This window comes from Mus caroli, unplaced genomic scaffold (assembly GCF_978045245.1).
Source record: "Mus caroli unplaced genomic scaffold, Mus_caroli_1 scaffold_14, whole genome shotgun sequence".
NCBI lineage: Eukaryota > Metazoa > Chordata > Mammalia > Rodentia > Muridae > Mus > Mus caroli.
This window is the reverse complement of record NW_028227269.1, coordinates 71,208,854-71,280,942: the sequence shown is the minus strand read 5'-3', so window position 1 is coordinate 71,280,942 and position 72,089 is coordinate 71,208,854. Positions and strand designations below refer to the sequence as shown.

Below are 72,089 nucleotides of genomic sequence, written 5' to 3'. Positions count from 1 at the left end.
TCAGGGCCACAAAGAGAAACAACTGTTTCCAAACAGAACAAAACAAGACCAAAAAAAGAAATATATCCTTGTGTTGAAAGCCTTTGGAGATTCTAAGGGTAGAAACATTTCTGAACAAGCTGTCTGTCACTCACCCCTGCTCCCAAGTCACAGCTTTTAAAGACAGTTTTAGGAGGAAGAGAGTTGTCGTCATGTGTACCTGGGGCAGATGGTCCAGGGCTGGAACAGCTAGGGATGCCGCCGCTGCTGAATCAACGGTCGTAACACTTGGTCCAAAGCTGAGCTATCTCAGAACCTAGAGGTTCTGTTAGCCACTGAGAGGCAGTGCCTGAAGGAGAAATCACACCAAGTCACCTCCAGAGTTGTCTTTTCCTATGTGGACTAAGAAACTCATTGGAGAAACTTTCAGATAACTGCCAAAGGTCACCATGCCACTGACACATCCTTTAGGCATCTTAACCTTTGACCCTGTGCTCTAGGACCCCACTCTGAGCATGCTCAGAAATCTGTCTGCCATCTTTCCTTTTTGAACTGTGCTCGGGTATGCGCCTGTTCTAAAAGCGGGCTCCTATGGGAGTACTGTGTTGCTTAGTGTTCTTGTGGCTGTCACCAAATATCAGTCACAAGCAACCTAAAGAAGGCAAGACTTATTCTGGACCCCCAGCTCCAGGAGATGCCAGTCCATCACTGCAGGAAACCGTGGTTGGCTGGGCTAACTATGTCCATGGTAGTTGGAGTGTGCAGTGCAGCCTGTTCACATCTTTGTAGATCAGGAAGCCAAGAGCTCTAGCTAGATTAAGACGCTGATTTACTCTTCAAGACCCACCCAAGCCTAGTAAGGTCCCACATCCCAAAGTTCCATGATGTCCCAAAACAGCACCATCAGGCTTCCAAACACATGATCCTGGGTGGAACATGTCACACGTTTATTTTAGAACGAGTATATATAAACTTCAGAAATAAAAGGATAGTGTTTCCTGGTCCAAGAAGGAATGTCTTAACTACAGGTCTATCTTGATCTGCTACAAGTAATGAATCCTTCGTTATTGTATCTTCTGACCGTGCTCCAGGGAGCACTCACCAAACACATTACCTTGCATTGTTGTTTCTCTGAATTGTAGACACAGCGAGAGCAAACTTCATGCTCAGGAGAATCCATCCTATTATCAACAAGACAGAGTACGTGGATAAGACAAAACAGACAACAAATAAAATTAAACTTAAAAGTGTCCACAGTTGCATGACATAAATTTGAGGTGCCATGATCTTAAAGCACCATGGTTATGTGCACAAGATTGGGTCTGTCACAATTTCATCATCAGTGGAGGAGGGCCCATGAGGCTAATAAGATGCTCTCCATACAGTGAATAACATCCTGCCCACCTCCTGGCAGGAAACTAAACTCAAAGGGGCACACACAAGGACACAAGCATAGGAGAAAGACTGGTGAAGAAGGGTTCTAGCAAGAGAGGAAGTGAGAGGGAAATGGAGCACTAAACAACTAAACCTCATTCTGTGAGTGTCGGGAGATACGCCGCAGTTGGCGATGCTCTAGCCTCACTTGCGTGCAGTGAGGTTTGATCCCCAGCATTGTGTAAACCAGGTGTGGTGTTATGTGTTGGTAATCTCAGTACTAGGGCGGTGGAGGCAGGAGGATCACAAGTTCAAAGTCACCTTCTGCTATATAGTGAGTTTGAAGCTAACCTGGGATATATAAAACCATCAGAAAGAAAGAGAGAGAGAGAGAGAGAGAGAGAGAGAGAGAGAGAAAGAAAGAAAGAAAGAAAGAAAGAGAGAGAGAGAGAGAGAGAGAGAGAGAGAGAGAGAGAGAAAGGAGGAAGGAAGGAAGGAAGGAAGGAAGGAAGGAAGGAAGGAAGGAAGGAAGGAAGGAAGAAAAACTTCACAGTAGGAACCAGCTATACTTGTTGGTATAAATGCTTGTCTAGTATATATGAAGCCCCGTGTTTTATCCCCAGAACGAAAGGAAACACCACACACACACACACACACACACACACACACACACACACACACATACCACATCCCTAGAGTGACAGGGTTTAACAGATAGTATCTCCTGTGCTCTTCTCAACAATTTTACAAATGGTTACTCTGCTCCCTATTTTACAAGGAAGATAGCAGAGTCCAGAGTCCCAGGCCTGCCCAGTAGAAAGTGGCAGAATCAGGAATCGACTCTGCTTCCTTTAGTCCCAGAATCTCCAGTCTTTAACGTGCAGACATACGATAACAGATCTGGCTCATGGTTTGGAATTCCTGTGGCTATTTCTGCTGCCATACCAGCGTGTTCGTGCTTTCAAACTTGGGCTTCGGTCTAAATATTTTTTAAAAGCAACCGTTTAATTTTAAAATTAGCTTGGTTCCCTAGAGATAAACTCTTTAAAGGTCAGATGTTAACTTAATCCTCTTTGGGTTATCATCGAAAAAGATCACCGGAATTGAACTTGACCGTGCTGCCTTGCGGGCATGGGGACCCACAGTCTTTTCCGAACCACTTAGCACAGACACTGCTGTTACGGGGAGGGGTACTTTCATGCCTTTGATAGCGGGCACATTTGTTTTTCTTGACAAGAATCCAAATAAAAAAACTTAATATCCATCTTTAATGTGAATGGAATCATACCCTGCTGACATTAGATCCTTAGCCCCAGGGAACACCAGGTTGGCCGCAGTCGGCCAACATGACGGGAGCAGCATCAGGGTCAGAAAGGGTGGGCTCTGGGCACCCTTTGAGGCTTGTCTATACTGCAAGGAGCTTCCCTAGGGAAAACCTCGCAGAGGTCCGGGTCCATCCCACACTCTGGATTTCCAGGATATTAACCTAGCAGACAGTTTGCCAGAGAAGAGCAAAACTGTCAGCCCTGAGTCAACACAGAAGAAACATGTGATACAAGACAGGCACAGCAAGTTGCTGCTGTCTCCACGGAGAAAGATGGGGTGGGCTGGGTCCCTGAGAAAACACTGCAGGAAGAATGCTCAGGGTGAAGTCTGAGCCTGCTGCTTCCCTCAGCCACCTGGCTGCTGTTCCCACAGCGCCTGGGACCCACCTCCAGACCTCCTCCAATTGGCTGGGAGGATAATGCACCCAGTAGGGCCAACCAGGGTCCTTTCCTGGAAATTTTAAAACTGGAAGAGAAGAAAAAAGAATGTGTGTACCCGAGGCCCTGTGAAGGGGACAGAAGCTAGGATTGTCGCCAGCTTCTTTTAGTTCCATGCTGAGGGATGTAGGGAAATAATTTGGCTAACAGAAAGACCAGACCCAGGAAAGACATGGGGGCGCCCTCCAGGGCCTGGCTCACTTGCCTCTGAAGTCTGGCTCTGTTTCTTCCCAATCAGCCCAAACTCTCGCCAAACTTTGAGCAGTTAAGCATCTGTCCCTTGTAACTAAGAAAGCTCTCCTCGCGTAGAGGCAATGAATGAATGTGAGGTAGCTCATCTCTCGTCTTATTTTTATGTCTTCTCCTCTAAGTGGATAGGCATGCCTTTTGACTAGGTTTCTCCCGTTCTAAAGTCTGTAGAGTGACACCAGGCAGTGGTGGCACACACCTTTAATCCCAGCACTTGGGAGGCAGAGGCAGGTGGATTTCTGAGTTCGAGGCCAGCCAGAGTGAGGTCCAGGACTGCCAGGACTAGAGGGGAGGGATGGAAAAGGATGGGTTTGTATTTAACATTAAGCACAAGATTGATAATCAGTGAAGTGCATCTTATTAATGGTCTCCATCATTAATTCTGACAGTTGCTGCTGGGGAAGAACGGCTGGTCCATCTTGTAAATGCAGTTCAAATATGTGGCCTTAATGATTTCCTCATCCTTTCTTCCCATCCTTTCTCCCTCTCACTCCAACATCTGGAGAAATTTCTGTGTGCCCTCTCAATGGGTATCACTAGTTTGCGTAGAAGAAAGGAAAAAATTCTTGGTGTTTGAATTCAGATTCAGCTCACTTTCATGGGCAAAACATCCGAACCGGTTTTTTTAAATGTAAACATTGTTCTAAAATTAACAATGGGTCTGGAGAGGTGGCTCGGTGGTTAAGAGCACTGGCTGCTATTGCAGAGGTTCCTCTCTTTAGTTCCCTGTACCTACATGGTGACTTACAGCATTCTGTAACTCCATTCCCAGGGGATTTAATGCTCTCTTCTACCTTCCACAAACACTAAACCTGAGAGTGGTGTGTATACAGACATGCAGGCAAACACTCATACACATAAAACAAAATAAATAAATCTTTTTAAAAAATTAAAGAGCAAGAGGAAAGGAGAACTTTAGAGGCCAGGCTCTATCACAGGTCAGGAGCCATAAACTACAACCAGCAGGGTTAAAGTTTTGTATAATAAAGTTTTATGGAAACACAGTCATGCCCAAGCGGCTCTGTGTGTCTGTGACTGCTTTGTACTTAGAACAAACAGAGTTGAGTTGGAAGAAACTGAGCTGCAAAGCCTAAGACATTTGCTGTTGGCCTCTTCAGTAGGTTTCTTAATTCTTGCCTAATGAAATTCTATAGAGGAGGAAGAAAATAAGGAAGGGAAAGGGGAGAGATAGATAGATAGGTAGATACATGCATGCATACATACATACATATATACACATAGATACATACATACATACATACATACATACACACAGAGATACATACATACATACATACATACACACAGAGATACATACATACACACATACACAGATACATAGATAAATACATACATACATAGAGAGAGAGAGATGATAGAGAGAGAGAGATGTTTTCACTCTGAAAAAGGAGGTTGGCTTGGTCTGCAAAGAAAAAGGGAATGGTGTTGGAATTTAAGGACTAGAGCTCAGAGCTCCTTGGACCCTGGAGAATAGGCAGAGCCCATCCTGAGCTAAGCCCAAGGAGGGAGTTGAGACAGAATCAGAGATCTCAAGGAATCCTCTGGCAGATCACGATCTTATTTCTGGTTCCTCAAGGTAATGTGAAGAAGTCATGTCTCTGTCTCTTTTCTGTCTCTGTCTCTCTCTTTGTGTGTGTGTGTGTGTGTGTGTACTGTTGCTGATTCTGGAGAAGAGGGATGGGAAGAGAGGAAGGGATGAGTGTAACTAGGACAGTCATCATGTGTGTATGAGTGTGGGGGTGGTGTCCGTGTGAGTTGATATCTAGTGTTTCCCTTGGTCTGGATGGCTCTCAACCTTGACTTTGTAAAGCTAGTGCTCACCAACGACTGGCCAGCAGGCCCTCCTTCTGCATGTTCTCTCATTTCCCTGACTCCTGCATCCTCGGGTTGCAGATGCATGCATGACCACCACTCTCCAGCTTTTTGGTTTTGTTTGTTTGTTTGTCTGTCTGTTTATTTTGTTTTACTTTGGAGGCAAGTTTTCTTTGTATAACAGCTCTGGCTATGCTAGAACTCACTTTGTAGACCTGGCTGGCCTTGAACTCAAAGATCTGCCTGCCTCTGCTTCCCAAGTGCTAGGATTAAAGGCATGTGCTATCACATCCAACTATTCTCAGCTCTTTTACGTATGTGCTGGACATCTGAACTCAGGTCCCCAAGCTTGTACAGCAGGCACTTTACCAGTTGAGTTATCTCCCCAGCCCAGAGTCCTTGGGCATAGAGGGGAATATCTGTTTCCCATCAGCTAATTGTTCCTGGAGCTTGAGAATGGCGTTCGGCTGTTTCTAAGATCTAAGGTAGCATCAGTTTAGGGCAATGGCTGGAGGTCTTCTGCTGCCTTTTTGGAGTCTGGTCCAGAACACTGTAGAAAGATGCTGAGCCAGTACTCTTTGTGCCTTCAATCGTGAAGGAGATTGAGGCAGTTTAGATATTGCCAGTTGCTCCTCAAGTAACTGGTTATGTCTACGTGGAGTTAAGCAAGAGTGTGGCCTCAAGTAAAAGAGGCAGACATCAAATAAAGGCAGAGATGGCCTTTTCCCCATTTTAGTTACCTGCAGGAATAAGGGAGGAGACCTTGCTTTTCAGCAAAGGCCTTTGCTACGTGCCTGTTATGCAACTGGTGGGAATAGAAACAGTATCTAAATGCCAGCGAAGACAAAAGATGTCATATGGCCCAGATATCCCACTCTTAATGCCAGGATAATTTTTGGAGCCCCTATTTCAGAACATAGAGAAGCAGATACAGAAGACAGATCTTTGGCTAAGTGGTTCCCCCCAAAGTGTTAAGTGGGCTGCTTGGAGGGCGTCAGCTATCTGACAGCAAACCCAGCCTTTCGGCTTATTCTTTGGGAATTTTGCCTAGCAAAGAGTCGTCAGCCTTAGGACAAGAATCCCCCGTGCCTGAGGTTTTGCTGCTGCGCTATAAACACAGCCTCTGTACTATCCAGCCACCAGCTACACGTAGATCATAACTATTTAGCCCTTAAATCGTTTATGCAGTCTGAATTTTCATTTTCTTCTTTAATATGCACAGAGCTGTTTCAGAGATCTTGCAGGGCTGTGTGCCTTTGACTTGCTAGAACACTGTGCTTGAAATTGAATAGTCAAAATCACCTTAGACTATGTAACCCCTTTCCTAGCCATTTACTTCTGTATTTGACCTAACATCCTTGTGCTAGATAGATTTATGGAAATGAGGCACCTTAGGAGACCACCTCTGGGTGCCAGCAACACTAGAGCTACAAATGTTACATCTGAAGCCTAAGGCAGACTCAGGCTTTTCCGTAATCCTCAAGCTTCCACTAATATCTAATATCTTGATTGGAGTTTTTGATGCTGTTGTTCTATGGCTATAAAAAGTCAGGTAATCATTTTCATTGTGGACCGTGTCTTTGCAAGGCAACCTGGATCTCTGTTCCTCGAACCACCATCACTTGTACTAAGCCGGGAATAAACTTCTCCTTCTTCTTTTCTTTTTGCCTTTAAAGTAGAAGTGTCATCTCACGAGGATACATTTGATGTCTTTTAATTTATAAGTTAAATAGCCCAGGGATGGGATGCAGTGTGCATGAGGCCCTAGGTTCTAACCAAGCGCAGAGGAGGGAAAGCAGGGGAAGAGAGGAAGGGAATGCAGGGGAGACGAGAAAGCCAGCCAGCTACAGTTCCCGTGCAAGACACAAGATTATTTTCCAGGTACAAAATGTTCTCATACCAGTTGAAAAATTACCAGGGGTAACAGAAAGGCCAGGCTTAGGAAACAGTGAACAGCGTGGCCTGTTTTATTTTGTTTGAGTCCCATCGGCATTGTCTCTGAAGTGAATTCTTGAGTGTTCTGGCAAGTTCTCAGACATAACATCAGAGAGGGCGCCTCTGGAGCAAAACACAGGTTGCTTGACACAAAGATGTGGGTGCCTCAAGAGCTTTGATTTCTTCCTTACAGCACGCTGCTGCGTGAAGTCGGACAAAGAGTTCCCAGATGAGGAAAAACAGAAAGAAAAGGAAACAGACAAGCCCCAAGTAAGGAGATGAGGGTACAGAGTGGGGCGGGGCGGCGGGGCCCGGCGCGGAGCGGAACAGCATCCTTGGTTTCTGGCTTTTCCTGTCCAGCCCTGGGCAACCCCTCCCTGTCTCTGCGCTCAGCTGTATTTGGCCGCTTCATCCCTTCTTTCCTCCGGTGAAAGCCTGTAATTACAGACACCAGGTGCGGCGGCGGCTCTCTCGCCTCTCCGGTGACTCCATCAGCCAGAGCTGTGAATGGTAATTTACCAACCACCATCGAAGTTTCCTTTCAAAAGCAGGATACGCTGGGTGTCGTGTTACATCACTCAGAAGCCTGAGACAATAGAAGAGGAAATAGAATTTACCCGGCTAACAAAGGAGACTGCAGCTCATTTTTCTTTAGCCCTGGATGGACAGGGAAGGTCTGAATGCTGCCTCTAAGCCGACAGCCACAAATCCAGAACCAGGAAAGGAAGGGAGGGTCTCAGGGCAGAAGCGTGGGCACTGACTGGGTGCTGTTATGCCCTGAGCCACCATGTGTACTATTTGTTCCAATGCCAAATTGGAGTGAATTTGGCACAACCTCACAACAGGTTGGATTCTCCAGAGTGATTAAGAGGCTGGTCTTGAGGGCAGTCTTCTTCTTCTTCTTCTTTTTTTTTCCCCAAAGTTTAAATCTTTTTTTCCAATTTTTTATTAGGTATTTTCTTTTCTTTTTTTTTTAATATCTTTTTTATTACGTATTTTCCTCAATTACATTTCCAATGCTATTCCAAAAGTCCCCCATACACACACCCCCACTTCCCTACCCTCCCATTCCCATTCTTTTGGCCCTGGCATTCCCCTATATTGGGGCATATAAAGTTTGCATGTCCAATGGGCCTCTCTTTCCAGTGATGGCCGACTAGGCCATCTTTTGATACATATGCAGCTAGAGGCACAAACTCCGGGGGGTACTGGTTAGTTCATAATGTTGTTGCACCTATAGGGTTGCAGATCTCTTTAGCTCCTTGGATACTTTCTCTAGCTCCTCCATTGGGGGCCCTGTGATCCACCCAATAGCTGACTGTCAGCATCTACTTCTGTGTTTGCTAGGCCCCGGCATAGTCTCACAAGAGACAGCTATAGAGGGCAGTCGTCTTAGGTTCAAATCCTCGCTTCAGCGATTGGTAGTGGTGCGCCTGCTGGTTGGTCATACACCTTCACAAACCCCTTTTTTCATTTACATAATGCTGCTGGTTCTCTCTCTCTCTCTCCCTTCTCCCCCTCCTCCCCTTTCTCTATTTTCTTTCCATCTTCCAACTCTCCTGGCTTTTCTTGCAGTTTCTTTGCAGTGGTGGAGATAGTCCCTAGGGCCTCAGACATGCTAGATAAGCACTGTCACCTAGCCATGTGCCAGCCTGGTTGTGACAATTCTCACCTCTGTGTCCTGGTGTTATTTTGAAGATTTAAGTGTCAGGACTCTAAGTGCCTGGCTGTGTGGTACAGAGGATTATAAATACTAGCCTTGAGCTGGTGTCTAGTTGGCTGCTTAACCTTGGCCTGTGTGACCAGGCTAAGGCCAGGGAGCAAGCCCCCTGTGGATGGTACCTGGGAGTAAGCAGTCTTTATATAGTACCTGATACCTTGACAATAATACCCTGGAGCCTTTTCTGTGACCCCTACATCTGGGAGTTTTAACCTGTGTCTTTCCTCCTCCTCTCAGTCATTATCTGGAGGCCTGAGGCTATTTGGATGGTCAGGATAGAAAGTCTATGCCTACAACTGAAATAGATAAGGAAGTAATTAGTAAATAGTTTTCATTCCAGGCGACCAAGGGATGGACAAATGACATTATGACTCTAAACTGTAGGCACTCTGTGTCTCCTCTGGAGTTTCTCAGGAGTGGGCTAATGGATGCCAAACCCAACCCCACTGGGGATGCAACAGATCCGGGGAAGTATGACAAGGGTGGGTCTTGGGTCCACTCAGACCAATGCCATTTCCTAGGGAGCCACTTCTGTTGGATTTAGTGAACTTTTCTAAAAGTCGAAGTTTCCCATGGCTCTGTCTCATCAGCCCTTCTGTGAGTTCAGGGTTTCTAGCTGGGCATCCTCGCCAGCCCCAGATAATTGAGTTTTGTTCCATAAGTAGTGTTGATCCCATAAATTGCCTGCTGTTGGGGGTGGGGGACATTGGTTACTATAAGCACAACCCTAAGCACCAAGACCACACCCCTTCGCTGCCTGCCTCAGTTTACCCTGTGATGACAAAGGTGGGTTTTGACATAGAGAGATTGGAGAGGGGTAAGTTTTGAGTCCATTTGGTCCAGCCAGGTGTCCAGGTGCCACCTCTCAGTTTTAAGAATGTAGTTGCAGGGCTGGAGAGATGGCTCAGCAGTTAAGAGCACTGACTGCTCTTCCAGAGGTCCTGAGTTCAATTCCCGGCAGCCACATGGTGGCTCACAACCAACTGTAATAGGATCTGATGCCCTCTTCTGTTTTGTTTGAGGCCAGCTACAGTGTACTCATATGCATAAAAATAAATAAATAATTCTTGAAAGAAAGAAGGGAGGGAAGAAAGAAAGAAAGAAAGAAAGAAAGAAAGAAAGAAAGAAAGAAAGGAAGAAAGGAAGAAAGGAAGAAAGGAAGGAAGGAAGGAAGAAAGGAAGAAAGGAAGGAAGAAGGAAAGAAGGAAAGAAGGAAAGAAAGGGAGAAAGAAGGAAGAAAGAAAGGAAGGTAGTTACATACAACTCCGGCAGAGGGCTGCTTTAAGGAACAAGAAAGACATGGGAATCACAGCTCTCTTCTGCCATCTCTGGCCTCTGGCAAGGACATACTCAGAACTGCTGCTTCAGGGTCCCTGCGGTACTTGGCCAATTTCTATGTCCTGTTCTCATCAAGAAGACCAGACACCTTAGCTGGGATGAACAGTGTGCCACTGAGTCACAAGACCTCCTCGTGGTCTCTGTGACAGCTGCACACCTTGTCTGTTGACTGTTTAAAATGACTAATCACAATCGAGTGGTTTGAATTTAGGCCAAATTCACTCTAAATGATACAATTCATATCTATGTTCTAGGTGGTCAGCTGTCCTGGCCTTTAGGGAGAGTGGCTCTCGGGTGAGGGTGACTTGGGCATCACAGTGCTGGATTCTGCATCTCCAAAGGTGGAGAGGCCCCATCCAATGAAAGTTAGCTCACAGGTAACTTCTCCCGCTGTGCTTCCATGCTGTGCTCCTTTTGAGACTAAAAGATTAAATGATGGATTTGAGCTGAAGAATCAAATGGACCTGGGGAAAAGTGTCTGCTATTGCCTAAAGTATCTCTGAGTTATCCACTCTGACTCCCCATGATCCATAAACAGTTATGCCCAAGAATAGGATATCCCATCTGCACTGGTGTGGGTTCCCTTCCAGGGCATAGAATGATTACTGTGCAGGCTCTGTACAGGCTAGCGATGAAGAACCTGGCTAGACTTCCATAGATTTCAGGGTGTCAGGATGGACTAGAACTCCAAGAGGACAAAAATCTTCCTAATGTGCTGGCTCCCATGGAATTCTCTAGTGTTCACCTCACGTTAGCTTAAGCAAAGTATTCCTCTGGCTCAGGCAGCTTTAGGAAAAGCACTATAGACTCCTTTAGATGACTGGGGAAGCCCTGTGGGCTTTACTTCTGCCCAGTTCTCTTGTGTTTTACAAAGACAATTGGATATCATAGCCTACCTTAATTGGTCCAGCATAACTGAGCGGGTCCCTTGGATGGGACCATGTCTGCTGTCTCCATCGCAATGCCCAACACTCAAGGAAATCTCCTTATCCAGCAGGTCCTAAGTAAAAAAACCAACCCATGTTTACCCTGGGGTGGAACTAACATTTCAACCAGGTGCCTATCCTTTAGCCATTCCGTGTTCACTGGCCCATCTTCCGTGTACAACATCCCTCACTCTTCCTCAACATCAGCAAGAAATCTTTTCTAAAACTTTATTCTGTACAATTAGCTCAGGGGTCTGCAGGAACTGTTTGTTGAAGAACTCTCCTAATTAAATGCTGGGTATGAGATACTGGCTATGAGCCATACTCACCGTCTCTGTTGAGGGCCTGGATTTATATTACATCTTCCTTTGTTCTAAGTCAGTTGGCACCTACTTGAGTAACAGGCAGATGTCTCATAGTCTGTTGCAGATGAGGTGACCCAAAAAAGGGAGCCTAGACCAGGAAAGATTCTAGATAATGGCTATGGAGAAGCCAATCAATCATATCTTCTCTCCCTATTGAGGAATTGGGACCAACGTAGGTTTGTACCAACATTTGTGGCAGATACTCATTTTGTTTTGACAAAACAAAATATTTGTTTTCCCTCTCATTAGCTCTCATTAGCATAAGCTTACTTTTCAAGCACACACACATACACATACACACATACATTAGATAGATAGATAGATAGATAGATAGATAGATAGATAGATAGATAGATAGATAAAAACAAACCAACAGCTGTATCTGTGTCCATGTGTGGTTCACATATATTTTCCTAGGTTCTGGGACCTAGGAAAATGGAGTATCTCGTCCATGGAGTTGTGCCAAATCTGTTGCCAGGGAGCAGATAGCAGAGTCACTTGGTTAAGGCATCTTCTTGGAAGACTCAAATTCATATTCCAGAGCAAGCCTCCTGTCCTGACAGCAGTAGGACAACTGTGTATAACAACACAGTTGTTAACATTCCAAGGGAATGTCCCAGAGGATTTTTCAGAGACAGACATTAGGAGAGTGTTCATATCTGAATTTTCAAATATTACCTTTTCCATCTATTTACCCATAATTTACACTTAGTTGTTGACTAAGTTTGCCATTTAATATATAAATTACTGAACAACAGATGGGACTGTGATGACAGACATCACAGAAGCTGAGTGGGGTAACCTAGCTCTGACCTCAGCACATAGCACATTGAGAGTAGGCTGTTGGATTTGAGTCAGACTTTGGTCACATAGTGAAACCCACTTCAAAAACAAAACAAAACATCTCACAAAATTATTACCGCCACCAAACAATAAGAAATAATTAATAGTCATAGCAGACAGCCTGGACTTCAAAATATAGTTGACAGTAATTAATGTACAATCTCTGCTAGCGAGGTGCTCACCCATTTTGGGGAAATACACCACGTGAGGCAGGATACCCTGGGACACACACAACATCTGGAAGTGGATTCTGGGAAATCAGTAAGTTGCCACAGATTGTTGCTTGGCCTATGTATTAGCTAGTTTTCTGATGCTTCGATAAAACACGTAAGCAAGGCAACTTGCTAGAGAAGTTTTTTGGCTTATAATTCCCTAAGGGTAAGAGGACATCACAGCAGGAAAGCATAGCAGGAAGCTGAGAGAGCTCACATCTTCAACTGTAAATGTGGGAAGCCACATACGCCATTACAAGGTGGCGCTGGCTACCACCCATAAGTTTGGGTAAACAACCAATGTGCGCATGTGCAGTAGAGTTTTTTGCCGAGTCACTGCCTGGCCCGAGGCATGCAAATGAGGTACTGAAAGCATAACCAATCGGGTGTAGACACGCCTCTCCTAGGCCTATATAAGCAGCGCCAGTTCTGGGGCTCAGGGTCTTTTCGCCTCTGCAATCAAGCGCTCCCAATAAACATGTGCAAAAGGATCCTGTTGTGGCGTCTTTCTTGCTGGCAAGTTGGGCGCTCACATGTAAACAGAAGTAGAGAGAGCAAACTGGGAGTAGGGCAAGGTGACAGAATCTCAAATCTTACCCTCAGTGGTGGACCTCCTCCAGGAAGACTGTACCACTGAAATCTCCCCAAACAGCACCGCCAACTGTTACAGGAAGCCCTGTAACCTGAGATGACTGCTCAGACACAGATTACAGCCAAGTGAAAGTATTCCAGGCTGGGACTACACTCAGGTATTTGGGAACCCAAATGTTGCCTCGAACACTTAAACCAAAGGGCTTTTAAAGACAAAAAATTACGCTTTGGTGTCTTGCTTGGCAGCTGCAGGGGAAGTTTGTACGAACAAGCAGTTTAACAGAAGCTAAATTAAGCTGATAGCTAGGGAAGGGTTCTGTGCAAGGAAGCAGTTTACCAGAAGCTATGAGAAGTTAGCTGGAGCATCTTGACCTTAGGTCCTAGAATAGAACTGGGTAATTTTTCATGGGATTCTCCATCAAGGAAATCAAATCATAGCTGCAGGGGTTTAAATATGCTTGACCCATGGGAAATGGCACTATTAGGAGTTGCCTTGTTGGAGTAGGTGTGGCCTTGTTGGAGGAAGTTTGTTACACTGTAGGGATGGGCTCTGAAGTCCGAAGCTCAGGTTGTTCTTAGTGTAGAAGAGAGCCTCCTCCTAGATGCCTACAGAAGAGAATCTCCTCCTGGCTGCCTTTGGGTCAAGATGTAGAACTTTCAGCTTCTCCATCACCATGTCTGATTGTATGCTGCCATGCTTTCCATCACAATAATAGACTAAACCTGTGAAACCGTAAGCCAGTCTCAGTTAAATGTTTTCATTTAGAAGACTTGTCAGCCGGGCGTGGTGGTGCACGCCTTTAATCCCAGCACTTGGGAGGCAGAGGCAGGCGGATTTCTGAGTTCCAGGCCAGCCTGGTCTACAAAGTGAGTGCCAGGACAGCCAGGGCTACACAGAGAAACCCTGTCTCGAAAAACCAAAAAAAAAAAAAAAAAAAAAAAAAGAAGACTTGTCTTGGTCATGGTGTCTCTTCACAGAAATGGCAACTCTAACTAAGACAATAGCTAAACCTGAAGTGGCCTTCATAAGAATATAAAATGGAGGAACCTCTGTACTGTCATATTCCTCATTGGTTCCTAGGTCATTTCTAAATGACCTAGGTCTAAGTCTGTTTAGACTGAGTTCCCTAAAATTTTGGGTCCCAACAATAAAGACCGAGGTGTCTATGGCAGTGATACTGGGTATTTCTATCTCTACTAGGATTAAGACCAGAATTTGGACCCATTTGACCTTCACTATCATTGAGTCGAGACCAATATGAACTCTCTTCTCTTCTTGATTATAGGCACATACCTAGCAGATAACAGACCAGGACACACAGAGTAAAGGTGTGACTTTCCAGTGAGTTGGGAGAGGCACATTTAGTCAAATCTTGCATACAAGCAAACTGGGTAATTTAGGACATGATACAGGTAATTTGTCCTTGGCAGAGAATGCATAAAATTTTAATTAAGAATGCATAAAATCTTAATTCCTGAAGACCTTTTTCTATTGCCTTCTCTACTGCTTAATTTACTGACCCCTGTCCCTCCCCATATTTTTCCACACCTGAAAAGGACATAAGAGAGCAGAAGTCCACCTGAAGGAGAGGATGTTCCATCCCTGATTTTGCTGAATTCCCATGTCCAGGTTTAGAACTGATAGGGATTGTGTTTCCAGTATTAGTAGTCTGGTTAGTCTTAGCTTTAAGAGGTCTGATGTCCAAGTGACAGTCCATCTGTTATTGTCCTCAGAGGCCCCTTTTCAAGGGATGAGACAAGCTACTTTGCCAGCAGTTGGAATGATGAGTAGTTTGATTGCTCCTAGGTGGGTGGCTTGGTGGAGATCTGTAAGCAGTAACTGTCCCAGCCTCCAGCATCAGCCATCCTTGTTTATCCAGATTGACCACTTCTTGTTTTGCCCAGTCAGTCTTGCTCCAGAGTATATCCTGATGTATTAGAGAGGCCTCACTGGTTCTAGGGCTAAATCCCTGGTGGCCAAGCCAGCTTTTCTGTTGTCTTTGGCTTCTGGGGAATCCCTTTTTCCATGTTCTTTGCAACGGACTTTGGCCACCATCTTGATTAGCCACATAGCTTCCAATAGGGTTAAGATTTCTTCTCCATTTTGATATCTTTTTCTTGCTGTGGTTAGCAATCCTCTTTCCCTGTTAGAGCCCCAAGAACATGGGTCATGGCAAAAGCATATCGGCTATCTGTGTATATACTGACAGCCTTGTCTTCCTGCCAGCAGACATCACTTGAGTCAACGATACAAGGTTCCACTCGTTAAGCTGAGGTTCCCCTGCTTAAACATTGTGCCCAGAGTCTACTTTGGGTCATCAATAATGTCCCAGTGTACCTAACCCTATCTTGGATGAAACTGCTCCTGTCTGCGAATAATACTTCATCTGATATGGCCAATGGGACATTAGTCAGATCAGTCCTATAGGCTGGAATAGATCAGGTCAGTCAGTTCAATAGAATCATGGGTTCCTCATCTGGCAGGAGACTGGCAGGGTTGAGGGCTGACATCTTTTTTTTTGTTTTGTTTTGTTTTTCGAGACAGGGTTTCTCTGTGTAGCCCTGACTGTCCTGGCACTCACTTTGTAGACCAGGCTGGCCTCGAACTCAGAAATCCGCCTGCCTCTGCCTCCCGAGTGCTGGGATTAAAGGCGTGCGCCACCACGCCCAGCTAAGGGCTGACATCTTGTGAAACTAAATGTGGGGTTATCCAGAAGCAGGGCTTAGTATTGGGTCATCTGAGCATTAGACATCCGCCTCTCCCCTCAAGAGGGCCCCAGTAGTGTGGGGCTCTCAGGAACAGTCTGTGTCCTAAAGTTAATTTGTCAGCTTCTTATATCAGCAGGGCAGTGGCAGCTACAGTCCTTATACACACAGGCTATCCAGCTCTGGCCAGGTCAAGTCTCTTAGAGAGATATGCCACTGGTCTTCTACACGGTCCAGGGCTTGTATGAGGATCCCATAGGCCATGCCTCTGGCTTCATCCATATACAAGTGGAATGGCATAGTAATGTCTGGAAGGACCAGGGCTGGGGCCTTTCTCAAGGCTTAGAAGGCTGTGCTCACTCTCAGTCTATTCCAAAGGCTGTACTACCAGTGCTGGTAGAGAGAGGCTTGGCTATCTCAGAAAATTCCATCATCAATTGTCAGTAGTATCTAGTCACTCCCAAGTATTCCTGCAGTTGTGTCTTCTGATGTGGCGGCGGGGATTTACAGGATGGCTGAAATACAGCATTGAAATTTAGCTTTTCTTTATCTAGGTTGTAGCCTAGGCACATGACCTGAGGGTCACACAGCTGAGCCTTCTTGGCTGAGACTCTATGTGCCACGGCTTGGAGGGACTCTAGAAAGGTCTTCCTTCTCTTGTCCACATTCCTCCTCAGTGGTCAGAGCTACGAGGCCATCCACAGAGTGCAGCAGGGTGTTTTGTGGATATCTTTGTCTAAATTCCAACAGCTCTACACACAGGGCCCCATCAAATATTGCTGGTGAGCCCCTGAACCCCTTCTCCTGGTCTGTCTCCCTTATTTCCTCTCTTCCTGTCTCCCTAAAGGCAGTAATCACAGCTTGGCAGGGTTTCTTCCCCAGCTTGTCTTTAGTGGAATCTTGGTTGTTGTAAACTCTTAAGAAATTTTGAAATGTAGAGACCTATTCATACCTTCAAATCCCTCGAACTTCTGAAGCTTTCTCCTTATGTCTAGGGGCAACTTCACGGCAAATGCAATATAAATGATTTTCTGATTTTGTTACAAAGGCATACCAGAAACCCAAAGGCTCTGAGTCCCTGACCTACTTTGGATAAGTTTATGTGTTTCTGACTCTCTCTCTCTCTCTCTCTTTATTTATTTATTTATTTATTTATTTATTTATTTATATGAGTACACTGTAGCTGTCTTTAGACACATACTTGAAGAGTACATCAGACCCCCATTACAGATGGTTGTGAGCCACTATGTGGTTTCTGGGAATTGAACTCAGGACCTCTGGAAGAACAGTCGGTGCTCTAAACCACTGAGCCATCCCTTCAGCCCTCTGACTGCCTCTTTTAATCCCTCCCCTCCCCAATAATGTTTGACAGAAAAAAAAAAGTCCAGTGTCCTTTTACATTAAAACAGTATCCAAATAGGCTGATAAGGGTCTACAGCTTTTTCAAAAAAAAGAGGGGTTTGGGTTTTCCAATGTAAAAAGTCACTGTTTGAGGAGACACAGCCATGAACATGTAAGCTGAACTTCCAGTTGTCCCCTGGTGTGACTTAGGGAATTACTTCCTCCTTCCCAGAGCAACCAGCTGTGTAGAGCACGGGCAAGGGGTAGAGAGCATATAGCTCCAGGTTCTATTATGTGGAATTCAAACAACTAACTAAGCTGGATGTGCGGGCTCGGGAGTTGGAAAGGGAGGCAGATGGGCTGAGAGGATGGATGAAGGTTTGGGATTTCTCTGGGTGACCTGGTGGGGCTAAAATGACTTTGGTGCCCAATAACAGGGAACAGGTCTTAAGCCAAGGGGTTGAATGTATCTGGCACCAGAGAAAGCCTTTGTTGATTACAGTAAAACTGGTGGCTACAGCTGGTTCTGGAGCAGCAGGCATTGCCATAGCAACAGCAATAGCTGGCCATAGTCACCACCAGAAGGGAGACAGCACAGCCTGGGAGCCTGGAGTGGCTTTGTAAACCTGTGGAAAACCATGCACCACTTTGGGGCAGCTGTGGCTGTGGTCTTGGGATGGCTCGCCCTTCCCCTTTAACTTTAGAAATGTTTCTCTGATGCACAGAAGTGATAGAAACATGGAGAAATACACAGGATGTGCTGGATGTCAACTTGACACAAGCAAGAGTCTTTGGAGAGGGATCTCAACGTAAAAAAAAAATGTTTCCAGGGCTGGAGAGATGGCTCAGTGGTTAAGAGGACTGACTGCGCTTCCAGAGGTCCTGGGTTCAATTCCTAGCAACTACATGGTGGCTCACAACCATCTATAATGGGATATGGTACCCTCTTCTGGTGTGTCTGAAGACAGTGACAGTATACTTATACACATAAAATAAATAAATAAATATTTTTAAAAGTTTCCATAAGATAGGGCTGTAGACAAACCTGTAGAACATTTCCTTAATTAATGATTGATGGGGAGGGCCCAGCCATTTTGGGTGGTGCCATCCCTGGGCTGGTGGTCCTGGGTTCTATAGCACTCCTCCACGGCCTCTGTATCAGCTCCTGCCTCCGGGTTCTGTTTGAGTTCCTGCTCTCTCTCATTGTTTTTGATGTTGCTTTTGCCATGGTATTTCATCAAAGCAATAGTAGCCCTAAACCAAGCACACAGTCATGCAGAGAGATGCAGTAAAGACACCCAGGAGCAGCCACCATACATTCATATACCTGGACAGACAAGGAGAGTCCAGTGACATCCCACACAGATCCCATAAACAGAGTCCAGAGTTATGTTTGACTTTTCCTTTAGTGTCCTAACTAGATGGTGCCTCCTATAGATCAAACTTACCCCTGGAGATACTCAGATGAGATAACTTTCCAGAGGTGACCATGTCAGTGCATCTCTGGAGTGTTTGGCAAAGATCCATCATGGGACTCTGTACATCTCAGGGTGCACACTCCCTTAAGAGTCCTCTCCAGCAGGCACATTCTTCCCACTCCAACAGTTCCTGAGGCACCTAAGCATCAGGGTCTTATGTCTGGAGATCTTGCTGGGGCCTCCAAAATGTTGCAAGAAGCCAGACAGTTTATAGCCAATTGAAAGTCTTTATTCCAGCCAGCAGAAACTACACTCAGTTATTTGGCAGACCCAAGCATTTATACCAAGGGACTTTTAAAAGCAAAATCCACACTTTGATATCTCACTCAGCAGCTGCAGGCATGGGAGGGGGTTGCACAAGCAAGCAACTTAACAGAAGCTAAGTTAAGCTGGTAGTTAGGGAAGGGTTCTGTGCAAGCAAGCAGTTTAATAAAAGAAGCTATGATAAGTTAGCTAGGGCATATTGACCTTTGGTCCTAGAATAGAACTGGGTAACTTTCCATGGGATTCTCCATTAGGGAGATCAAATTGTAGTTAATCCTGAAATGGCCTAAGCAAGAATACAAGATGAAGAAACCTCTGCACTGCCTTGCCCTGTCACACAACTGAAAACCAAGAGTTCAAATCCTGAACCCGGGGGAGTACTTTTCACTCAAACCACCGCAGCCCACCACAGATCCTTGCTGTAGTTACCTGCCTCTACCCATTTTCTATTCGTTTTGTAGCCTTGTGTGGTGGTTTAAATAGGAATGGTCCCATAGACTCCTGTGTTTCAATTCTCAGCAATAGGGAGTGGCACTATTAGGAGGTGTGGTCTTGTTGGAGTGGGTGTGGCTTTGTTGGAGGAGGTGCGTCTCTAAGAGTTGGACTTTGATGTCTCAGAAGCTCAAGCCATGCCCAGTGTGGCATTTACTTCCAGCTGCCTGTGAATAAGATGTAGAACTCAGGCTGGAGAGATGGCTCAGCGATTAAGAGCAGTGACTGCTCTTCTAGAGGTCCTGAGTTCATATTCCAGCAACCACATGGTGGCTCACAACCATCTGTGATGAGATCTGACACCCTCTTCTGGTGTGTCTGAGGACAGCTACAATGTACTTACATAAAATAATATATAAATCTTAAAAAAAAAAAAAAAAAGTAAAACTCACAGCTCCTTCTCCAGCGCTGTGTCTGCCTGCATGTTGTAAATGTAAATGTTTCGAGACAGGGTTTCTCTGTGTGGCCCTGGCTGCCCTGGAACTCTCTGTGGACCAGGCTGGCCTTGAACTCAGAAATCTGCCTGCCTCTGCTTCCCAAGTGCTGGGATTAAAGGCATCTGCCACCACTGCCCAGTGTAAGTATTGCTTCTATTTCCCCAGATGAAGTGATGAGCTGTACCCAGGCTTTACAAATACACGGCATGGGCTGAGCCCAGAGTGTTTCTATCTAACTATCCTAGGCCCAGGCCTGGAAGCTTCTAGCCTCCATCGAATCTAATCTTCTCCAAGCTTAAATCTTGAAGGCCTCAGTGTCTAGCCTCTGTATGCTAACCTGGGCCTAGAATGTTTCAGCCTCCAAGACTTTCTGCTGAATAAACTCACCCTTTCTAGCCCTTTCTGAATTCTGGCTGGCTAGTTCAATCTAGCAGTTCTGGCTAAAACTGCTAATTCAAATTAGTTTCTCTCTGCTTCTGATTGAATTGCTGCGCTTGGAAGGACTGCATCTGAATTCCATGAACTGAACGGCTCCAAATTCAACTACTCTGCTCTGAACTAAACTGCACTCAATTAAACTACACCAAGCTGAACGCTCTGAACTGCTCTGAACTGAACTGAACTGAATTCTACTCTCTATCCTTCACTGTTCTTAAACAGCCTCTCTTTCCCGCGATTTGGGCATATCCTATCTGACTTATTCTGTCAAATATTCTGTAATTTATTATTTTGTCTGCCCCTCAGTTATACATCATTGTTTGGGATTAAAGGTGTATACTAAAAGTATGTCTGTATTCCAGTCAGAGCGATTAAAGGTGTGTTGTGTCTGCATTCCAATCAGATCATATCTTTGGCTATGATCCCTTGCCAACAGCCATATTGATGAATTAAAATTCTCCATGCTTGTCGGGTGTGGTGACACACGCCTTTAATCCCAGCAGAGGCAGGTGGATTTCTGAGTTTGAGGCCAGCAAGTTCTACAAAGTGAGCTCCAGGACAGCCAGGGCTATACAGAGAAACACTGTCTCAAGGGAAAAAAAAATTCTCCATGCTTTCCATTATAATGTGATAATGGACTAAACCTCTGAACTGTAAACCAGCCCCAACTAAATATTTTGTTTCATGAGTTGTCATGGTCAATGTGTCTCTTTACCTGAGCCTTGTGGATGAGCAAGTGTTTTATCCACTTAGCTATATCCTCAGTCCTCTAACAGGCTTTCCTTACCTTAAATTAACTAGTCAATAAGAAGGCCCACATTGTCCAGTGCTAGGTATCTTATAGATTTATTTTCATAGCATCTATCACTTTCTTGGAGAAGACAAGCATAGAAAAGCAAATTGCCAGTAAACAAGACCCACAAACCTCATTTCATTGGCTAATTAGAAAATTAAAATGGGAAATCAGGAGCCATTATCATCACAGGAATTGGCCATTGATCTTCATCATCTAACAGCAACAGAAAATAACCTTTCAGCTTCCCTGTCTCCATCTTTGGCCAGGGCTGGTGATGCAGGAAGAGAAAGGAAGCCATCCAATCCATACTAAATAAAGCTGGTAATCCTTGGTGTTGGGGAGATGGCTCAGTGGATAAGAACACTATGCATGGGAGGAAGTTGAGTTCAAATCCCCAGCACCCATGCTAGTACCAGAGGGTATGAGGCTTGGCTCTCACAGAAAGATGAACTGTGGCTCCAGCCCAGAACCTGCTAGGGTAGCCGCCAGAGACCTGCTGGCCTGAGGAGCCTGCAAGACACACAGAAAGTGAACATTTTCTCAGAGCTGTGGGGGGACTGAAAAGCCCCAAACTTCTGAACTGATAAGGTATTATGTTTGAAAACAATAAAAGGGAAAGGAAACTGGGAATTAAAAACAAAAAAACCATGCCGGGCGTGGTGGCGCACGCCTTTAATCCCAGCACTCGGGAGGCAGAGGCAGGCGGATTTCTGAGTTCGAGGCCAGCCTGGTCTACAAAGTGAGTTCCAGGACAGCCAGGGCTACACAGAGAAACCCTGCCTCGAAAAACCAAAAAAAAAAAAAAATCATGAGAGGAAATCTCACTTGATTCTGTTTCACTTATCAGCATACAAATAATTTTTTTCTCAGTAATCGTTATAATTTTATAGATCCTCTTTATGAGAGATCAAAATAAAGCAGACTTAGAGAGAGAAATGACTAAAAAAATTCTAGATTGGAAGCCAAAGAAGAGAAGTTAGATGATTCTTTAAATCAGAATAAAGAACCTTTAAATGATAGTAAGATAGGTAGTTCCAGATGAGTAAAATCCATTAAGGGATTGATGGATTAGAATGGCAACACATATATGCAGTATATAGAACTAAAAGTACAAATTATGTTTGATGCTTAGAACAATGCCATACAATAGATTATATGTTCCACTTTGTAGAGTTTGGAGAATTAAAATATGTTCACATGCTGATGCGCCATACTACTGGTATACATTCAGAATATAAATATGAGAAGTCTAATCCTGAGCTTGCACATAGCAGGAAGTGAAGTGCAGTGGTGGCTATCTCGGAAATGCCATCGCAGAGTGAAACTGATGTTTATATATATATACATATATACATATATATATCCATTAGAATACAAGAGTTTTTTAGACATTATGGCAGAAAACATGTTACAGACATATTTTACAATCCTACAGGACAGGCAGTTGGAGAGAGCGCTAGTCTTACTTAACAAACAAAAAGTGGTAACAAAGGTCCCAGAGGTAGATTACATTGTGCTTTATTGACTTTAATTTTGCATGTTTTCTTTCTTTCTTTCTTTCTTTCTTTCTTTCTTTCTTTCTTTCTTTCTTTCTTTCTTTCTTTCTTTCTTTCTTTCTTTCTTTCTTTCTTTCTTTCTTTCCTTCCTTCCTTCCTTCCTTCCTTCCTTCCTTCCTTCCTTCCTTCCTTCTTTCTTTCTTTCTTTCTTTCTTTCTTTCTTTCTTTCTCTCTCTTTCCTTGCTTCCTTCCTTATTTAAAACAAAGCACATTTAAGACTGAAAAGAATATCATACTGACACAGCAGCAAAAACTGGACTGATCTTTGATAATCATTGTACTTAAAGCCAAGTCAATAGAACTCAGGACTACCAGGCCAGGGATGGCACCACCCACAAAGGGCCCTTCCACCCTCAATCACTAACTGCGAAAATGCCTTACAGCTAGATCTCATGGAGACATTTCCTTACAGGAGGACCCTTTCTCTGTGATAACTCCAGCTTGTGCCAAGTTGACACATAAAACCGGCCAAATTGATAAAAATCAGATTTGACAGGGGAAGACGCTGCAAACAGAAAGAAAGAAATCATGAAGATCGACAGAACAGGCAACTTGTATTTCTGGTCCTGCTTGGGAACAGCTCTGAGGCTGAAAATGTCTCCAGCCAAAACTTCAGCCAAAAATCTTGTTGGCTACAAAATCCTCCGAATTTATCATGCCATCCTTTCAAGTGGCATAGATCGAAATTTATATTACAGTTTGTTTATACAGTCCAAACTAATTTATAAAGACAGATGGCTTACCTGCTTGAACAGAGAGCTAAGAATCATCTTTAACTGAATTGTGTACACCCCACATTCCATACATATATTACGGCAGAAATGCATATTACTTGTGAAAGTTTATATGCTTACAGATACCAATGGACCCTCAAGGATGCTGAGACACTGCAACATATTTATTCCACCATCCTGCTTGATCCTACCCAAGACTGCCTCAATGATGTTTCCTCAAAATCTGCATCCAGGACAATTTCTAAATGGCTAGCTAGATCACTCAGGAATTCAGTTAAGCCTTGAACTTTCTCAGCATGCAGAGACTGGATAGCAAATGTTAAAGCCAGCTTTGTTTGTTTGTTTGTTTCTTCCTTCCTTCCTTCCTCTCTCTGTCTCTCTCTCTCTCTTTCTTTCGCCCTGGCTGTCCTGGAACTCAACTTTGTAGACCAGGCTGGCCTCGAACTCAGAAATCCGCCTGCCTCTGCCTCCCAAGAGCTGGGATTAAAGGCATGCACCACCACTGCTCAGCTAAAGCCAGCTTTGTTAAGACTAACCAATAACCCAATTTTCTTAGACCATCCCTGCCCAAAAAGGAAAAGGGTGCCCCCAGACAGCATGAGCAATTTTAAGAGAGTGACACCCCCATTCCCAAAAGATGGGGGTGGGCGGACTTTTGTCATCCAATGGATAATGGATGTTTATCATCATTTAAGGGGCATAGTTACAAGTTATGGTCTTGGGCAGGGAGAAAACAAAATAAGGGATCCAGGGGTTAGATTTAGGGGTTTATTTTTCCTCTTTTTGTTTCCTCTATCCTTCTTTGTCTCTTTTCTAGTGTTGGGGAAAAGTGAGGAGAAAGGATGAAAAGAAAAAACGGGGAATATAGTAACAGGATAAAGAATAACGGTTATGGTGGTACACACCATTAATTCCAGCCCTTGGGGAGGCAGAGGGAGGCAGATGTCTGTGAGTGTAAGGCCAGGCTTATATAGTCCTAGGCCACACAGAATTATATAGTGAAAAACCCCTTAAATTAAATAGCACAGTAGGGGACAAACAGTATCCTTGGCACACAGAAGACAAATCTCCTGGTCTGCATACATAAAAACAGAACCCTGTTCAATCAAGTGCAAACTGGATCCATCAGAAAAAGATCAGGACTTCTTCTTTCAGCATTTCTTGTGACTTGCTTTGACCAATGAAACGATCCAGAAAAAGGTAACATTAAGAGCAAATGTCTGTAAGATCAAGGGTTTGAGTAAGACAGGTCCATTCTGGGGTTAGCAAGATGTGTGTGTAGATGTGTGTGTGTGGCCAAAACAGAAGAGAGAGGAAGGTGAGTCTCGACAGTCATAGGATCCAGACATTAGAGGCGTCACAGAGGAACAGGGATGGGGTCCCCATGAATCCAGGTGTATGTATCAGAGGACCTCCATCTTCTAATCCTCTTGCTTCCCTGCCCTCAGGGCTAAGATTATGAGTGTGCCTTCAACCCAGCCAAGAAGTGACAAGGGAGGGTGCAGGATTCCCTGGGCAGGAGTTTTAAATTTCAATGGGAACTTTCCAACCTAATATTCATTTCAAAGGGTTCTCTAAACCTTCAGGTCACTGTTGGTCAGGTGCAGATTACTGCTTCAGGGAGTGTAGTAACAGTGGGACATCTATAATCTTAAAAGTTTCAATTGGGGCTGGCAAGATGGCTCAGGAGGTAAGAGCACTAACTGCTCTTTCAAAGGTCCTGAGTTCAAATCCCAACAACCACGTGGTGACTCACGAGATCTGACCCCTTTTCTGGTACATCTGCAGCCAGCTACAGTGTAAAACCATTTTCCAGCCTCCCTTAATCTACTGCCCTTTCTCTCTTTGAGATCCAACAGGAAAATGTCAACTTCATTCAATAACTTCATGTCCAGGGCACAATCATTTCCCCCACAAACAAACAATTTTTATGCTTGAACAAATGTTCTTTAAGCAAACTTGACATTCAGCCCAGGAAATCAGAATATAAGCAGTTCCCAAAGAGCCAACCCTGCAATCTTTAAAACCCAACACTCCATTCTTAGCTCGCTCTGGAGACTTGCTCTGCAGAAGTCCCTTTGTGAAACCCTGATTGTCCCAGGCTGAAGCTTTTTACCAATACCATTGTCCAGTTAGGTGCCAGGTCCATCTGCTCTCCAAGCAAGCCTCTCTGAAGGTCAGGGTGATGGGGAAACTGACTTTGAACAAGAATATCAGCACATGTAACACACTTCAAACTGTTCAGCTGTAGTGTCTACGGTGTTGCAAAAATCAGAACACAGGCAAAATAAAATAAAATAAAATAAATTAAAAAAAAAGAGCCCAGGGGTGTGTAAGGATGCAGATTTGATTTTAGAATTCTCTGAGCTTCTCATGGAAGTCCTAAAGTGGAGTGGAGTCTGAAAATGTGTGTATATAAACTAAAAACAAGGGATGGTGGAGGGAAGGCAAGGATTTTGCCTCTAGATTGCAAGTAAACATTTAAAAAGACTGCCAAGTCAACCTCCTTTCTGCGAAGCACACAAAAGCAGTTCCAGCATATTCAGGAAATGCTAGGGCTGCTTTTATTCTGAGGATCTCTGCAGCCAGGTGCCTGAAGAAAGGCAGCGATGCACCGGTGGGATTTGCATCAATTACATGGATAGTCTCTTACTTTGCCTTATGATGAGTTAAAAAAAAAAAAAAATCACTTCCTATAAGCCCGGACTATACTGTATCTACAATAACCCCAAATGCAAAAGTGTGTACTTATTTTTTTTAGAAATGTTCTTGAAACTGTTAGTTTAAAAGGGTTTCCACAGCCTGAGTGGTGGCACTCAGGAGGCAGAGGCAGGTAGATCTCCGTGAGTTCAAGGCCAGCCTGGTCTACAGTGCAAGTTCCAGGGCTACACAAAGAAACCATGTTTCAAAAAACCAAAATAAATAGTTTCTACAGTTCTTGGAAGTTAAAGAGTTAAATAATTAGAAAGAACTATGTCCTTAGCATAATAAACAATGAACATTTCAAAAACTCTTTTGTTACACAAAGTCAAATGTACATTCAAGACTGCTTGATACATGAGCAGATACCATGGAATGGTATATACAGAGAAGGCACATGAAAACTCCCTCTGAACCACAAAAGCCACAAACGGGCAAATCCTTTGATTTTTTTTAAAAAAAAATTCTACACAATGTTGCCAGTCATTTCAAACATAATAGTAAACTACAAGTTTAAAAGATTTTTAGAAGGCAATAGGATAGCCACAGTCTAAATTAGTTTCACTTCCAGAATAAAAGCTGAATTTATTTAAAGAACAATTAATTTCAAGAATTTTTCTAAGACTGTACTGGACTCCCAACACTGATCCAATACTAAAAAGAATGGTCTCTTCATTTCAGTCGTGCATTTCAATATTTTCTTTTCTTTTTTTACTTTTTTTATTTAAATATTTTTAAAATATATTTTATGTATATGAGTTTACTGTAGCTGTCTTCAGACAGATCAGAAGAGGGCATCAGATCCCATTACAGATGGTTTTGAGCCACCATGTGGTTGCTGGGAATTGAACTCAGGACCTCTGGAAGAGCAGGCAGTGCTCTTAACCGCTAAGCCATCTCTCCAGCTCCTGTCATGCATTTCAAAACAAATCCTTTAAAGATATATACTGTTGTGTAAATGAAAAAAATAAATAGATAAAAAGGGAAAAGACATGACTTCTAGGGATGGTGGAGGAGAAAGTTTACTGTAAATAAGAGAGCGCATAGGTAGTGGCAAGGACAGGGCCATCTGAGAGAGTCCATAGTGGACATGACCAGGCTGAGCTGGGCCATGGGTGGGGGAGGGAGGAAGAGACAGGAACAGTGCAGCAGCTAAGATGCCAACTGTATTCAAGGGTCAGGTAACCAGAATGTCTGGATTATTGAGGAAGGAGCTCCTGGGGAAGGACAGCCCAGCCTCTGGGCTGGGTAGAGCAAGGTATGCCAGATGTAACAGGTGGGGACTGAAGGATGCTGGGAAAACTTAGAGGACAGGTCCACTTAGATGTTAACTAGGCACCTCAGGCATTTGCCCCAGGTATGAAAGTTCCTACTTTGTTTCTGTGCATGATGGGTGTTAAGGGCTGCACATGTTGCAAGGTGTGTGGAGGTCAGAGGACAACCCTGGTGTCAGCTCTCTTCCTATAGGTCCCCAGGATTGAACCCAGGCTTGCATAGTGCCTTTACCTCAGGAGTGATCTGATCCCAAAATATCTTCCTATTTTCAGTTTACTGTCCATGTAGAGCACTGCTCTGACCATTTCAGCATGGCACCATCTCCTTTCCATCAACACTGTTGAAAAAAAATCTCCTCACAGATCGACAGCTAAGCAGTTTATGTTGACTGGATACTACCACACCATGTAAACTTAGCCTATTATGAACGCCATCCTTGCAAATATATGTACCTGTATATGGATATGTATGGAGAAATACCAACTACTGATACTCTGGTCGTTTTAAAACGATTTCAAAGGGTATCAAATTGAAGACTTTAAAATGATCACTGTAGATCAATAATGGTCAAATATTGGAAATCCTGGTGGAAACGAACTTCTGAAAGATACTTTGTATGTGACTGCAGGGATAACTGTGGATGGAGTGCTTTGGTCTGGAAGATTCAAGCCTGTGCCTAAAAACTACAACCACGGCACTCTGGGCATAACTATTGCATATAGGCAACACCACAACTATTACCATGAACCTTAGAACAGAAACACACATGAATCTCATGCTGATTCCAGGGAACCAGCAAAGCAAAATCTTATATCTGGCCACATGGTGGGTTGTGACAAACCTCATGTTCTGTAATGCAGCACATTTGACAGCAAGCTCTGTCTGAGCTACTGAGCAATAGAACTCAGTATTTTGTAATACTAGACTTTTTTATGGTGAGCATTGAGGAAAAGCAACTGGGAGCTGACAGAGTTTCCATTTAATCATCTGACCAGTTTTCAAATCTCTACTTGTAGCAAGTGAAGACCAGACTTGAAAATCTGTAGGTCATTTTGAGACATGGGTAAACACATGACAGAATGATAGATCAGCTATGGCCAATTGTCAGGAGAACCATGCAAGCACCTCCCTTCAGAATCCTTCTCTCCCCCCCCCCCCCCCACACACACACACATACCACACACCATCCAACCACACACACACACACACACACACACACACACACACACACACACACCACATTCACCACAACATCCAACCGGGCACACACACACAAACACCCCTCCACACACCCCTATCCAGGGTACTATTGGCTGACAGTCCTTCCTCAGACCAGTTCCAATTCTCAGTTACCATTCTTCTTGCCCAAGAAGAGTAACTACTGGTTTCTGTATTTATGGAGTCTTTTCATAAAAATAACTATTAACCCACACTTTGTGGCTACCAATTACCTCCCTAAAATTAGAAACAATTCTAGTTCAAATTATGACTTGATTTATCTCATCAGCCAATTTACCGAGTTCTACTAGGGGAAAATTCCCTTAAGATTACTCAATAACTAATCCCCAGAGTTCTAAGACTCCCCAGTACAGCAAGCACGCTCCTCGCAGAGTCAGACAATCATAAGCACACACATGATGCACTTGCCTGCTTTATTTCATGGCACCGATTTTGCAAACCAGAGAGCTCGACTTTTCATCTCACATACAATCTGTAACCATTCACAGGCTGAATTGCAATTTTTCAAAGAACTGGAAAACAAAAAGTACATCCTTAAAATTAGAACCGAGTTCACAGATGTTCTTTGGACCAGGAAACAGTACATAATACAAAATATACATTTGTGGAATTGCTTTAAAACTGCGGGTCACATAAACTGCAGAGTGTAGGACTCTGTTACATATTAGGTTTAAGAAAAATATTTCTGCAGTTCTGACATTGGTAAGAGTTTAAAAAACTGAATTTATACCTAATGCAACATGCTTTCAACATGTACATTGCTCCCCACTCAAAACACTTAGAAATGAAGTGAACTGATCACAGCTGAGCATTGGTGCGCCACGGTATCTTCCTGTGCATGTGCTATGGAGTTAGCGATGGGCTGGCCAGGTAAAACAATGAATTCTGTTTTTACTCCCACAAACATAAATCAAGCCAGAACCTAGCATGAAATTTTGGCAACAAATTTAACAACTAGTTTTCAATGGAATTATGGAAACTTCTGTAGCAATAGTTAATCTTCTACACTGATAGGCAACACCTTGTTTTAAACTATCTGAAATTAAGTTAGTAGTTAAGGAGTCTTAGAACCTGAGTGAGCCCTGACAGCTAATGTATAATACACTGTACAGACACTACAGCGGATCAGCAGCACTCCACAAACAGCTCATTTCTATCTCACTCTCTGTTGTTGTCAACCTCTGATACTAGCTTCCCCGCCTTTACAAACAGGTATTCACAACCCAGGACCTCAGAAAAAAACAAACCAAACCAACTTTAATACCAGATTCAAGCCAGGTGCCCACCTGCCTCCCTACTGTTTCCAAAGTGAAACAAACAATTCCTTCTGATAGATTTTTAATGCTCTTGGAATATCTGGAGCTTTGTTGGAGAAGGAAGTTTTGTCTGTGTAGCCCTACATTGTAACAGAGGGTCTTGAGCAGGCCAGAAAGACATTCTTGGTGAGTTTTATACATCCGTATGCATTTTCCTATGTGCAGTCCCTCAAATTCACATCTCAAAGGTGTGAACCCCGCAAGTTTAAACAGCCCCTCAAGAGCTGTGCTATTTGAAGTATAAAATCAAGATCCAACTTTGCTTTACAGCCACACGATCTTGTATACAACTAGGACCACACAGACACCGACATTACTGAGTCTTTCATCCGTCAGGACTATATAAAATGAACAATCTTCCTAAACATTCAGTTTAATGAGAAAGCTGCCAGTGGAAACTGGGCTTGGACCAAGGAAGCGGCAAATGGCAAACAAGCCTGAATTTGCTTCTCAGTCCTGTGTTGACTATCGCCAACGTAGAAAACAAACCAGAGATGTCTCCGATTGACTCCTGCGATGCTCGGACAGCCAGGTTCAAAAAGACCATTCTACAGATTTAAAAGCCAACAGTGGTCTTTGCCGTCCCCCTTACTCCAAATCCCAAGTTTTCTTGCTTTAAGCTCAATGTGACATAGTATGGCTTGGTCTCGATGAGTTAATACATGGCCTTTCTTGTTCAGCAGAATGAAATTGGGCTCTCTCTATTTAAGAAGTAAGGGGCACCAAGAGAGAAGAGGAAGTGGAGGTTAGGGTAATATATTTTATGAAGGATAAGGAAAATGGTCATTTATTATTCCAACTTAAACTACCATCTCCTCATCTCATAAAAGCAAATGTAATTTGAATACTATCTGAGTTTTTCTCTTTTGGTGGGTGTGGGATATTGAGACAGGATTTTTCTGTTGCCCTGGCTGCCCTTGAGCTCAGAGATCAGATTGCTTCTGCCTCCCAAGTGCTAGGTTTAAAAGTGTTCACCACCAATGCCCAGCTTATTGTATTTTTTTTCTTTTCTTTTTCTTTTTTTTTTTTTTTTTTTTTTTACAGTCACCTGTTAAGGGACATAAGATTTTTTAATGGTAAGTTAGCAAAAGTCTGCTGTGCGGTACCGAAAATCTGAGTTTTTCTGATACTCCACCCTGCTGGTTAACTGGATAGGAAGAAAGCAGAAGTCAGTAACAGAATAGAGAGACAAGAAAAGGGAGGAGACGTGTGGAATTGACCCTAAATGGAAGATGCTCATTTGACAATATGGCAGAGCCAATGTTCATCGACTGCAGAGCATTCTAATAATACCATTTAGCTGAGCAACTGACCAACACAACAATAAAGTATTATACATTTAGAAAACAGGTTCTTAAATATTTTAAGGGTATTCTGAAATACTATATAATTTAAAAGAACTGCAAACCAAAACACACAGCACATTATTGTAGGATATAATGTAAAAACCAGGCTTCTAAAATTAAAGACGTTCAAATGCCTAAAACTAGTTAGAAGACTAGTAAATGTAAAATGGTCATTTCATTATTAGAATATATCAGTGAGAATATATAATATCCTTGAAGGTCCCTCCAAAGAAAAATCTCCATGAGAAACATGTATATGCTAAAATATTTACAACTCTTCAAATACCAAATTCTATATTGTAAAATCAGTAAAATCTGAACTAGAGGTCTGAAATTAAAAGTTAAAGCAAAACATGAGCATCTTTGGAATCTACTTGTTAAATTCTCCAGTAATTTGTTCAGAAAGGAGGGCAGCATGGCCCACTGTAAATACTAGCACACTGAAGAGTCGATGGTTTCCTATGAACACTGATGCTGTGCTGTGAAGACCACCCAAGTAAGGCGAACCTACAGGAGGCCCTGCGCTAGGTCCCTCCTGGATGCCAAGGAACCTAGGACATCCATTACTTGTGACTTGCTGCTGTTGGAAGAGTCATTTATTACAGATAACTGAGTCCTCTGAATAGACACTAAGAGACCTCAGCAGTCCACTTTATTCTTCTGCTGGGTGTGATTTTCTATTGAATGGTATTCAACTTTTGGGGAGAAGCAACTAAATAATTCTGCGAAATAAAGAGAATACCAACTAAGTCTTCTGGGTGGTGACCTACTTCGCTGAAGAAAGTGCTGGGCGAGGTGGAGGTGGGCACCATAGTTTTCTTCATTTATACGAATGCTCCACTTATAATACAGTAGATTCTAAATTCTGCTCAAAGGTGGACTCCCTGAGAACAAGGACCGACATTCTCTCTTTATAGTCCGGGGGGGTGTGGGTGGGGGCAGGGAGGGCAGGGGTGGCGCTTAACCTAGAACAGTGTTTTGGGAACACTTTACATTGTGGAAAGCTGAGCTTGGCTGGTTTACCTGCTCAAGCTTATCGTCATTTTAAGTAGCACTGCTAATTCAAACAATTTGTATCAACATAACTCATTGTCAATTTCTTTAAAAAAAAAAAATTCCTTCCAAACAGGGTGTCACTTTGTGGCCCAGTTTATTCTTAAACCCATGATCCTCCTGCTTCAGCCTCTCAGGTGCTAGGACCACAGGCACAGCCCCCACACCTGGCTGCCCCACCTCAGCTCCTACTACTACATGGCCTAAGAAGTTCAGCAGGGACAGGCACATAACTGCCTAGGGTCAAGTGAATGCACAGTAACTAATGATGTCTGAGAAGTGCTCTGAAGTGAAGATGAGATGAGACAGGATCTCTGGGGCCCTGGCTGGCATCCAACTCAACAGATCCACCTGCCTCTGCCCAGATTATTTTTACTACTGCTTCAAACGGTAAGAGACACAAAACTTTCAAGAGGTAAGTTAGCAAAAGCCTGCTATGCAGAGCTGAATTTCTCACTGACATTAAAGCACACTCTGAATGTCACCTGACCACACGAGAACGTCTTTTTCCCTCCAAAAAAAAAAAAAGCGAAACCCCAAACAAAGCCACACTTCCAAAATATTTGAGGCATGTGTGTCCTGAGATGATAATTATTAGGAAAGAGGATGGCATCTCTCCAGCATACCTGCTTTTATGATGCGCACCTCCTTCCTGTAGTTCTATGATGCAAACTGTATGGTGCCAACTCCCGTGGAAAGATCTAGTCACATCAGGGCACATGGTCCTTACTCCAATCTTTGGTGTCAATGACACCAGAGGAATATTCTAACTTCCTTTTTGCTGTTGTTGACTATCTGATATCAAGGCTCTAACCAAGCTGCTATAGTGTGATATACAGCTTTCATCATGAAAGCTTCAATCTCAAAAACTGAAGGTTTCCCAGTAGAATGAAGGCCTGTTAGGATCTCAGCTTTGGCTGTCAGCCAAGCAGCCAGTCTGTACCAGAAGCACAGGCTTTTATACAACGCACGTTTACGGCTCTGCAAAGCCACAGCTTAGAATATTACCATACTCCCAACTCTACCACAGGTTTAGACATCAAGCATTTATTGTAAGTTTGGGATTGGTTCTGTATTCTGGCTGCTATGAATTTCCAAATATAAAGAGTACTTCAGATTTTCTTCATTCATGCTGGACTAGTGTATCAATTAAATACAATTAAGTTACATTTATTCACCTCACAAGTAAGAGGGATACTGAGGAGCCAGCTGGTACTGTAGCTACTGGAGTCTGCGACACTTCAGTGTTTTCCTATACGTCCTCAACTTTACACTGTCTTTAAGGCTGTATATTATAAACATGTTTATTTCCAAGTTTTGGGGAAAAGAAACAAATAGAACAAAATGTCTTATGCTAACTTTTACACATAAAGTTGTGACTTTGTATTTGATGTACTTTGATCGTTTCCTATTGGGATCGATCACATGGTGATAATACAGCACACCACCTAAGGGGACGGAGACACGGAAGGTACAGAACAGTGGTAGTCTCTATAATGTGACAGACGGGAACACATGCTTAGTCAGAGGGCGTTAAGCCTAAATTAAATCAGGTTTTATATCTACAATTCCTTAAGCTGTGAAATGTATTTTTAAAGGCCAACAGCTAAATATTATCAACATGCTTTATTTCAAATCACAAATGTATCTTAACCTCTTAGATTCTAAAGACGTGGGTCAATTAAAAGTTACAGGCAAACACACATTCAACACACACACATCTATCATAGTGTTAGGGTTGTCAAACTTTGACAATTACTTTAATTAACAGTAAATTCAAGCTGACACACATCTTAATGAGAAGTAAGCAGCCTGGAAGAAACACAATTAAAACAGATTAGGAGACGGCAGACGTCAATCTTCCGATCCACCTGCACCTGGATGCTAACACCATCATCCAGTTTAAGGAAACATGACATCTTTCTCTCCCCGAGTGGGGTCTGAAAGCCGGGGTGACCGAGGAATCACGCATACATGATTACATGTCTTGTTTGTTAAACCAAGCTTTATTGATAAAATGGAATTCGGAATATCTTACTAGGAACAGCAGCAGGCCCAGCCAGTCATGATAGGAAAAAAATGTGGCAGTCTCCTACTGTGTAGGAAGCTACTGCTTACCAATTAGTAATTAAATGTAAGAACTCATAAAGAGGTGCAAGAGAATCAAGGCATGTTAGCCCAAAATTGATAGATACTCTCATGAATATACAGGATCAGCTGCAATACTCTTGGCTACGAGGAGAGGACATCCTAGAGAGGTGAGCGGGGTGGCTGTATCAGTGAGCCAGTCCTCGCCAGAACAGAGAGTTTCCATGAGCCTGGGTGACAGCTGTGTGAGCTTTTGGAATTCTTCCTAGTCACGTGCACGTGAGCATGCGGCTATGTGGCTGCCGCTTTCCCTATCCCAACCGAGTCCACACACAGCATGACTATGTCTGTTGTGTCACACAAGCCAAATTTCCGTTATCATTCACTGATAGTGATTTTAAAGCAGTTCATAATTAAATATGAGCACTTTGTACAAGGACAATTACACTTTACAAAAACCAAAATCATACAACAAAAATTGCTGGAGTCTGATTTACAACATGAATTACGGTTTGAAATCACGCTTACATAAGTCTCAAATTTACAATAAAAAAAGAAAATCCATTCTGGGCTAGCTGTTCCGTCGCTGAGGCCGCAGTCCTCACCCATGTCAGACCCTCCTGTGAAGTCGATGATGGATGGTAAAGGCTCGGCAAGGATGAGCTGGCTTCCCCTTTGCAGGCGAAGGTGAGTCCACGGCTGGGTGAGCAGCTTTACCACATATCATCGGTTGATGCAGAATCCTTCACATAGGGAAACAAACAAAACAAGGCATTACAGGAAATCTTCCAGATGCTAAAATGTACACTTCAGAAAGACAAGCTCTATAACACTCAGCTCCAGAACTTACTTGGCTTTAAAGTTTACGTTTGTACATATATGAAATAGTAATATTTAATCTGTTTGACTAAAAAAATTAAAACTTGTTTTGGCCTGGCCCCACCCACCAACATTTTCCATAAGCAAACAAATAAACCCTTTGATTTAGAAAAACACTAAGGGTAGATAAATATATCATTAAACCAAGAGAATTACTATAAAGTGTCACCTATGTTATTTTAAAAGTTCATTTTTTCATTAAATTTATTGCATTGTGGGAGGAAAACGGCGTCAGTGAGCTTTGCAACGCTGCAGAAATGTGTGAGAGCTGCTCTCAGTGACTCCAAGTTAACAGCTAAGAGACTACAACACTCTGCCGTGCTAAGACTTATTGGCAGGGGCTTCTGTAGCACTTCAGAGAGGGCTCTGCCTCAGGACCTGTGGCAAAGATCTTTGTAAGCATAAAAACACTTCATGGAGATGAACACTCACAATTCCACTGCTACTCCGCATAAAGCTCAGAATAATCCAAGATTCTGAGTGAAGAGATTCCTAACTTAAATAAGAATGGTGAAGGTGGGTCTTCTGGGGTTGATCGATGATAGAGATTTTCTTTTTTGGCTTGAGAGGTGCCACTCACCATGCTAATATCCCCAGCCACTGGGACTCTGCTATATGCAAAGACTGGAGCAAGCAGAGTTCACAGCATTCACAGGGAAGGGTGTGCGCACTGAGCAAAGGGAGAGAAAAGCAGGGCGGCCGAGAACGCTACTCACAGTGTCGTCATTTTTGTAAGGGTTCAGTCTATTGTAAACGGCTTCAATTACATTCCGCCTAAATGTTAAAAAACACACAAAGTCAATCCTTCAGAAAGTAACCCCTAGCTTGGTGCTCATTAGAACTCCAAAAAACAATCTTGCACTTTGAGCATTTAGTTTAGCCTCTGCTGACAACACCAAGCCTGTCTAAGACACCTGTGTCCTAGTGCAGAGGCACCTTTACTCTAAAGTAGAATAAATGTTCCTTCCCAACTGCTCTAGAGAACACTAGAGCAGAAAGCAGCTTAACATACAAATACTTATTTTAACAAACCACCAGCTGGTCTTTCTCTAACACTCATTTACTTACTGTGTGCACATGGGAATGGGAGGTCAGGACAGCTTGCAGGAATTCCTCGATTTTTACGATATGGATTCCAGGGGGAAAAGGCAGGCCATTAGGCTTGGTTTAGGTGCCTTTACACAATGAGGCATGGGGGGTGGGGTGGGGTGGGGTGGAGGGGGGGAGAAAAAGAAAAAGAAAGAAAAGTGTATCTCACAAGAGCAGGCCTGCACCGGCCAGCATCCACACGATGGCCTGTGTTTGTAACTTTAGCACTAGTGGAGGCAGAGGCGAGGAGAACCCTGGCCCCTACTGAGTTCTGGGGTCAGTGAGAGTCCCAATGTCAAATATAAGTAGAACAGCAGAGGAAGAGGTTGTCTACCTCACGTAACCTCTGGCCTCTGAGTCCATGTCCTCAAACACATGCACATGCGCACACACTAAAAAGTCTCTGTGTCCCTGCTTCAATTTGAGCTACAAGTGCGCAACACCAATCCCAGTCTTCAGACACACTGGTTAAAGGTAAGACCGGACTTTCAGAGCAGAAGCAACTTGAACATGCTATAATAAAATAATCCACACTCATAATTGGAGATGGTCATCGAATGAAAGTTTTCAAAAAGTACAAGTTTGAATAGGAGGCTTTCCAATCCCTGGTGAAATGATCAGAAAAGCTGAATGTGCAGACTACAGAAACATAAAGAAATGATCACAGTATCCCTTTGTGCCAAGCACTAAAACAAAAAACCTTAAATTCCACAATGTATATTGTTAACTTCAGATATATACACTTAATATAATAGCTACCTCAAGTTAGTATGAAGCAATAGGAAGGGAAGTTGTCTACCCTTTCTAACAGTATCCACTAGTCAACAATAAAATACTGGAAAATAAGGACATGTAGAAAACATTGCCCAGATTGAAGACAATCTTTAAAGTGTTATAACCTTTAAAGGAAATCTTACCACTGCTGTTACTATACCCAATTACGCCTTTGTAGTGTCATATAATTTCATTTAAAATATTCTTTCACAATATTATCTCAGTTATTTTTTGTTCCCCAAGCTTCCACTAAGGATGCTCTCAAAACAGTCACTAACAGTGACTGAAATTCAAGTACTGATCCCAAACAAGCCTAGTTCCTAACAGTGGAGCAGACGCAGTTATCTATACACAACAGCCAAGGGCATGCACAACATACTCACTTGCTTGCCAATTCACCCCCTGGTGGGAGGCTGGGGATGTTCTCACTGGCTAACGTGCGCATCACGTGGACTAAGTCAGGGACGCCTTCCACCTGCTTCTTTATGATTTCTGGGAATCAGAAGTACTTTTTTTGTAAGTGTTATCAAAACTCAATTTTTAAAACACTGAAACTAAAGTATCTTAGGTTAACACAGACATTATTTACTTTGACTACACCTGCTTGAGATTTTTTCTGAACTAGGATAAAATTAATCACTGATCCTCAAAAATTAAAGAACAAAAGATGCAGAAAAAGACAAAATATTTAATAAAATAGGACAAAAATGTGAAAAGAGAAAGGTACTCTTTAGTTATTGACTTGTTCTGTTACAAAATCAAGGACTTGTGTGCACAAATGAGGACTCCCTTTTCCAAGATGCTGACCAGGCACTGCTGAGGAGACCAACTCCTGGCCTTACACTGGATGCAAGTTTTCTGTACTTTACCCAATATAATACATTGCACATATAAAAATAAATAAATAAACTCAAGACTTAACAAATCTTGACTTAAAAATCTCTTTAAGTACAGAGCAATTTACACATTTGTCCCTATTATTTTAACCTATATCTTTATAGTTGCAACATGACTTAAATAGCATGCAAATTTTATCCCTGAGCATCCCTCCGCAGACCCATTTTCCTCTAATGTATCTTTAAATGATACAGAGACACAAACACCATTCCCTTCCCTTGTTATTTAAGCAAGGCTTTAAATGAAAAAGGTCTAAATTTCATGACAAAAATAAAGCTGTACAGATGCATTTAAAATTAGTTTCAAAGCATCCAGTCACTAGGTATGCACTACAGATGCAGTGTTATTCTTATCACAGAACATCCCAAGTTGTAAACAAAGAGCCTCAGCCCACCTCTAAGCTAAGTACAGGGCATCATTGCAAACTCAGCATGTTTATTTTCAGTGCAAATTTCAGCTAAAGGCATTTGCAACTTTTTTGTTTCTCAATATTTACATTAAGAAATTTTCTTTGCCACCCAGGCAAGAAATTATCATTTTAGTTCTCCAAGTGTAAGCACCTTTGAAATTAACAATGCACATAAAAACTTTTCATCCTGACCATGCCTCCAATTACTCCACAATTGAAGCACAAGTAGACAGACATCGCTACCATGAGATCTCTTCAAATGGTTCAAAATTGTCTGTCTAATGTAAAAGCCAGATTTTACCATGTATTAAATTATTGTATGCCTTCTTTTCCATAAAACAAAACAAAACAAAACAAAGCAGTCTTAAATCTGAACAAAAAGCAAGGATCTCAGATTTGGTTTGCCAAGTTCCTTTATTGTGTAATCTTTAACATTTTGGCATATTGATTTTCTACATGGTTCTAGTGCTGAAAATCTACTATACAAAAATAAAGGGGTTTGATGCTTACCTAAGCTACACAAGTTCACAATCTAACACTGTAACACACAACACAGTGTCTACTAAGCCAATACAATCATTTGATTAGAGCTCTAGATACAAGAGAAATGAACACTGATGATAAATTTAACCAATGATGGTTTCAGTCCTAAATAAAAACCCCACTGTATCTGATGTAGCTTACATCTTCACGAAAATGTTAGGATATTTTAATTGTGAAGAATACAGGAGAAATATTTTATGAATAATAAAAGCTTTAGAAACAATTGAAATCTCTTATTTGACGTGGGACAATCATTTAACTGAACAATTACACTATCCCTCTTCCTTTGGCTTCTAGAAAATATTGAATGAGAAGGAAATTCTTTTAATTGCTCTTGGACTATACGATTTAACAGACTGTAAAAGACTTGGTACTTTCATAAAGAGTATGTATGTCACGAATTCTCTTTTGTTTCAATGAACACAGACACAAACATAATCTGCTCCTCCCCACCTTCCCTAATAAAGTGCTCCCTCACTCACATTAGCAACTTTTCAGGGAGCCAGGTCAGTAGCAGTGGCGGGACGGTCACACAGGTGAGTATGATCTTAAACTGCCCAAGGGCCACAGCACAGCAGCACTCTGCTCTTGCAAGGGAAGGATCTTTACAACCACCCCCTTCAGTAAAGGCGGACACAGCAGGAGAAGGGAAGCATTATCCTTCCCAATGGTGGAGACACACAGGCCAAAAAGGTGGACAGCAAATCGAGGCTTAGTAGGGCCACAACAACTTAGTCAAGGCATGTATTTAAAAAGGTATTTGGTGCCTGCTTTAGAAGCTGTGTATCTTCATTTAAGACATACATCATTTACAGTGCAAAGTCACATTCTATGCCTTTAAATAGCAGCAGCTTTAACGGACATCATTTTCTCTCTAGTTGCATCTTAATTTATGACATATTACTCCAACTGCATGTTAAAACACTTGAATATAGCAAAAATATTGACTATTAATGTAAACTCTGCCCAGATGGCAACTCTCACTTGATAGTATGAAATATAAAACTTACAAAGTTATATGTATGTAGTGAATGTTTGATAATTCCACCAAAAACTTACTTTAAAATAAAGCACGCTTAAAGAGAAAAATAGCAATTCATTCCAAAAACTGGATATCACTTCATAGTAAAAATACTAAGGTATTTATTATTTCTTTATACCAATAAAACATATGCCCAGGTTAAAGTGCCAAGACATCAATAGGAACTTAACCCTATACATATTTTTTGGCTGCATATTTTTCTACCGATCAGCAATTTAGACCACTCACCCTGTAACATTCTAAGTATTTTTAACTTTACTGTTTTATCTACAAATGACATATTGAAATTACGTAAGATATAAAAAGTTACAAGAACCTTAAAATAGTGAGGAAAAATGCATTGACTAGTACACTCAATGAATGAAATACTAAACAGTACAAACACAGACATTACCATACAAGGAGGGAGGGGGTAGGAAGAACAAGACCATCTCTGGTCTCTAGAAACACTGACAACCAAAACCAAACATGATGCTAATAGGCAAATTACAAAAAAAAAAGAAATCAAGCAACTGAAATGGAGAAAATAAAATTAAGATGCACACTAATTTTAATAATGAAGACACAATGAGATGCAAGGACATGGCAGGTTGAAGCTTGCATGCCAATTATGGTATCAGAAGAATCAAGCGCACTTTTTACATGGAAGTGTTTCTGGTTATAGGGCCTACATGATCCATATGCATTGTATATGTCCACACTGAGCCTAGTGTCTAGGGAAACAATGATTATACTTCTACTTGGTGAACAGCTTTATCAAAGATCATGTAAGGGCCGAGGTGTGCCACAGAGGAAAATACTTCCCTTCTGTGCAAAACCCTTAGATTTGGTCCCAAGTTCCACAGCCAAGTAACCAAGCGCCACCAACAAAAGATTAATTTCTCCAAATACTTAAAAGCATTGCTTTTTTTTTTTTTTTTTTTTTGAGGTTCAAAAACTTTCCATTTGTTCTAATCTAAAGTGATCTTCAGTGATCAGATTCACACTCCTGGGGTTGCAGGCTACTTTCCTGACTCATCTGAGAATTCCTGCCAGGTCTGTGTTGTAAGCTCAAACTGCTCATGGCTTAGGAGTAAAGCCGTGAACCAGCTGAAAGCAAAGTTTCAAAGCTGTGGGATCTGACAGTTGTTACTAAACATTTGACCTTCAAGTTCTCAAAACCAAAACCAACAAAACAAAACCACCCAAAATCCAACCAACCAAACACAGGTAATTAAAAATATTCCAGAGACTTGCAGTACATCTTTTCAGGAGAGGACACTCAGGCTTGCCTGGCATGAAATTACACATGCCATTCAGCAAGAATCTTAGAGCCATGCTTCAGTCACTTGGAAGTTTCCTAACCATAGTGCACAGGGCCCAGGGAACACAGCTAAACAAATGGTTACTACAGAATGTCCTTTCCACTTTTACACACTAGACTACATGCTAAAGGCATGTAATGGACTGAAACCTTTCTAAAAGGTTAGACTTTGTGTGGAAGGTTTTGTTTTGAAATAAAGCTACTTATTTATTTTTGTTAATGATCCACCTTCTACTCTGCTCTCCAGGTACTTGTCCAGCTCCGCCTCCTTCTTCACCGCCTCTGCCGAGACTTTGGGTGCACTTGGAAAACAGATCAAAATCACACTCATGTTGTCTCGGCTTCCCTGGAAAGAAAAGGTCAAGAAAATATTTGATTTTCCTTCTATTTTTTAAAACCTTGATTATTTTTATAACTTGCCAATCGTAACTACTTTATGTGTAAGGAGAACTGGCAGGTATGAGGGAGGTCACCAGCACCCCAGAGGAGTCTGTTCCAGGTGACATCCAATGTGGAGGTATTCTTTGGTGGCCACTTGTGTCACCTACCCACATGGGTATCATACAGCCACACACGCCAAGAAACAGTCAGAGACTGTCAATGCTGGTCTTTACAAATTTCACAAATTTATACTGGTGTAGGCTTAAAGCATGTTTCTGAAGTACAAATACCCACTCAAAAGGAAAACTAGATCAAGTTTTAACAAACTGGTTTTTTTTGTCCTGGAACTCTCTCTGTATACCAGGCTGGCCTCAAACTCAGAGATCCACCTACTTCTGCCTTGTGCTGAGAGTAAAAGGTGTGTGCCACCATGCCCAACCCGAACTTTATACATTTATAATCTATATTATATATACCTTATATAATAAATACTGACTTAATTTAGGAAGTGACTCCAAATTATTCAAGTTGCTGTGCGAGAACTGATAGCCTTACACTTACACTGTCTTTGCTTTTTTTTCTTTTCAAGTACTTTTTCTTTTTCTTTTTTTAAATTTTTAATATTTTTTATTACATATGTTCCTCAATTACATTTCCAATGCTATCCCAAAAGTCCCCCATACCCCCCCCACTTCCCTACCCACCCATTCCCATTCTTTTGGCCCTGGCATTCCCCTGTATTGGGGCATATAAAGTTTGCAAGTCCAATGGGCCTCTCTTTCGATACATATGCAGCTAGAGACAAGAGCTCCGGGGTACTGGTTAGTTCATCATGTTGTTCCCCCTTATAGGGTTGCAAACCCCTTTAGCTCCTTGGGTACTTTCTCTAGCTTCTCCATTGGGAGCCCTGTGATCCATCCAATAGCTGACTGTGAGCACCCACTTCTGTGTTTGCTAGGCCCCGGCATTGTCTCACAAGAGACAGCTATATCTGGGTCCTTTCAGCAAAATCGTGCTAGTGTATGCAATGGTGTCAGCGTTTGGAAGCTGATTATGGGATGGATCCCTGGATATGGCAGTCTCTAGATGGTCCATCCTTTTGTCACAGCTCCAAACTTTGTCTCTGTAACTCCTTCCATGGGTGTTTTGTTCCCAATTCTAAGAAGGGGCATAGTGTCCACACTTTGGTCTTCATTCTTCTTGAGTTTCATGCGTTTAGCAAATTGTATCTTATATCTTGGGTATCCCAAGTTTTGGGCTAATATCCACTTATCAGTGAATATATTTTGTGTGAGTTCCTTTGTGATGTCTTTGCTTTTAATATTTAATTTAGCATATGGAAAAACTGATCTTATATATATTAAATAAATTTTAATTTCAAAGACAGTCTCTCTTATGGCAAATGCTAACTGTTCTAAAATGGCATAGAAAAAAGTGTAATTTCAATAACTTATTAATATCCAAATCTAACAATTCACCAGGTTTTTATGTAGCTAATATCACTTAACTCTCCAGTACTCTCCAGTGAACCTAGCGAAAGGCTGCTGAGCCATACACTGATTGGGACAAAGTCTGCATGCACCTTGCTCTGCATGCACTTTGCTCTTTGCTATTACACCTTGCTGTTGCTCAGGTCCCCGAGGTTCAGAAACTGACAGCACACTAGCACTGTCACTCTGGTGCCCTTTGAAAACTCACAGGCTGGATGCTACATAAACTTTACTTCTGGCGGAATTAAGATTTTACGGATACATAAAGTTCTGTTTTCCAGTAGTAAGTCAAGGAACAGCACTGACAAAGTAGAACAGTATGGCAGAAACAATGGGCCACTAAGTCAAGGACCCCCCACATAGAAGAGAGTGCCGAGATCTCCAGGCAAGTCACGAGCATGCTTTCACTATGGATTTATTATCTATCAGTCTAGAGTACACACATATACACACAAATCCTCGATAGTTAGATATCTATATTATACAGCCTTCTAGAAGAGGTTGAGCAATTTGTTTAAGACTGAAGAGTACAAAAGTAACAGAGGTGGGCTTTGATCCTAGGTCTGTTTGACTCTTAAGTCCACAGAACCTTCTCAGGCTTCTGCTTCCTTATCTGTTGTATAAAGGGGCTCAACTAGCTCATCTATGTGCACGTTTCCACTGTATCCTCCTAATACTCCACAGCCCCAGACAGGGTGATCTCTGTTCTTTTTATATAACAAACAAAAGCTTACCTCAAGTCATGGGTTCTCATACCAAGTCCTTCTGACTCCTTCATCCAAGACTATTTTGTACTGCACCATACCCAATATTCATTCAGTTCTTTTGTACGGATGCTCCACTCGCTGAACAGATTTCCAAAGCACTTCTAGGACTTATAATACTGAGCCACAAACTCCCCAGCCTCTGTCTCATGCACGTGGGCAGAATCTTTTTATCTCTAATATTCTTCTGTGGTACTATAAAACCTAAGTACTTGGGGGCTGGAGACATGGCTCAGCAGTAAAGAGCGCTGGCTGCTCTTGTAGAGGTCCCGGCAACCACATGGCGGCTCACAACCATCTGCTGTAATCCCTGTAATGTGATTCTTTTTCTGGTATGCATGAGAAGAGAATGAATACACACACACACACACACACACACACACACACACACACACACAGAGTAGATACAACTTTTGCACACACATGGTAGTAACTGGCTAATTTCTAAACTATCCCTTTATTTTTACAGTTGGTAAAGAATATCCTATATTTGTGTCAAAAAATTGTTTTTGCGATCTCCAGGCTCCAAGAAGATTGAAGCGGAATAGTAACTAACGGCACAAAGTTGACTGAAGAAGAACATCTGGCTACCTTATACAAGCAGGTGTCGACTACTTCATTGCAAACTTTCTCAAGGTCATCAGTGACTTCAAGTCTGGATCTCACAAAGTCACAGAGCTCTTCGTTCCCCATGACGTCCCAGATGCCATCGCATGCAAGGATGATGAACTGGTCATCTTCTTCAGACCTTTCAATATCATGGACTTCGGGCTCTGGGGAGACAAGCTGCTCTGTGGGACCTTTTCCATGGACACATTTGTAATCGAAATCCCCAAGGGCCCTCGATACAGCCAGAGAGCCATTGACACGCTGAATCATCACTGAGCCCCCTGCATTCTGAATTCGTTCTTTTTCCAGCGGGTTACTTGGTTTATGGTCTTGTGTGAAGAAGTGAACTTTTCTATTCCTACAAAGTAAACCCCTCGAGTCTCCACAGTTAATGAAATAAGTATGTTGGGGAGAGATTAAGACACCCACAGCTGTTGACCCGCTTCTATCTGCACCATGTTTCTTCTCTGACATAACTCTCATGTGTTCATCAATCTCCAGAAACCCTGTTCGGATTCCATTCTTTACGTTCTCCACAGAAGGTGCTCCTGCAGACCCTCTGAAATCCTGGTTATTGGTGATGTGATCTAACAAGTGCTCACAGCAGTATTTGGCAACCTGAGAACCAGCATGCCCATCATATACAGCAAAGAATGACCATGTCTCAAGTCCACTTGGCAAACCGATCACAGCTGTGTGTGCGTCCTCCATTTCGACTCGCCAACCTTGCATGCTGCTTAGGCCATATCGTAACCCATTCCCCTGCCCCTGGGCATTATGCTTCTCCATCTTTGGCTTGTCTAAAAATGCTCCCATTATGACTTGATCTGTAAAGGAAGAGAAATAAGAAAATAAGTGATTGCCTTTGAAACAAAATAGGCCCAACACTCTTTACCCAGAATCTATAAGATACAAGGAAGCTGGAAAAACTCACAGGCTATACCTACAAGCATTGTGTTGCTGACTTAGAATGTGGAGATTAACAAGAAAGGGAAAGGCTGACCAAGTATGGCTCAACTAGACAAGCAGAGGGAACTGAATCACCAGGGAGGGAAGAGCCTGTATGCCTCTCTGTGGTTCTCAAGGAGACCCAGCAGTGACCATTAACTTACATGAACCAGCAAGATTTCAGCATGCACTCAAGATGCACAGTCTTGCGATTACTTTTTGTCAATCAAGAAAAAGACAAATTGGGGATGTAGAGATGTCTCTGCTGAGTTAAGAGCACTGACTGCTCTTCCAGAGGTCCTGAGTTCAATTCCCAGCAACCACATGGTGGCTCACAACCATCTATAAAAGAATCTGATGCCCTCTTTTGGCTTGTGGATGCATATGCAGTAAGTAGAGCACTTATACATTAAATGAAAATAAATAAATATGTCTTTTAAAAAAGAAAAGAAAAAGGCAAATCACACACAACTATCTCCTACTGCAGGGCCTTGGCTGAGCACTTAAGCTGAATTATCAGAGTTTGATTCCAAGCTATTTAGTTTTGTTTCCAAAATTAGAAACCTCAGTAAAAGCAAAAAAGCAATTACTTACACTGATCTAAATTTTCAGTGTCTCTGTTTAAACCCTTGCACATTCATCCTCCTTAGCTAGAATCCCCTGGCAAACCTCTTTACTACCAGAAAAACTACACCTGTATCTATCCTGCTTCAGATTCTACTTCCTTCATCACACTTGCCAGTCTTTGACAAGACCAGTCAATTATTAACGGAGTCAGCTTCAATTTTCAACTTGCAATACATTAAAGGACAAATTTTACTATACAGAATGTAACAAAGTTAATCTGATAATTAAACTAGTAGTAATAACATGCATCATTATTATGCTCTGAAGGCCCTAGGAATAAATCATAAAAGAGATTCAAAGGTCAGCTCATCTAATCCTTTGCCAAGGTCTGGAATGGACTCACATAGGCAGACACAGGAGGTCAAGATTTAGGCTGCTCCTTGCTCAAGCAACAGTTTGGTAATGCAGACTTCAGTCCAAGTAATCAAATGAGTCACACACTAAAGAAAATCTTAAAATAGAATATAATACCGAAGAGAGAGAAGAGGCTGAAGAACTGTGTATAATAAGGGTGAAAGACAGTATTAAGGTCAATAAGCATGAAGTTCTCAAACTAGGGGATTCAAGAACCAGTAAGTGATAAACTCAGAGAGAGATGGTATGGAAAACCCCTTAGAGAAGAAGTAAGGAATTTCATTTTGCAGCAATCACCCCCCCCCCCCACACACACACACCTTTTCCTTTTGCTGACCAACTCACCCACAGGGAGAGAAAACTGAACTAATGTCTTGTGTGCACACAACACATATAATATAAAATTCAAAAGATTATATTTAAAAAATTTCCTTGTGATTTATAAGGCATATCAAAGTTGCAAATTATCGGGGGTGGGAGGAGGAATTAGATGGACTAATTGAGGTATAATAGGTTAGTTAAAAGCCAGGTCTGCACCTCATGCCTATAATCCCAGTAGAGGCAGTTGATCCCCTCATCCCCTGCAAAAAATATTACGGGAAAAGAAGCTAGTGGATAAGAGCCAACAAGAAAAAAACCTACAACTAAGAATCATGAGGAAGAAGTCAATCACTGGGGGTGGGGGTGGGGTGGGGGGGTGGGGTTAAAGCTCAAATTGAAGTTCATTTAATAGACAAACCAACAAGAAAAACCAGCAACCACTTACTCCTGCCCTAAGATTTTTCCCAACAACATCAAGCCCTAAAAAACACAAGTTCTGACATTAGACTGCTATGTAAAACTCTGGTTTACTTCTTAGTAACAGTGTGACCACGGGGTGAGGCCACTTTTCTGAATTGTTTTCTTTATCTGTGCAATAAGGTGTTAATCTTTTCTTTCTTCTCCCCCCACCTCCTTAAAAAAGACAGGGTCTCACTGTGTAGCTCTGGCTGGCCGGAAACTCCTGAGATCTACCTGCCTCAGCTCCTGGAGTGCTGGGATTAGAGGTGTGTACCATCATGCTTAGCTTTAGGTACTGATCTTATGGGATTCTTACAAGTACTAAATGTTCACTGCGGTTAGCATCATGTCCGAAACACTATAAACACTTAATATAGTATAGCCGTTGTATTACACTGTATACAATACTATACAGTGCTTATAGTATTGTTTTTCCACCAGTGGAAGGAATCAGCTATAATGATGTTTCTCCTGGACAACAGATTTGTCTGCCACTTAGCAAAAAGCCTGAACATATATATTTTGGGGGGGGGGGGTGGTAGAAACTGAATGAACTCAGAGCCTCATGCTAGGTTAAGTACTCATAAACTACACATTTATCCCTGTGTAATACACTTTAAACCATACTTTAATACATTAATAGTAAAGGGGAGCAATTTTTAAAAAGTCATTTCTACCTAGCTGACAATATCAAAAGTTGAAAAGAGTGTGAGGAAAACAGAAACTGTAGTGATTTTACTAACAGCAAAAGCTAGAAAATGCATATATATGCCAGCTCAGTGATCCTAGTGACTTAGTCCAGAGCAGTGTGCTAATAATGGCAGATAATGCCCTGGTTAGAGTCACCTTTGTGGTTGTCTGTGCCTCCATCTTACAACCTGGAGTAAAGCAACAAAGGTAAGTGAATACCATTGCTCCAGATGCACACTTACATTAACAAGCTCAATCGTATACATCAGGATTCTTACTATAGTCAGTTAAGGAACTGAGAATACATCATCTTAAAGAAACGGTCCCATCTGACAAAGATAATGTGTACAGTGACCACTTCTAAGCTATAATAGCAGACCTCGGAAGTAACCTGCTTCTGAAAGGGCAGAAAACATAGTAAAGGGCTAGCACTCAACAACAGGCATGAGTCTATCACACTCCAACAAGGCAGTATCTTGACTAGTGCAGCAAAGCAGTTCTATGTACATGCTTTATGGTTATCAGCAAGGACAGTGCTGCAAACCCAGGAGCGCAGGGCTTAGTCATTGTGCACTCCAGCACTCAGAGCCTGACAGCAGAAACGCAATAGCACGTTAGCGTGAGTGTTAGTCTCTCTCTGGGAAGAGGAGACACTATGGGTTTGGGGAGCAAGTCTGCCTGTCCCCTCAGGGACAATGGGGATTTGAGGAACAACTGCTTCCTCTGAAGTATATATTCAACAAGTCCAAAGAAAACCAACCCAAGACATGGTTTTAAAAGCAAGTAGGATTCTCTTAAAAAGTAACCTACAGCCTACACTCTTACCTCTCAGCAACTAAATGAGATATTAGTGAGTTATTACAGGCTTAGAAGTAAAATAGTGCCAAGTGGTGGTATATGCCTTTGATCCTAGCACTCAGGAGGCAGAGGCAGGAGGATCTCTATAAGTTCGAGGCCAGCCTAGTCTACAGTTGGTTCCAGGACGGTGAGTGTTACACAGATAACCCTGTCCTAAAAAAGCAAGACCCCCTCCCCCCAAAGTAACACCTCATGTTTATCGGATGCATGTGGGGGAGTGGTACCAACTAAGCACTATTTACCAGTTTAATGAATGTATTAACATCTTCACATCTTTATGCCAATATTGGCATATTATACCCCTACCTTACTAACAATCTGAGCCACTAAGTTACCTACTCAAGGCCAACAGCAACTTGCCTCACCTAGATGTTAATTCCCGTAGCTGGTCTGCCTAGCTAGCTGGATGTGTGAATCGTGATTACGATGACTTGGATGACTCAGACTAGCATCCCTCAGTTTCTCCATCTGTACAATGGATATATCAATACTGACCTTCTGAAGGATATTGCAAATCAGTCAGAGACCCTGGCAAAATGGAGGCACTGGGCAAAATGTCACTCTTTAATTACTACTACATTCCTACTAAGAGATCACATATAGATGTTGATGTTGCCCAGAGACCTTGCTCTATCCTTTCAAAACAAGTGCCCCACTTATTTACCAGATATACCTAGAAACTGCCAATTAAATGAATTCCTCAAAATGAAAGTAGGCAATTCAGAAATCTTAAAGAGTCTGCAAGATTTACAGAAACCTAGGGGAGTAGGCAACTCTATGCTATATAAAACTAGGAAGCTGACCATGTAACTGTCATGTCAGAAAGTCTTCATATAAGACTACTGCATACATTGATGGCTAAGCACTATTTTACTTAGTCCAATCATTAAATGAACAGGGGTGTAGGGGTGGGGTAGGGAGGTAAGCTGCAAGGAGATCCATTGGCCATGGAAGTTCACTCAGATTCTGGGTCTAACATCTACTTGGGTACATGCTGAGACTCATCACAAGTATTAGCAGCTGATCTGCATTTTAAAACAAAGGGCTACAGTGAACATTGAGTCCTTTAAAATGAAACCAATCTCTAAAGTGAGAGCTTTTCACTTAACCACTTGTCTGCTTTTTCTTGCAGTGCTAGGAACCAAGTCCAGGACCTAGTGTAGGTATGACACACAGTCTATAGCAAAAACATATTCCTAATTCCTCAATTTGTCCCTGTCACTAGGTGAAGCTGATGTAATTATCTACTAGTCAGGAGGCTTAATCCACTAAGAACCAAACTGACTAGGAATTTTAACAAGCTTCTTCTCCTTTACTGTCGACCTTATATGAAGTGTAATAGCAAACACGGAAGTAACTTGACTACTCATCAAAAGGTAGAATAAATAAGTGGACACTGTTTATACTATACTACACTATACTATACTACACTATACTGAACATCCCTATGAAACCCCATAGTAGTCCCTAAATAACAAAGTATTATCCATTTTGGGCAGTCTTTAAAAAAAAATTGAATCAAACTACATTTGTTTGCCTGTAGACACAGTCTAATACAACAACTCCCCAGGTCTCTATGCCAAATAGACTTACGTAAACACTGTGAGCAAAACGATGCTCTTAGAAAATGACACCACATAATGCTTTTATGTCAAGCCCTGCTTGCTCTGCACAGCACTATTTAGTTTAGTTTATGGTGGGGTTTGGTGAGATTCAAGGACATTTAAGCGTGAGATTCACTGCCTAACTAGCACTGACACAGGAAGCCAGGTCCTGGGCTTAGTTCCTAGCACTGCAGAAAAAAAGCAGAGGCCTCTGATGAGCATTAAAATAGATATGGTTAGAAAACCGGGGATATCTGGAACAGATCTGCCTTTGAGAGCAACCTAAAGGTGGAAAGAAACTTCACAGAGAGAAGTGCACATAATTAAGAGGCAAGACATTTCTCAGGGAAAGAGTGGGGGTGTGAAGGGAAAACACCTACTAAAGACATAGGAAGCAATGCACAACATGGCAAATCTGAGTTATATGCAGGAGGATGCAAAATAGAAATGTACTAGTGCCATCAGATTTTTACATTTTACATAGCTCATCAATGCTGATGTCTAGATGAATTTTGTCCTCGAGCTGGTTTATGGAGTATATATGGAATAGTATTAACACAGGAACAGCTGCAGTTCAGTGAAGCAACACACACTGCTTACAGTCACATCTCTAAAAAGCATAATTTAAACCACACAAAGAACTTTTAATTTCCCAAGCCATGATTAATTAAGGCAGCTCCCTCAAGGTTATCCATAGAAATGAAGGGGGGGGGTGTGAAGTACATAAAAAACTAAAGCATATTGGGAGTAAGGCTCTTACAAGAACATAAAACCAAAACACATCTATATTTACAAATATAATTCTGATATAAATACAGAAGCAAGCTGTCAAAGACTATTTCAAAAACAAGAAGGCACAGGAAAATAGAGGTAAGGTTGAGATGGGGATCCAGATTTCTGGGTGGACACTCCAATTCTACACGCCATCACATGCACGGGGAAATGTTGTTAAAGACAACAGGAAGTGCTCAAGGTTCTGAGAGAACACATACAATAAAAAACCCCAGCTTCCTTCAGAGTTAACATTGTTCACAGCCTACAAGTCTGCATCATTTCCTAAAGACCTATACTGCCAAGAAGGGAAAAAACTAAAATTATTATTAAAGGACACACGTATACACACCACACAAATGTGTAGCATCTTATACATAAAAGGTTGTGTCTTTCATCAAAAGTCAAAAGTAAGCCAGGCAGTGGTGGCTCATGCCTTTAATCCCAGCACTTGGGAGGCAGAGGCAGACAGAGTGAGTTCCAGGACAGCCAGGACTATACAGAGAAACCCTGTCTCAAAAAACCAAGTTTAAAAAAGTAAAAAAAAAAGTAGATTGTATTAACTACAAATCAGAACCTAGCCATCAAGACAGGAAGACACTGAACAATGCTGACATTTGTAAAAAGGCATACTGAAACAGTTTTCTAGAAATGAAAAAGATGCAATGGAGATGACATGGGAGTGGTGATCAGCAAATGGTATTAAACTCCTTCCAGAACTCATTCTGCCTCACATATTTCTTTTCTAATCGGCTGTTTCTTGCCTATGATAAACCCTCTTGTGAGAGCTCAGGAGTCCAGGCTTAACTGAGTTTCAGAAACTCTTCAAGGTCCCACGCTATTATCTTCCTTGGCTCTTTCAGATCTTTGTAGACCATGCTGGCCTGGAACCCAGAAATCCATCTGCCTCTGCCTCTGCCTCTCGGGTGCTGGGATTAAAGGCATGTGCCACCTCGCCTGGCACGTAGCCTTATTATTTAAAAAAATAGTATATACATTATAAACCTGTTTTCATTACAGGTTCCATTTTAATCAGGCAATTTTAATTGTTAATTAACCTCAAAAAAATGAACCCCACTTGCTCTAAGAAAATATATTTCTACCACTTTGTCCTTAAAAAAACTATATACAAAATATTCTGATACAAAGAACTAAATATCTGCAGGAAAATGTAAGAGATATTAAGTGAAATAATAACATATCAACAAAACCCATTATTCTGCATGATAACAATAGTTTTGTAAGCTGACGGGAGAGAGGGTTAAAAGCCTACTTTTATCATTTCCTTAAAAATCTGTACATAAATGTGGACTTATATGGAAGTCTTTTACCAAGTATCCTAAAAGTTAAAACAAGTAGTATACACATTATAAATCTGTTTCTATTACAAGCTCAATTTAAATCAGGCAACTTGAAATGTTAAAATGATGAACCTCAAAAACAAACCCCACTTGCTCTAGGAAAATAAGAGAAATCTGGGCATTTAAGACCCCTTGTTAAGAGAGATGGCTTAGTAGTCAAGAGAACTGAGTACTCTTGCAGGGAACCCAAGTTTAGTTCCAATACCCACATGGCAGTTCACAACTGTCTGTTGAACTCCAAGATCTGACACCCCCCACATACAGACATACAAGCAGACTAAACACTCATACACATAAAATATACAGACCTTATTTCTCACAATGAGCCATTTTCTAATTAGCTCTCTTTTGCTGGCTAATGACAGATTCCCGACACAGTATGAGCAGCAGCATCCAGACTAGGCTTCCTCTAATATGGAACCCAGAAGGATGCTATTGAGCCCTCTGGGAGACTTTTCCAAGAACTTATTTCAAGTTTACTATGTCTTAACTACTCTTCGATGGTGCCAACCTGAATGTCTCGGATAAGACTACTGTTCATCCTCAAAATTTCTACACAAGATTTTAGAAAAAGAAATTTTAAGGGAACTAAGTATCAGATACTTATTTGGTTTATCACTGAAGTATTGATTGAGTTTCATACAGCAAAGTTTTTTTAAATTCACCCTTCTTTTTTACCCCTTTTCACACTACATCTTTGTCTCAAGTGTTCCTCTGACCTCCCCCCATTTCTCTCAGGGTCTCACTATGTAGCCTTGCATAGTCTGGAACCTGTGGTATAGACCAGGCTGGCCTTTGCCTCTCTCTGCCTCCTGAGTGCTGGGATTATAGGTGTGCCCCAGATGGCCTAGCTTTGCTCTTCTCTTCAACAACCTCGCTTGCATTCTACTGTCCAAAATCCAGTGTCACTGCAATCTGAAAGCCACTGCAATCCTGTGCTTTACCAGTCTACTCTGCCGCACCGCAAGCAATGCTCCTCCTCCTTCTCTACATCTTGCTTTCAAGTCCGCCTTTCTACGCCTGACAGCCACAGAGACAAACACTTCAGTGAAACTTAGCAAAGCCTGGGTAGCAGACGTAGGAGGGGAAAAACAAGACAAAAGCCCCACAAAGACCAAAATGGTAGCTTTTTTAAAAGGCGAGGCAGTGAGTGACCATCAAGAAGCCCTAGAGGCCGATGTACACATTCAGTTATGCTAGAGAAAAGTTCCATTCTCGATTTAATTTGGACACTCTGAATTAGCACATGTTCCCCCCCCCCCTCCAGTCAGACAGGAAAGAAGCAGTTGTTATTTGGATGATCTTACCTAAAACATGTTCTCTTTTGAGCATGATGTTTTCAATGGTTTAAAAAAAAAAAAAATTGCTGGGCAGTGGTGTCACATGCCTTTAATCCCAAGCAGGCAGGTTTCTGAGTTCGAGGCCAGCCTGGTCTACAGAGTGAGTTCCAGGACAGCCTGGGCTACAGAGAAACCCTGTCTCAAAACAAAAACAAAAACAAAAACAAAAACAAAAACAAAAAACAAAAACAAAAAGGACTATCACTTTTTCTGCATTTTATTTTACATAAACTGGCTTTAAAAAAAAATGGCCATAAGACTAGACATACTACTGTGGAAAAGATCTGTAGTTGTTTTTCTAAAGGAGAAGGAAATTACTGGGAAATTTCTCAGTTGCCCAGTATTTCATTGTATAGCCTCAACTAATGTTTGCTTTTCAATTAAATATTTGTGCCTTCCTTCAACAGCAAAAAGCTTCAAAGAATCCTAATACAAATGAGCCATGTATTAAAAATGGCCCCAAGTAAAAGCTCTAAAAGTCTCAAAATGCAACTAGAATCAACTAATTGAACCAATCAAAATAAGACAAAGGTCTACTACGCTAAAGGTCATTTTTCTAATTAGTTCTTGCAGACCAGGTAAAAATTTACAAGTATTCCAGCCAATCAGTTTGTCCAGATGCTGGCCTCAGTGCCAGCAGCGTGCATATTACAGAGCGTTGACGCCTGTGTTTCCTAATGTGTTCAAAGCTATCTCCATCTTCTAGGCCTGTTGGGATTTGCATTGCATAGTGTATAAGGTAACTGTCACAATTGCTTACAAGTGTCTCACACAACTTTCTAAAGGAAATTTTACAAGAATACCAAATAACTGCTTGAAAAAATATCTGAGCTAAATTTAGTTGAAGGGCTCTAGTGACTCTAAAAATTAGAGCCTGACACATTTTCTCTAAGGATTATAGTCCTGACTTAAATGGCATAGAGCTACTTCCTCTGTTAACTTCTCTAAGAATGTTGATTAATCAAGTGGCCTCATCTGCAGATTCGAATTCACACTTTTGAATAATAACTACAAATTTTAAAATATAGCTAATCCCTAGGTTTTCTATTTTTTTTCCATTTATTTATTTATTTATTTATTTATTTATTTGTTATATGTAAGTATGCTGTAGCTGTCTTCAGACACTCCAGAAGAGAGCATCAGATTTCGTTATGGATGGTTGTGAGCCACCATGTGGTTGCTGGGATTTGAACTCAGGACCTTTGGAAGAGCAGCCGGCGCTCTTAACCAGTGAGCCACCTCACCAGCCCGGTTTTCTAATTTTTAATCCTTGCTTCAGAATGGAATCCAATAGCTGACTTCAAGGGCTCATCTACCCTTTCTTCTTTTGCTGAAAACAAGCCCCTCAACTGAACACCTTAAACATTTGCTAAAAACCTTGTATACTTAAGTCAAAATAAGGGAGAAATGTAACTTATTTAACATTTAAGGTGAGACATTCTTCATCAACACAACGAATACATGGGGATTCTAAATATTTTACATATAATTGTGTCCTCTAGGAAAGACAGCCAAAAGGAGCTGCTCTAACAAGACTTGAGATGTGTCTTCCAAAACAAACAGCACAAATGAAATCATTACACTGACACAGAGACTTCCAATGTAGCACAGAGATGCAGGGAAAGGAATAAAGGAATAAAAACTTACATGAAAAAAACTTACATCCAACTGCCTCATATATTTGAATAGCCTCACTTCACTGACATGGCCCAAAGGAACACCAAGTCCCCACACCACTTTCCCTGTCTCAGGAGACGGAGAGTGTCTCAGAGAGGCACTCACTGTCAGAGCAGCCTCTTTATATTTAAGATTCATGAAGACAACTCTGGGGCCAGTATTTAGCACAGGACAACACCCAATAGGGTACATGTGGAGGAAATGAGTGGCAGCTGCCATCTTGACTTTCCCATTGTCAGCAGTGAATCTGCTCTACAGGAAGACACTCTCCTGGAAGCTGACCTGCCAGCAAACCATGCCTCACCATTTCCATCCTGTTTATCCTGTAGAATGCACAGTTCACTCAGTTTCATTGCCACACAAATAACTAGGTCACATATAGGAAAACACTGAGCCGGGCACCGCAGTATGCATATGAAGTGAGGAAGAGGAGGAAGGTGGCAGTACCTTCTGACATCAGTTGTTTAGAGCAGCCTGGGCAGCCTAGTGAGATCCCCACCCTAGGAGAACAAACTAGAGAGCTAGAGATGTGGTCATTAAAAATTCTTCTCAGGCCGGGCGTGGTGGCGCACGCCTTTAATCCCAGCACTCGGGAGGCAGAGGCAGGCGGATTTCTGAGTTCGAGGCCAGCCTGGTCTACAAAGTGAGTGCCAGGACAGCCAGGGCTACACAGAGAAACCCTGTCTCGAAAAAAAAAAAAAAAAAAATTCTTCTCAGAGGCTGAAGGGATGGCTCACAGGTTGAGCACTGACTGCTCTTCCATAGGTCCTGAGTTCAATTCCCAGCAACCACATGGCGGCTCACAACCATCTGTAATGAGATTTGGTGCCCTCCTCTGGTATGCAAGCTTATATGCAGGCAGAACACTAAATACATAATACATCTCTGAAAAAAAACCTTTTTTTATGAAAAGCCAAGAATAAGGCAATTCAGACATGACAAGAACTAACTATGGGAGCAGGAGCCGCTTCTCTGACACAGTATGGAAGCTGTTGTACAAGAGCTACTTTCCTATTGCCCACAGCCAGTGCAGGGCCAGCAGTCCTTTAACTGAATACATGCTGAATGACACATGGCACAGGAAGCATGTTTGCAGACACGTCACAGAGCTGTCTCACATAGGCTAAGCTGTGGACTGACTGATCATGGAAACGCTGCTAGCACTTTGAAGACATCCATGCCTTCTGTACCTCAGTGGGAAGCCTCTAATGTATTCCAAGCCAGGGCAGGGCACTCCTCTCCCTCCCCCCTTCCCCTCTCCCCAATTCTGAGGGCTGCAAAGATGCTTTTCTAAAGCCTGGCAAGTTCTGACATTTTTGCACAGAAAACAAGAACAAGACAAAATACATAGTTATGGTTACCTTATTTTTCACTTCTGAATTCTGTTAACAATGGAAGGCAAACCATATCCTATAGATGTAATAGCAAATCTGATTAAAGTTTCTACCAGTCATACTACAGGAAGCAGCACTAAGAATTCAAAGCTGGTAATCAATTATGTTAGTCTTTGAAACAGAACATATACTTCATACACACTAAAATAATTAAAATATACATAGCAAGGGTAAAATGATTCCCCCATCTCTGCTGGAGATGACAAATAAATGCAAAGTACCAGTCTAAATGTAAACTGAAGTGCACGGGAGCTATACTTTCTCATAGTCTGACATATTTCTGGCTCACATTTCGTTTGTTGTCATGTGATCAGAAACCAAAAAAGAATGAAACGATTAAATAGGCACACACTGAGAAACTATTTCCAGTAAGTGAAGCAAGGCCCCAACTTCCAAGGACTTTCTTTTGTACTATAGCCCCAGAATTGTGTGTGTGTGTGTGTGCGCACACGCACACACACACGCACGCACACACGCACACACATATATATATATAACTCTGCCTGGTGAAAAGTTCTAAAGGAAACATATCTAAAGTAGATATGTTTTTCACCACATGCTTTATACACTGCCATATTAGATTCCAACTCACTACAAGAGTCACACTCTGGATACAATAGAACTGAAGCCACGCCCTTTGTAATAAAAAACTAAAACTACCACCACTAGACTTTCAACAACAGCAACAGAGCTAGCCCTGGTGGAGAAAACCCAAGGGTATGGGAGAGCGACTCCACCACTTGTCTGCATGGGGGGGGGGGGGGAGGCCCTCCCACCAAATGCTTCTCACAATGATTTGAGAAAGCTGACCCTGCACCTTTCAGGTGTATATAACCTTCACACTTACACAAAGGTCTGCTATCCCACAGCAGTTAACGCCACTGCCAGGTACAGCGTGCTTATCCTTATCAAATACCTGCCTGTCCACCATCCATAAGCACTGTGGTGGCCCCAGGAAGTAGTTGTTGTACTTCCTCTTTCAGAATTAAGCATGACTAGCATACATGCCTAGAAGTAAAATACAGGATTTCAAATCATAAAAATGCAGGTATGCAACTGAAAATGAGCTTTGATTTAAGGGAGAGTGCAGTATGAGGAAGGCCCTGGAGAGGAAGGGTATACTATGACTAAGCACAGAAGGGACAAAGGCAAGAGTTTTCTATTTACAGAATGGATTAATGGTGGTGTAGGGTTAATGGGAGAGAGACCATGTAGAAGAGCACTGGTACTGCTCTCTGTAGAGGTAGTAAGCCTTAAACAACCCAGAACAAGCACGAAACATAATGTCCATTACAAAGGCAAGTTTGTAAAAACAGTAGAATAATGTGGTTTCTTTACTCTTCTTTTCTAACCATGAAATTTAGCTCTACAAAATACCAGGTCAACTCTTCCCTACTTACTGGCCCGCATCTCACCTTTGCTCTATTACTGCTCTTCTTTATCACCAAGTTTACCACCTACTATTGCCTAATCACCAACTCCAAACCCAGGCGTGACCCTTCCAACTCCAGAAAGCCAAGTAAATATTCATACATTTTCTTGGCTTTTTTACATTTTTTTCTTGCTTGACTTTCATTCTGTGCATATGCAAACTTTATATTTATATATATACCAAGTTTTTACCTGTTCTCAATTTTTTACTCACTATTGGTCAACATTTCCCCCCAAGTATCTTTTTTTAAATTTTGTTCTATGTGTATGAATACACTGTAGCTGTCTTCAGACACACCAGAAGAGGGCATTGGATCCCATTACAGATGGTTGTGACCCACCATGTGGTTGCTGGGAATTGAACTCAGGACCTTTGGAAGAGCAGTCAGTGCTTTTAACCTGAGCCATCTCTCCAGCACACCCCAAGCCCCCAAGTATCTTAAGATCCCATAAACTTAGTAACAATAGCTACCATTTATTTGGTACTTTTTAAAAATTTTTTTTTAAATTTATTATATGTAAGTACACTGTAGCTGTCTTCAGACACTCCAGAAGAGGGAGTCAGATCTCATTACGGATGGTTGTGAGCCACCATGTGGTTGCTGGGATTTGAACTCTGGACCTTCGGAAGAGCAGTTGGGTGCTCTTACCCACTGAGCCATCTCACCAGCCCAGTACTTTCTTTTTGATGGAAAATATGTCAAGTGGTCCACCCCTCTTTTTGAGACAAGGTCTTGCTAAGTATGTAGCCTTGGCAGGCCTTGAGCTCCCTATATAGACCAGGCTGGCATGAAACTCAATAGATCACATCACATGCTGTGTGGGCCACCATGCCCAATACAAGTCTTGATATAATTTTTCTACCAAATCTTTAAGACACTCACATGAGACATTTCCATGTGACAGATAAGGAAAACTGAGAAATCAAGTAAATTAGACAAGAAGACCGACGGTATGTAGGAAAGCAGGGGCTGAGTTCTAGCTTTTGAGGGACAGTTGTGTTATACTTCTTTATGGATCCTTCTCTGAGGCTGCATTGGTCTCATCGACTCAGGTCCTCAGGTTCCACACTAAGGCCCTCAACCATTTATGAATAAACTATGCCTCAATCTCAATGGTGGTGAGCCAAGACAAACTTTTTTGCTTTAACTTCTAAAGCCCTAAAAATGGGGGGGAAAAAAGCATCATCATAATCCTTTTTGAATATCCTTCAATACACAAGGAAAACCTTGTTTACTGTATGGATGCATCACCTGTCAGTTAAAAAGCCTATGACCTATATATAGCTTAGACAGGCAGGTGGGACATCTGGGAGGCAGAAAGAATTCTGGGATAGATCCAGGTGCTTGAGATTGACCTGAGAAGCTGTGAAGAGATGGAAGGCATGGTACCTGAGCACAGGTAAGCAGTCACATGACAGAAGGTAGATTAAATAAATGGGATATTTTAGTTATGATCTAGCCTGAGTAGAGCCTAGCTATATGGCCAAGATATCTGTAAATATATTTTGAGTCTGGGTCTTATTTCTCGGAGCATGGGGCTGGGAGGCAGAACTTCTACAGATTCTTGCAGATGAAGACAACTATGTACACTTACAGGCGTGCATTTCGACTGCAGAGAGCTACCGTTCAGAAACCCTAACAGCGAGCTTTGAAAATTCTGGTTCCAGGAACAAGGCTCTTTTAATTGAAAGAATCCACTCAGGACCTTTTAAAGACTATTTTTAAATCTATTGACATGATTCTGCAATGTCATTTAGGTTCACTAAGCCCATATATAGCTATCCAATGGCTGCTAACAAGGGACTTGTGTATGATTCCACATGTCTCTCATTTAAAATAGTGTAGCTGCTGTACATAACCTATCTCACCCAATGTACACTTCAAATCACCTTTAGATCACTTTAATATCAAATATAATAGAAATACTGTGTAAATTGAACTATATGGTTTAGAGAATAAATACAAGAAAATCTATAAATGTTTAGAAACATAGGCAGTTTTTAAAAAGTTTAACTTTAGGTTGATTGAAGCAAGAGGTGGAAAACTAATTGTCAGAGAAAGGAACATCATCTATTTCAGAAGGCTGTTGTGAAAAAAATGAAAGCTTTACACAAATACAGTCAATAAAGTATAGGGGCTTTTTGTCTTTTTCGAGCCAAGGTTTCTCTGTGTAGCCTAACTCTGTAGATGAGGATGGCCTTGAACTAACAGAGATCTGCCTATAAAGGAATGCACCACCACTGTGGGGTAATAATTTTTATTTCTTCCTTTTTTTATCCTGAAGATAAATAAAATAATAATTTGTGTCATGATTTTCAAATCATTACCTGCCACCAAAAACTAATGAATTTTAATTCAGATCCTAAATATTAATACCAAATACACTTAAATCAATGGGTTGTAAATAAAAACATTAATGATTATGAAAACTGGAGTTCCTTCCTTATCACTCACTCAGTGCTTAAAATATTGATATTGAGCTGGAGAGTTGGCTCAGCTCACTGACTGCTCTTCTGAAGGTCCTGAGTTCAAATCCCAGCAACCACATGGTGGCTCACAACCACCCGTAATGAGATCTGGTGCTCTCCTCTGGAGTTTCTGAAGACAGCTACTGTGTACAATAAATTATACAGTGTATAATAAATAAATCTTAAAATAAAAAACAAAGTGAAACCTTTAAAAAAATATTGATATTAAGAACACAGTTATCTACAGTCTAATTTACTTTATTTTGTATGTACTTATGTACGTATTTGCCTACATGTGTCTATATACCACAGCTTGTGGAGATCAGAAGGCATCAGATTCCCTGGAACTGGGGGAACTGATGGTTATGAGCCACAATATGGGTGCTGGAAATCAAATCTCAGTTCTTTACTGGAAAAAAAAAAAAAAAGAAAAAAACCCAGCAAATGTTCTTAGCCAGGTACATCTCTAGCCCTACAGTTCAATTTTTTCAACGTATATAAATTTGCACTTCTTAGTTTCTTGTAACATTTGTCAAGTCATGGGCTGGAGAGAGAGTTCAGCAGTTAACTGCTCGCTCTTGTGAAAAAAAAAAAAAAAGAGTTCAATTCCCAGCAACCACAACCATCTGTAATGGGATCTGATGCCATCTTCTGGTGTGTCTGAGGACAGCTACAGTGTGCTTATATACATAAAATAAATTATTTTTTTTTTAAATGTTTATGTAAAAGTAGATAGAGCTTATCACACTCAATACTTTCGCTGGCTCTTCTTGCCTTTGTAGTATTCAGACAGGTAATATAAAGATTACAATCATCATATATATATATTTTTTCATTCATTCATTCATTCATTCATTCTGTAAACACATAATGAAGCAAAAAGGTGTTACTTATAGCTGAGTGTGGTGGCGTGTGCCTTCCATCCCAGCACTGGGAAACAAGCATCAGATGAACCTCTGTGAGCTTAAGGCCAGCCTGTCTACATAGCGAATCCTAAGCCAGCCAAGGCTATGTAGTAAGACCCTGTCCCAAAAAATGAAGAGTTGGGCGTGGTGGTGCACGCCTTTAATCCCAGCACTCAGGAGGCAGAGGCAGGTGGATTTCTGAGTTTGAGGCCAGCCAGGTCTACAAAATGATTTCCAGGACAGTCCTGGCTACACAGAGAAACCTTGTCTCGAAAAAAACTCAAAATAGATAAATAAATAAATAGATAGATAGATAGATAAATGAATAATTTTAGATGTCACATAATATGCAGAACGTGAAACATTAGAAAGCATGAAGGAAGAAAAATATAAAGAATATAGTCAGCCTTTCTTTATACACTAATCCAAGCTTCTTATATGAGAATGGTTTATAACATGCCTAAAACCACATACATTCTTGCTAAAAACAACAAAATAACACATGAGGCCACTGAACTGTTAAGTATGTGTTATCTGAAGAAAGCATGACAATACAGGAAATCTAACAGCCGCACATTATGTGCCTTTCTGCTCTCCTGAGGGCCATCCCGCATGTCACAGAGCCAAGGCTTAGTTTATCTGTGTCAACTCCCCTTGAGTTTTGTCTGTCTTCTGATTTGATTAAAGATGAAAAGCACTCACGGGTATTACTCAGACAATAGATGATGGTTTGAAAGGAACATCAAATATATATCAGAATTATTTTTGAACCAGTATAGACTAAGAACAGCAATACATTCTACTGGCCATATAGTAAACAGCCAAGGTGAGGTTTGAAAAAATTAGAAAGATGCAGACATTTAGTAAGCACTTAGCAATATTTACCAGGCAACAAAAGCGGCTGCTATACATTTTGGTAGGGGGGTGGGGAAGATGACAACTAGGTATTAGGTGAATTTCCAAACAAAAGTTTAAGTAAGACAAGATCAACAACACTTGGCTTGAACCAAAATACACACAGACACAAGGACACAGACAGACACAAAGACGCTCACAATGTATTCTTATAATGCCCATCATATCCAACCACTGAGGACCCCAGCTTCTTCAAACATGCTGTCTCAGGTGCATGCTGTCCCCACAGATGTCCCAGGAGTTCTTCTAGGCTTACCAATGGCAAGAGAAAGAAAGATCAGTGAAGGCCACTACAGGAAGCTTCCTTAAAGCACAGCCACAAACTCAATAGAACAGAGCCCAGAAAGAAAAATAAACTTCAGAATGGTAAAACATCTAAGTAGCAGGTCTACCTGGTAGGTATTTGTTAAAGGTATGTGCAACAGTCACAGAATGGCAAAAGAACAATAATAAATATACGTGTGATGATGTAATCTACCCCTTGGCATTACTGATTCCCAAGCGCAAAGGGTTAAATGCCTAGTCCCTGGAAACAGATATTTTCGAGCGAGCACATTTCTGGCAGAGCACCATTCCTTACAACAGGTTATACTATAATTATGGTTGATCACTGCAGCCCTTCATACTGAAATGTAGTCATTCATTCCATGTGAAAAATAGAGACACAAACCCTGCAAGAAGCAACTTGATGCTTCCAGTGGCCAATTTTACTATTTTTCAAACATATATTACAACTAATATAAAACATTATCCATTTTAATATTTGATACCACCATCATAATTACTCCCCAGATGTAAAAGTGTTTAGTATTGATACAAATGTTTGAAGAAACTTGCACATATACTTCATTATAATTTCAAGGTATTACTGCTGTAAACTTCCAGGTTAAAAGCAGTCATCCCAACATAGCTGAATGTTTAATCAGGTATATACAAGACAGAAAAATGAGGAGAACTTGGTCTTGCACCATTCAAGAGGCCCTGAGCTAAATCTATCCCCAGCAATGCAAAACAAACAAACACAAAAAATGCAGACCAGAAGAACTGTAGCACTGGGAAGATGATCTGCTTTGTGCTTCAAATTATTAAACGGTCAAGCAGACATTAAGGCAAGCAATAAAGGCAGTATTGAAGATAAGTGTGTGGGTGTGTGCTCACTATCTTTCTGGTCCTTAGTTTCCTCATCTGTAACTACAGAAATAATCTTTGGCAAAGGCCCAGAATACAGAAAAGGTTAAAGGGAGGTGAGCACTAAGCACTATGGAGTGAACCCTCAGAAACCCTAAAATCCTAAGGCCCAGAAAACCATTTAAGTTCTATGATTCTTCAGCAGGCTTCTCCTCCATCCAGAAGTAGTCTGAAATCTGAAAGCCCGGGTTTGAAAAGATTGTTTTTGTTTTTTTTTTTTTCTCTGAACCGTGGAAAACTACTCATTTCCATAACGTCAAAATCATTTATTCTTCTCAAACAATGCCCATCTCCTTATACTCTAACAGCGCGGTTAAAAATATACCAGGAGCATTATTCCAACTAGCAGGAAACTTGGGGTGGGGGCGGCATCGTAGATTGCTTAGACTCTGACCTTTGTGGATTTCTAAGTATCGAGTAATGTTTGAGAAAAGAGAAAAACACTTCGGATGATGAAATTTGCAAAAGATCTAAAACTCCAGTTGGCAGAAGGCTCTCCACAGCCAGCTGTCTTTCAAGAGGATCCGAGTGTATTTACAACCTACAAGCAGAAGGGAGCCAAGCCTAAACTAAACTCTAACATAAAGAACTTTCCTCCAATATATCAGGCCAAAATGATGCAAAACCTGTAGTTTACTTCAATGGGTTTGCTCCAAGCCTGAATAATGAATGAAATGGAGGCATCACTACTGAGTTGGGGGCCTCACTTTCAACCCAGCGGGTGAGTCTCCAAATCCAGGGAACTCACGGGCTGGTCTGCTTCAAGGGGAGACCCCGCTGCAGGCTCCCCGAAAGTTCCGCGGCTGCCGGTGTCCGCCCCGCCCGGCCGAGGGTCGCGCCCCCTCCCTGCGGCCGCACACACCCCGCCTCCGCCCCCGCCGCGCGTTAACCCCTCGCCGACCGGCGCGGGCTTGGGGAGGAGGCCGCCCAGGGGGTGGAGTTGTCGCGTCTCCTCCCGGGATCGCCCGGGCAGACGCCCGGCTTGTTTACAGGCCCCAGGCCTGGCTGCCGCCGCACAGGCCCTCCACCCGCCCGCCCTCGCCCTCGTCCTCGCCCTCACGCCGTGCTTACCCGGAGCAGCCGCGGGCGGGCGGGTCCCTCGGTCGGCCGGGGCGGCGGTGGCGACGGCGGCCGGGCACAGCGTCCCGCGACGGCGGCCGGGCCCGGGCGGAGGAGGGGAGGAGCCGGGCTGGGTCCGGGCCCCGGGCTCTCGGAGCCCTCGCGGCTCAGATCATCCGGGCGTCGGAGCGGGAGGCAGAGAGCGGGGCCCGCGGGAGGCGGAGGAGGCGCCGAGGACTCATCGCTTTCCGCCCCACCTGCCTGGGCCCCCCTCCCCCCGCCCCAGCCACCCGATCCCGAGCTGCGGACCCGGCCGGCGCGGAGACCACGGCGTTCTAGCTCCTGCGCGCGCTCCCGCCCCTAGCGCCGCCACCGCCGCCGCCGCCGCCTCTAGCGCGGCCCCGCGCACGCGCGCTCTCGACAGCGCAGCCCCTGGCCCGGCCCCGCCCCGCCCCGCGCCGCCGTTTCCCCCACCCCCGGCCCTGCAGCTGCGGCGCGGCCCATGGGCTGGAGAGACCCGGATGTGGGAGGGCCGGAACTGCGGCTTGGGCGGGGGAGGGGCGCCGGTGACGTCACTGCCCTGCGCTGCTCCTCAGGTCGCTGCCGGGAGGCCGCCGGCACTGGCGGATCCCTAGGGGAGCGTGGACGTCCTGGGTGCGAGCCAGGCGCGCGGCCTTCGCGCTAGGGCGCGGAGGGCCCCTCCAAACCCGGCCGTCGGCGTCGTCCGCACCCGACTCTTACACCTGCCTACGGACGCCGGTCTCCAGGTGTAGTCTCGGTTAGCGCCCGGCGCAGGGGACTCAGCCTGCCCCTTCTACCCGGCGAGGCGCACACGAATGCCGCGGCCATACCGCAGACGTGCGTGTGCAACCGGTTCACGCCTTGGGACACGTGCCTAGCTAGAGCTTCTCGCGGGTAGTCCCGGAGTCGCTGCAGGGATTCCGAATTGTATTTATGTGCACGTTACGGGGTCACGTGATTCGGGCTCAACGGGCACCTCCAAAGATCTCCAGAGTGGGGCTAATGGAACCGAGGGTTTTTCAAAATCTAGAGGATAATCAGAAACTTGACAGCTGCTTTCACGGAGAGTTAGAGATGAGCAAAAGGTAACTGCGACTGCACGTGCAGGCGGCCAAAATCCAGTTTAGCTAGCTCAACCACAGAAAACCCGACCCACGCTGCTTGCTGACGCCGGGATAGAATGACAAACCCTAGGCAGCCAATGAATCAGAGCTGGAAAGCAGTACATCACCAGTATGAGTTCCCATTGGCTGGGGGTGCCTTCCCAGCTTCTCAGTCACCGGCTTAACCCTTACACCAAATTCGCAGGAATAGAAGTTTAAGAGAGATTCTGGTATAATACAAAGAAAAAGCATATATTCCGCTGAAATAGGCGAATGCTTTTTTTAAAAAAAATACTAAAACTATTAGCCAAATTGAGTTCAGGCCAGTAACAAGATGAATTTCAGTAAGGCCTTCCCCTTTTCTCTGGTGCTTACTGCAGTTTGCCACCCCGCTACTTTGTGTCTCTTATAAACCACTCCATTGTCTTGACTCTTAGATCAAATGCAACCTGCTTTTCGCTGGCTGTCATCCCGCAAACTATTTCTCTATTTTGGATGTTGTGGTAACCATTTCTGATATTTTCACCACGACTTTTGGAAGATGATTCCCTTCACTTTTACACCTGACATCAATGGCAGAACCACATGTGAGACTGCCAGTTCCCAGCAGACGCTATCTTCACTGACCCTCCAAATCACTCAGTATTTTGGGAATACGATGAATATGTAACACCTCCAGGTATATAAAGTAAAAATAAAATTCACTATACAGTTCTTAATTCTTTTCTACACAAGTGCAGAAATAAATTAGGTACAAAAATCTTTTAATGAAATGCTGTTTTATTGGGTTAATTAATTATATACAATATGTTGTTTAGGTTTTGTTAATTGGGGATGCTGAGGATTAATACCAGGTCAAGTCCTCAACCATTAAGCTCTGTCCTCAGCCCTGGTTGGGGTTTTTGTTATGTGCTTGTTTTGTTTCGTTTTGTTTTTGAGACAAGGTGTCTATGTAGCGCTTGCTGGCCTCAAACATACAGGGATCCTCCCAGACTGCCTCTGGATTGCTGATAGTACAAGCATGTGCCACCATACCTGACTCAATTCTTAGTACTATTAATACTTAAAACAAGTTACTGCAAGATGGGCACACAAAAGTCAAGTTGTGACAGCCAGCATTTAGTGCTCTGTGTGTGTGTGTGTGTGTGTGTACAGAGTCTTGGCTTTCCAGGCTGACTCTTGTGAAACTGAGGATGACTTTAACTGGTCCTCCTGCTTCTACATCCCTACCACCACACCTGTCTGCAGTGCTCTTTCTTAAACAATACATTTTCTCGCTGAAGAGCTGAGTCATCTGTGGCAGTATACAGGATAGGAAACTGGGAGGTTTTTGTCTGGGATTTTAGGTTTACACGCCTGTAGTCTCTCTGTCCTATCTTTGTAAGAAAACCTGAATAACAGAAGAGGTAAGAAAAAATACAAATGATATAGTATAGAATATATAAAATATAATGAGATTTTTTTTCAGGAGTCTTACCAGTACATCACAGACAACCAGTCAGTTGTGTCTCTGGACACCATTTTTGTAGTGTGAATGAGGAAACTTGTGGGCCATAAGTTCAACCTTTAAAAACTCTGAATTAGACATTAATATTGTCTAATGAAAGTTATTTGATTATGATATGCTCTTCTATTATCAAATTTTTGGTGGTGGTGTTGAGACAGGGTCTCAAAAATAAACAGCCAAGTAAAAGTCAAGGATGGAGCAGGCCCAGTTCCTACAGGAAGTTCTTAGGCAGGAAGCCCTCTCTCAATCCCATTCTTAAATTCAGACAAGGCACAGCCAAGCCTTTATCTGTTTGCTACTTCCAAGGTGTTAGTTCTTTCTTTATGACCAGTCTCAAGTCACCAAAATTAAGTCTCTGAATTTCTAACACTTAGACACAATATGCACATATTACCTCAGAAACACATAGCCCTGGCTGTCCTGAAACTCACACTTTCCTCAGCCTCCTGAGTGCTGGGATTGTAGATGCGACCACCATGAGGAAAGGGACTTTGGAAATAAGAGGGATAACCGTTTTTCAGGTTTTATCTGTAAGACTTTAATTAATCCTCTAACCCCTGTTGAAGTCTTGGTTAAATATCAATGTTTGATCATTTTTACATATCTAAAACCATCATATTCTGCATACACACACACACACACACAAAAGGGAAGTCAAAAGGTATAGTGTCAAGGTACTGAACTTACTGTGTTCCTGTTGCCTAGGACCTGAGAGACTTGAGGCAAAGACACAGGGAAGCTAAAGCCCAATACACTTAATACTAAACATGAACTATTAAAGTAGGCCAGTGCTGGCGCACACCTTTAATCCAAGCACTCAGGAGGCAGAGGCCAGCAGATCTCTGGGAGACGCCAGCCTGGTCTACAGAGTGAGCTTCAGGATAGCCTGGGCTATACAGAGAAACCCTGTCTCAAAAAATAAAAAGAAAACCCCAAAACTATTAATATATGAAATTAAAGCCTAGTACACGCAATACTCTCTCCATTATTAAAGATGAGCTATTATATATATTTAAACTCAGTACTCTCTCCCTTTCCTCTACAATCCTGATTTTAAAAAAAAATTGGGGGAGTTACATTTCTTATTGAATAACTATGATGGATGCATCCAGAGGCTCAGACCTGAGATGGCCTAACCCAGGCCTCTCAGAGTGCTTCCCCCGAATGTAAATGATCCTCCAGGGTGCCTGAGAAGCCCCCTCCCCCAGCCAGCCAACCATCCTTTCACAGCAAGCTGAGCACTACCCAAGCACAAAGCCAAGTAGGCCAGAGGTCCATCTCTCCTTTCCTCTGTCTGCTTCACTACCTGGTTTGGGCTTTTCTTTCTCCCATAGCCACTTCGTGTATCCTCTTGTCTGCTTTCTTCTTGACTCTCTTCTCCCTTTCTTCTGTATTCCTTTTATTTCCTTTTCCTTTCTTGCCCTCATTTTTCTCTTTCTTGATTTGAATAGTTTAATCCAAAATGTAGTTTCTGTTACCCACTTTCTCCTGAACTTGAACATATGAGATAGCCCTAAACTGATTTCATTCAGGGATGGGGTACCCCACCCCATCCCCTCCCTCCCTCTCCCCCCTCACCATATCATGGTAATGAAAAACAGCTGTCTACAGGACTGTTAAAGAATGAGAATGATTAGAGACTCAATGCCCTGTGTGACATCACCCCTGAGGTGGGGGGCGGGGTAGCCAGCCATCTTCTGCTGCCTCTGTGCCTCCTGGTCCCTGAGAAACATGTGAACTGTGAGCACTACCAGCCAAGTCCTGGTGAAAGGTTTCCCCTTGACCACTAGCTCTTATCAGATAAGTGCCTCTGTTTGACAGATAGTCATTGTGTGCCAGGCACTGGGCTGGATCCTGTGGTCAGTGACATCAATAAGAAAGGTCCCTGCCCCCACAAACCTGTACTTGGCCTTATAATGAGGGACATTCACAAAGAGTAAATAAATAAAATGAGGTGCCATGGTGGAGGAGGTGACTTGAAAACAAATGTTAGAGTGAGAAGAAAGCTTAGTAAAGAAGGGGGTGGGGGGGTAGCTAGGTAACTGAGTGCAGTGGATGTATATGTACATATATGTGGGTGTGCAGCCACATGCATGTGTGGAAGCCTCTATCCGCTGCCTCCTGTCTCCATCTCCCCTATACTAGGATTACACCTGGCTTTTTAGATGCATATGGTGAATCTGAAATCAGCACCTCATACTTGCATAGCCAAGCACTTTACAGATTGAGCCATTTTCCCAGCCCTGGGGAACTTTTTAATTAGTTACTACTAGCAAATTTTAAGGGACTCCTTGAAAACAATTCACCTTGGTGTTTCTCATCTATTCCTGGCGTTGTGCAAGGTCCTAAACTAAACCACATCCTTGGAAGTGAAGTGGCAACAGTTTTCATCCTCACCAATGACAGCTTGGTTGGAAAGGAGTGATGAAATAAATGACCATCACAATGAAGTCTTATCAGCATAGTCAGAAACCTGTCAGCCTAATTCTGTCAAACTCTGTGTGTGAGCAGGCCAAGGACTGTGGTACTCCTCCCTTACAGAAGAGAAAACCAATCTCCAGAGAGGTAGCAATTACTCAGGGCCACAGAAAGCAATGACTAGGACCCAGGACTGTCTCTGGGTGGTGATCACCACTCTACAGAACAGTTACACACACAGCAAAGAAGGAGGGCTAGAGCACACTCTCAGGCAGTGTTGTGCACAGCTAAAGCACACTGGTCTTACTGTCAGGCAGTGCTGTGCACAGCTAACCTGCATTCTCAGTTAAACTTACAGAAGTTGGGAGCTGTTTGCTAAACATAACCATTATTTACAAATTAACTGTTAGCATACAGTTAATATAAATAAATACAGCATAAAGTATACAAAGTAATAACAATTTTTATCACCATTTTCAGTTACTATATACTGCCCATGATTGTATTGCTATACTTATTTTATATTGCTGAAAGGACAATACATTTATAACAGCATCACAAACAGGAGTCATGTGATACAAGGATGTCATCACAGCTATAAAGTTGGAGATGGTATGAATTTTTTAGCCTTTTTATAATTTTTGTTGTTATTTTTGTTCCTATATGTTGTGATGGTTTGTATATGCTTGACTCAGGGAGTGACATTATTAGGTGTGGCCCTTGCTGGAGTAGGTGTGGCCTTGTTGGAGTAGGTGTGTCACTGTGGGTGTGAGCTTTAAGACCCCCATCCTAGATGCCTGGAAGTCAGTATTCTGCTAGCAGCCTTCAGATGAAGATGTAGAATTCTCAGCTCCTACTGCACCAGGCCTGTCTGGATGCTGCCATGTTCCTACCTTGTTCATAATGGAGTGAACCTCTGAACTTGTAAGCCAGCCCCAATTAAATGTTGTCCTTATAAGAGGTGAGTTGGTCATGGTGTCTATACACAGCAGTAAAACCCTAAGACATTTGTAAATGTATCTTTTATTCACCTGATATAATTGTTGTCTTAGAAGCTTACTACTCAATAATCTCTTTCGAGTTCTTTCTGAACTCTGGCTGGGGACAGGGAGGTTTAACTCAGATGTTCTGACCCAAATTTCTTTCCAAGCTTACTAGTTCAACCCGGCTTCTCTTGGTTTCTGACTGAATTAATCTGCTTAACCTCAAACTAACTGGCAATTTGTTATAATCTTCTGTCTCTTTCTTATTCTGACTTCATCTCTGCACAAGCGCCACAAACAAACTCAACTCTACTGCATTCAGCTGAACTCCACTGGATTGTCTGAACTGTATTGAACTGTACTCAAAGTGTTAAGGATGTGTCTAATTCCAGCCAGATCATACTGTAATCCAGGGCATATCTGCATTCCAGCAGGATCAAATAGATATAGAAGGTCTTTGGATGTGATCTCTTGCCAAAGCAGCCATATTGCTGGATTCTCTATACTTGTTGATGGTTTTGGGACCCTGTTTCTCTGTGTAGCTCTGGCTATCCTGGAACTCAACTCTGTAGACCAGGCTAGTCTTGAACTCAGAGATATGCCTGCCTCTGCCTCCCAAGTCCTGGGATTAAAGGTTTGCGCCACCACCACTCAGTGTCCCCTTATAATCTTACAAACAACATCAGACCTGTGGTCTTGTCACTGAAGTATTGTTAGGTTATGTGTACTATATATCAGTTTATGAGTGCACTGGTATGCCTCAAATGGGCAAAAACATGTGACTGAGCATTGACGCCTTAAGCCCTTGGAACAGTAGAGCAACACTAAGACGCTCAAGTCCTGAGTGGTTCCTAGTTTAGCTGCCAGCTACCTCATCCAGGATCTCTTCTGTATCCTGAAGGCATGGTCTAGTTGTATCATGGCATGAAAAGGGTAGGAAATACCAACTTGGGGTGTAGATATGGCCACTATCTCTTAAATATCTGAAGAATTTTTGTTCATTGTAGATTCACTTTAAATCTTTCAGGTTTGTTTTTGTTTTTTAATTGTCTGGTGAAGTGGTAATTACAGAGCAAAGTCATTTAAAATTTAGAATAATTAAATCCAGAGACACACAA

General features: G+C 42.5%; 1 protein-coding gene across 2 annotated transcripts; it reads right to left on the bottom strand.

Moving 5' to 3' along the window:
* Positions 1-34,286: 34,286 nt before the first annotated feature.
* On the bottom strand, positions 34,287-69,136 carry Ppm1a (protein phosphatase, Mg2+/Mn2+ dependent 1A). Of its 2 annotated transcripts, none has more exons than XM_085830450.1 (6): positions 68,877-69,136; positions 44,550-45,394; positions 41,552-41,669; positions 37,513-37,621; positions 35,983-36,040; positions 34,287-35,130 (listed from the first exon to the last, which is right to left on the bottom strand). In XM_085830450.1, exons 1-6 carry the CDS (start codon positions 69,121-69,123, stop codon positions 35,101-35,103), a joined length of 1,407 nt encoding a protein of 468 aa, XP_085686576.1. In that variant the 5' UTR covers positions 69,124-69,136; the 3' UTR covers positions 34,287-35,100. The 2 variants fall into 2 exon arrangements, with proteins under 2 accessions (XP_085686576.1, XP_085686577.1); XM_085830451.1 differs by lacking the exon at positions 68,877-69,136 and adding an exon at positions 64,952-65,332.
* Between the last annotated feature and the right edge of the window lie 2,953 nt (positions 69,137-72,089).

Coding starts and splice junctions, on each gene's coding strand:
- Ppm1a (XM_085830450.1), bottom strand. CDS start 69,123: ATGGGGTGGGGTACCCCATCCCTGAATGAAATCAGTTTAGGGCTATCT. Junction 41,670..44,549: donor TCGACACCTGCTTGTATAAG/GTAGCCAGATGT, acceptor TTTTCTTTCCAG/GGAAGCCGAGACAACATGAG. Junction 35,131..35,982: donor CTTACAAAAATGACGACACT/GTGAGTAGCGTT, acceptor CCCTATGTGAAG/GATTCTGCATCAACCGATGA.